This window comes from Bicyclus anynana, chromosome 13, assembly GCF_947172395.1.
Source record: "Bicyclus anynana chromosome 13, ilBicAnyn1.1, whole genome shotgun sequence".
NCBI classification, from domain to species: Eukaryota; Metazoa; Arthropoda; class Insecta; order Lepidoptera; family Nymphalidae; genus Bicyclus; species Bicyclus anynana.
The window spans coordinates 6537959-6610047 of record NC_069095.1 but is presented as its reverse complement, the minus strand read 5'-3'; the positions used below and the strand labels follow the sequence as shown (position 1 = coordinate 6610047).

The window sequence follows — 72089 nt, the reverse complement described above, 5'->3', positions numbered from 1 at the left end:
GTACTATTAAAACTATTAGATGACGGAATAAGTTTCTTTGCATTTTATATATAAATTCAAAAGAGTTTTTCATGAAGTTTATTTACATTTGTACTCGTATACTAAAGCCATACACAAGAAGTACTGTTTCATAACAAACAAATTAGAAATGAGGGTAGAAACGCATGTCATTTCATAACTTTTTTATTTGTTTTTTTTTATAACATATTATTCAAAATAATATATTAACTATATCTAATTGTTTTTAGCTTATTAATCAAATTTATTTTCATTATAATTAATGAAAATTAATTTTAATTATTATTTGTCATTTTGTTGAATAACTTTTTGCCATCTTGTAGGTACGTGATCCCATTGCTATAAAAATTTTGATGCTTCTGATCAAAAAACAGCGACAAGTGGTTTGATGATCGTAATTTTTGCTGAGTGGTTAAAAAGATGCGTGATCTAGCGTTATCATGGTAAAAAACCTGCTGATTAATCCTAAAATTGTACGTATTAAACTGCTAGATTTATACGTACAATTCGAGTTGGTAAATCAAAAATCAGGTAATCATACGTGACTAAATTGGAGGCCATTTGTTCTCGTTTAATCAATTCTTCCAGTTCTGAAGTCTGTTCATATAATTTCTTCACCATTTCGATAGCTTCGGTGGATTGCCGTTGTAATTGTGTACGCTTAGCTATCAGTCGGCCTGATTGAGAACAAAGGAATCTATACTAATATTATAAAGCTAAAGAGTTTATTTGTTTGTTTGATTGAACGCGCTAATCTCAAGAACTACTGGTCTGATTCGAAAAATTCTTTCAGTATTAGATAGCCCATTTATCGAGGAAGGCTATAGTTTATATATTTTCCCCGTATTCCTACGGGAACGGGAACCACGCGAGTTAAACCGCGCGGCGTCAGCTAGTTTTATATATTTTTAGCCGACTGAGAAGTGATTACAAAAATAAGAAAATTAACAATATTTGTCAGGACAACTTAATTAAATCCAAATGTAACCAATTCAAAACAAAATTCACTACTCTAGACAAAGAGTGATTCTCCGTGCCTAACTCAGAATAATTACTCCACGAGAAACGTTGGCGAATCGACCCTTAACCAGAACACTATATCTGTAGTTCGGCTGTATGTTTTTTCTTTTAATGTTATTTTTTACTTTTTAAATGGAAATTTAGGATTTAGGGTTTTTGTGTCTGGGGTTTTTAAATTTTTTATTTTATACTGTTTATAGGTAAATTTCTTATTAGATTTGTTAAGAACAGAAGTTCTTGTCGAAAACTTTAAATTTTTGTTTCGCATTTTAAGAAATTAAATATCACGTATCTCGAACGGTGAAGGAAAACATTGTGAGGAAACATGCCAATCCGCATTGGACCAGCGTGGACTATTGGCCTAACCCCTCTTATTCTGAGAGGAAACTCGAGCTCAGCAGTAAGCTGAATATGGGTTGATAATGATTTTAAGATGATAAGTTGAGTAAAAACCTTAGATGGTGTAGCAATTCATAAGCTCGACCAAAGAAAACTATTTAGTAACCCACAACAAATAATCATCATTAGCAGAATTGCAAATAATACTCTCGCATGACAATCGGATTTCCATGTCCCAATTTTCCCATGAAATGGAGCTATGAACACTCGATTAAGTCATCAATATTCTCTTTCAGTGCACTTTCATTCGATACCCCACTCGAGAGACATTCGGTTAATCTTGCCAACTTTCAACTGATTTTCATCAACCAACTTTAAGAATACTCAACACATAAGTCACCTTAAATACAAATAACCCACATGAAAAATCATCTTTAGCAGAATCGCAAAGACTGAGATATTGTATTCATTGATATTTTCGCTTGGCGATTAGATTTCCATATCCCAATTTTCCCACCACCAAATCACCAATAAGAACATTCTCAATTAATTCGTCAATAATCTCTTTCAGTGCGCTTTCATTTGATTCCCCACTGGAGTATATTTGCAGACATTTGGTTGTTCTTCCCCACTTTCACCCCCACAACTTTTAAACGGCTCAACCGATTTTCATCAAACATGTCTAAAAACATGTAAGTCACCTTTAATACAAAAAAAATCGCATTATTCGTTCGGGAGCTATGGCGCCACAGACTGACAGACAGACATACAGACAAACACGTCAAACTTATAACACCTCTCTTTTTGCGTCGGGGATTAAAAAAGAGTAACGTCTATCTTATAAATAGCTACACCTATCATCATCATCATTATCAACCCATATTCGGCTCACTGCTGAGCTCGAGTCTTCTCTCAGAACGAGAGGGATACCTAAATAGTAATAGAATAGAGAAGAATAGTAAATGGGTAGAAGGTAGAATAGTAATAGAATATGGTCACTGGCAGAGATCTCTTAGAAAGATAAGTGTTTCTTTGTCCACTGTTTTTTCTTTATACTTTTGTGTGTGACTAATATTGGTACTAAATAAATTAAAAAAAAAAAAGAATATTAAACTACTAAATTACCTTGAAATTGCTTTGAGTTATTGAATTCGCGTTCAATATTACGCACTTCTTGCAACGTGCTATGCGTTCTGTGAATCTGCTCTTGGAGTTGCCCTTCTATGTAAGGCAACGCTGGCAATAACTGTGACAATAAATAATAATAAATATACAATTTATATACTTACACAATAGCCGTGATAGCCCAGTGGATATGACCTCTGCCTCCGATTCCGAAGGGTGTGGGTTCAAATCCGATCCGGGGCATGCACCCCCAACTTTTCAGTTGTGTGCATTTTAAGAAATTAAATATCACGTGTCTCAAACGGTGAAGGAAAACATCGTGAGGAAACCTGCATACCAGAGAATTTTCTTAATTCTCTGCGTGTGTGAAGTCTGCCAATCCGCATTGGGTCAGCGTGGTGGAATATTGCCCTAACCCCTCTCACTCAAATGAGCACCAGCCTTAGGCCGGGGTTTTGTGATAGGGCCTCTGACCGTAGCTTCGGATAGGCACTTTAGCCAAGCAAATAAAACGCGCGGCCTTCTGCTGCGCGCTCAGTGTTACACTGGCCTGGCATAAAACATGCGAAAATATAAATAGAAGAGGCGAAGAGGTTGAAATCGTACATCGATTTTCACGCGGACGAAGTCGCGGGCATCTGCTAGTTTTTTTTTTTTAATATCGTATTCTCATTACATACCTTGGTTACAATTGAGTTTCCTATTTCCTCTAAATTATATTTTCTTATGTAAATCGACACTTGACGTTCTTGTGAGCTGTACATTTTCGTTTTTTTTTTATATTAGTTAAATATTTCAACAAATTATTTTGAAATTTATGAAGATTTAATCACGTCTTCTAGCTTTCGCGCCGTTAAATATGTTTTTTTTTTTAATTTCTGCTATGCTAAGGCATCATGACGCTATCTATCCGTTTTTTTAAATATATTCAGACGTATTATTTTATATTTATTATTTTTTCAAAATTATACATAATATAACTCAAAATATTAATTTATTTGTTAAATTTAACATAAGAAATTAAATTCTAGTAAGAAATTTGGTAAATATTTGAAAACTACAGGCTGGCTTAAAAAAAAATAGAGTCGAGTTTCCGAACTGAAAGTAAACAATTTTAAAAATCGAATTTTGAAGAACACATTCTCTGAAAAATTCCATTTTTAAACGATTGCTATTTAAATAATAGTTCATTCTTTTAATGTTTCAAAAATTGAACTCACTTAATTTCAACAATATTTCTTATTGATCAATCGGTAAAGTAATTTCTCTGTCTATGCTTCATAATCATGAAGCAAATTCGAATTTTAAAGTTAGTCAGATTATCAAATAACCAGTTCATCAGTGTAGTGTTATAATGGCCGATTGATGATAATGCTTAGTAATTGACGAAAAAAATAGTGTGTTTATTAAATAAAATCAATCATACATATTTTTAGGTAAGACTCAAGATTCAACCATTCGCTTAAAATCATTATTCCCGAGTGCGTGCTCTAAAACCGAAAACGGTGACAACGTGCAATTTGCGACCTATGTCGGATTCAATCAAATAATAATATTGTCAGAACGTTTTACCTAATTGATATGCGATTTTGCTAATAAACCTAATTCTGTGCTTTCGTACAACAAATTAAATTCGACAATACGAATTATTGATTAATGATTTAAATTTTTAATCGAAAATTATTAAAATTTAAATCTAAATTCGTCTTTGAATTGGTAGTTACTAGTTACCATATTATGTGGAATAGGATTATGAAGTCCAAGGTTAGTCTATGTAGTCGTGACAACCCAGTTGATATGATCTCTGCCTCAGATTCCAGAGGGCGAAGGTTCGAATCCGGTCCAGGGCACCTCTGACTTTTCAGTTATGTGCATTATAATAAATTAAATATTATCACGTGTCTCAAACGTGAAATTTTCCTTTTTCGCATTGGGCCAGCGTGGTGGACCATTGGTAACCCCTCTCATTCTGAGAGAGGCTCGTGCTCAGCAGTAAGCTAATTATGGGTTGATGATGATATCGAGTATGAATAAACAGGCAACCCCATTTTCACCCGTGTAGTTCCCGTTCCTGTGGAAATACGATTATAAAATATAGCCTGGATATGGTGTAGCTTTCCATTCATAAAAAAAAATCGGTTCAGTATTCAGTTTCAGAGCCTATTCTGTTACGAATAAAAGATCTAATCTTACCTCTTTTTAAAATTACTTTATTACTTCAATAGTTTAATTTTAATTAAAATTATTATACTATTAATTATTAAGATCTTACTAACATTATAAACGGGAAAGTTTGTATGGATGTTTGTTACTTTTTAACGCCGCAACTACTGAACCGATTTGGCTGAAATTTTTAATGGATATAGATTTTACTCTGGCTTAACACATAGGCTACTTTTTATCCCATCCAAATCCATGATTCCCGAGGGATTTGTGAAAAACTAAATTTCACGCGGACGAAGTCGCGGGCGTCCGCTAGTTGATAACAATCATTATTTTCAATTTTAATGAAATTAAGTATAATAAAAATAATAAATTGATGATGATATTAAATCATTAAAAGCGACTTTCAGTTTGGGCTTGCGGTCACATACAGACATTTTATTGAATTATGCTAAACCGCGTAATGTTATCATAATATGCTAATGTAATTTGACAAAGCATTTCATATCATGTCACTTTAACCCCCAAAGTGGCAGTTTTAGGCAACCTTTCCACTAAATTACCAACCGTGTGTTGAGCGATGCGACATGTAAGATATAAAACTGGCTGCTGTATATATTTTACTAGTGGATGTCCGCGACTTCGTCTGCCATTAAGGCTGCCTGTCCACCAGAGTGGAGCAAGTGAGCGTAGCGGAGAAACGGACTAATGCGGGGCGGAGAAGCATACTGTCTCTGTCCACCGGAGAGGAGCGAGGCTGCGGAGCGAAGTGAGAAAGTAATGCGGAGCAGATTGCAGAAGTTATTCCCCTTTCTGCTTAGGTACTGCGATTCGTGCGATGCGGATTAGTGGATGCACTTTTATGACTTTCGAAATAATATCCGTTTGATACGATGCAGATCTGTGGACGCCTACCATTAATACTCTCGAGGTATGATTTTTTTTTCACAAATATTTAACGGCATATTTTAGTACGTACTACTTTTATGTTTTAGTGTTACATTTTGCATTTTATTAGCACTGTTAAAAAATTTTAAAAGTGTAAATATACTCATGATAGATAAAATTTAAGTTCGGATTATAAAAGCAAAAATAAATTATCTTTTTACAACGCATCATTATGACTGCTCGTAAATCAACGGTGCGAAGGCAGCCTTATTTATTATTAGATACCTTGATATGAGCTTTAAATGTACCCGTGAATTTCACGCTTTATTATATTCTCGCAAATATGAGCAATATATTTTACACGCGCTTGATACGAGATTCATTTTTTTTTTTTTTTCCGTCTGAGTAGGTGCCGATAGCTCCCTGCGGAACCACTACGGCGTCACCGGGGGGGTTGGGCGAGCGCAGAAGCATCGCCTGATGTGACCCGAAGGCTGAAAGAAAGATAGAGGACGGAACGGCTCTCTAAGGGCGTCTCCTATGAGACTCGGACCTCGGCTTAGAAGGCCATTCTGGAGGAGGTAACCGTGACCTGAGTATACGAGATTCAGTCGCTACTAATAAAGATGACGACCCTTTTATAAAGGACTATATAAACTGGGATAAAGCTATATAATTGCTGGCAGAATATTCCTTTTAAATAAGCCGACGCCACGCGGATTCACCTGCGTAGTTCTGTCCCCGTGAGAATACGGGGATAAAATATGGCCTATAACACTCACAAATAACGTGGCTTTCTAGTGATAAAAGAATTTTCAAAATTACTTCAGCAGAACTAGATTATAATAGCACAAACTTCACCAAAATATTTGTAAGTAAGTATATATATCCAAACTATTATAGACATTGTTTGCGTTGAAAAGTCAAAAAATTAATTTACAACACATCTTTACTGTGACATCTCACCTTAATGAGGACGAGGAGATGAGCGCAATTGTTGCTTAAGATATTGCTCTAAGATTGTATAAGTGTATGACGAGCTTCACCAAGTTGGTTACTGGATGTATGTAAAATAGTTCTTTATGCCACTGACATATAATAGGCGCATAATTAACGATTGTACCACGAGTGCTACAATCGTTAATTACGCGCAGTACTGCCAATCCGCATTGGGCCAGCGTGGTGGACTTTGGCCTAACCCCCCTCATTCTCAGTGGCGTGCACAAGGTTTTTAACTAGGGTATGCACTATAGGTATAAATTGTACAAAATGGTAAATTTCTTCTCCAGTACAGGGACGTAATGAATCCTCAGGGTATGCATTGTGTTTATGCATCTATGAAGTGCACGCCACTGCTCATTCTGAGAGGAGACTCGAGCTAAGCAGTGAGCCGAATAAGGGTTGATAACGACGCCTTTTTCTACGACCATGATAAAGAAATAAACTTGGTAAGTCTATAGTAATATTATAAAGAGGAAAGATTTGATTGTTTGGTTGTTTGTATGCATTAAATAGGCTACGAAACTACTGAACCGATTTGAAATATTTTTTACTATCGGGAGTACACTATTCCGAGTGCTATAGGCTAGATTTTTGTATCGCCGTGGCTTCCTAGATTTGTCTCATGCCTGAATTTATGTAACCAATGATAAGGAACTGTGTATTTAAAAATTAAAAAAAAAATCGTTGTAGCACGGTTTACCCGTGTGGTAATGAACATTACCTAATGACCTGTTTGGTTTGAGGTTACTTGTATATATATATTCTGTGGTTTTATATTGAGTACATTACGAAATGAGAGTAGAAAAAGTATTTTATACTTTACTTTTACTTAATTACTTTACTTTTACTTAAAGATAACTTTCTTAAATACGGACGCAATTATTTCATATAAAACACAAACTCATAATACACACACGCACACACACACACACACACACTCACACACACTACATTACACAATAACTACATTAAAATTTATAATTCTGTTATTTGATAACTACGTGGTTGTTCTGTGTGGTGAATGTGCGGGGCACCCAGCAATACGGGTTTTCCACCTAGTACGAGGGCCCTTGATACTTGTTTGTAAGACTTAGTTGATGAATAAAGATTTTTTCATATCAAATTAAATATACCTACTCGGTGGTGATACAAAAAATATTTCAGCTTTGACATTGAGGGACTTTAAGTAAATCGTCTTTTGTTCTTTTGTTTTCACAGCACGTAACGCATCAAAGTTGACGAGATCATAGAAATTGTCTCTTTACCGACAACAGGATCTGTCACGCCTCCTCCTTTACTAGAAAATCTTGTAAATACATCTACTATTCTTATAGAACAAGCACCTGCACCAGCTAGACATACTTATAACTAGTCGGAAAAGACTCTCTTATTAGTGGGTAAATAAAAGGTAGCATGTTTCAAGTGTTTAGATCTTCAACTGTCTATGTATAAGTTGCTTATCGCGACGTGTTATACACTGAGCGAATGGGGGCGAGACCAATGTGATAGTACCTACTGCAGCCAATTTTTTTGCCGAGTTTGGACCGTGGTGTCTTTGAAGGTACCAAGTTTCAAGGGTCTAGATGTATAAAGAGTATTGGAACGAAGTTACTTATCGCGCGTTACACGCTGAGCGAATGGGAGTGAGACCACTGTAATAGTACTGTAGCCAATCTTTTTGGCGAGTTTGAACCGTAGTGGCTTTGGTAGGTAGCAAGTTTCAAGGGTCTAGATCTTCAACTGTCGAAGTATAAAGCGTATTGGAATTTGGAACGAAGTAACATATTTTGGGTTACACAAATACACAACTGAGAGAATGGGGGTAAGATCGCTTTCAGCCTTAAAGCCATAAAATGAGGAACGTCTAGTAGGCTCTTTATCTATTAGGTAAACCTACTTTATATAAACCTACTTCACATAAAATGGGGTGCGTATATGTAAATGTTATTATAGCATCACAAAGTATTCACATATTGTTCCATCCCAACATATTCACTTGTCCTTATGAAGTCTAGTATACGAGTGTTAGGTATGTCTATGAGGAGAAAGATGTGACGTCACACTGAGAAGTGACTGAAAATTGAAATCTCGCGTTCATTCTAAGCCCGCTCTTCTCGTTGGCGAACACGCTGGCCAATACACTGGCCATCATGTTGGCGCCGGGTTAAGTTAGCCAACGTTAAGCCAAAGTATTGGCTAACTTCGTTGGCCAATACTTTGGCTAATGCGTGTCAACGTGTTGGCTAACGTGCACAGGGGGCAATATACATATTATTCTCATTCTTAGACTAATTATATAGGGACCTGCCTCGCTAGACGTTACCCCTCTGTCAAAGTATAAGATCAACGATCTAAAGCGGGTATGAAAACCGTTTTTATAGAATCAATGTTTTATTATTGTAATAATTTTGTCGTGTAAAGAGCTCCCTAAAATGCCGTTTTAAGTAGTTGAATGGCATAAAAAACGGTCAACAACTTCTAGTTTACTAAAAGGTGAAGTTAAGTTTAATTTTGTAAATATTATAATAAAGTCAGTTACGTAAGAAACATTTAATAATAGATAAATATCCTTTGAACAATTATCGCAGTAGGTAAAAAAGGGCAATGTTTAATTAACATTTGCGATAGTAATTTAGTGTAACGGTTTAAATTGAGTTAGCGCCGCTACAATTAAGACCCTTTAACTCCAACTTAAGCCGGAAAATCGTACTGTTTCGAACAATTTAATTCTACTTTAGTACCAAATTGTATCCAAAAGCCTACCTCTTAAACCGGTGTTAACTGCGCCTTCAGCTTTGCAGCTTTAATAGTTTATGAATAGAACGGCTGTGATGTACAGACAAGCAAACTACTTGGTTAACTATGTAACTTCAATACTAAACTGTTACAAAAGTTTCTGTAGATATTATTGTGGCTTAACAACATGACTTTGATGACACAGATTTGAGTGAAATTAGGAATAGAGATATCTAACATTTCGTAATATCAGCGTCATATATTATTCCAAAAAACAGGGCTCTTTGAAAAAAGAAAGCGCAGCTTCATCTTTGTTACGCAGCACGCAGACCTCACAATAGGAATTAAACACATTTATGTAATTTATACCTAATAACTGTCCTCTCGGGAAACTTCGCGATATCTTTACATTCAAAATTCCTCACTGCCTGAAGACGAAAGTTTTCGAACAGAGCGCGTTGCTAGTGTTGACTTCGGTTCCGTGACTTGGCTCCGTCACTCAATGGGCGATGGAGCGAGCTATGCTTGGAGTTTTTTTGCGTGATCGAATCCAAAATGAGAAGATCCGCAGAAGAACCAAAGTCACTGATATAGCTCAGTGAGTCGCGAAGCTGAAGTGGCAATGGGCAGGGCACATAGTTCGAAGAGCCGATGGACGTTGGTGTACCAAGGTGCTAGAATAGCGACCCCGCACCGGAAAGCGCCACTAGGTGGACTGAGGACATCAAGCGGGTTGCAGAAAGGTAGCTACGAGTAGATGCGGCTCAAGACTGTTTTGTTTGAAAGTCCATGCAAGAGGCCTATGTCCAGCAGTGGACGTCCAGCGACTGTTAATGATGAAGATGATATCTAATAACAAAGCGTTAGCTTTTAGTTTTATCTGTTCTGCTAATAACTGTTTTCATTTTTTATTTTCAAGTTTTTCATTTCAAGTCTTATTGAATAAGATAAGAAGAGGTGCATAACCTGGTATTAAAATGCTCTTGTCCCTATTATAAAACTCACTTCGTTCGTTTTATAAAATGCATATAAATATTGGTACCTACCTAGTACCTAGGTGGATTGTAGTAGGTCGTTATGTGATGTTAAACAATATTACACGTTATTGTAAAGTGTCCTGTTATACATATGTGTACTCTCTTGAAAACAGCTTAATATGTAAATACAATATGTGTGAGAATGGATATGTATGGAAATGTATGAATTTAAATACAAATCACTGTATTTACCAGTTACCACACTGGGTATTGTTTTATTTCTATTGCTCAGTAATATTTAAGTAGATATGTAACGTTTAAAAACTCCATGTTACCAGTAGTGTTACGTTTGATATAGATTACCTACCTTGCGATAGATAGCTTATTTATAGCCGACTTCAAAAAAAGGAGGAGGTTCTCAATTTGACGAGTATGGGTTTTTTAATATACTCGTAATTACCACATAATTTCATTATTTATTGACCAATTTCGAAAATTATTTTTTCTTTGAAAGAGTATATTATACTCACTTTCAGATTAGCCAGAATTTTCACGAAAATCGGTTCAGCAATTTTGTATTAAAATCAAAATTACTAAAATAGGCTCTTTTTTTATTTTGGGAAGTTTATTTTTTTTGGTACCTTCTTCAAACCGATCAATAGGTTAACGATGCGATGCGTCCGATAATTACGATAAGGATATGTGGACGCCTACCAGAAAGCGGAAACACAATTTAAGTGGCGGACGGAATAATTGTAAGGGCAGTAAAACGCATAATTATGTTTTATATACAATTTATTTTCACAAATAAAAATATTATTTGAGCTTTCTATAAAGTATCCTACATATCATAAATAAATTAAACATTACAATATAAACAATACGACATTAACTAACAAAAAAATATAAACATAAATTAGTTGATTTTATTAGCCAGAAGACAATAATTCCTTTTAATATAACAAAGCACTTAGACAAATTATCTTATTTATACGTATTTTTTAATGATCCCGATGTTACCTATGGCTGACCGAACATATTAACACTAATAAGTATAATTAACATTTACATAGATTTTATGAGCTCTCGACCTTTGATCCAACCGCATCATAATAATACATTCAATTATCTATTATAATCACGACGCTGACGATCAATGATCTTATTAGTTCATTAATATCACATACACGGAAATTTAACACAAATGTGAAGGCTGTATGGTCACAGACCATAACCTGCCGACTAGGGAACCTCACATATATACATATTATTGTCTATGGATGAATGTAAGGTTTCCATTCAATTTTCATTGGTACGCGACGACACGCATTCGCTTCTTAGAGACATGCCTCATCAGTGCTTTGAGTTGTGTCGTCACAACGGACATAGTACAATAGAATGATGCACGTCCCCAGTCAGTCTTAACAGTGTATCGAAACAAATGAAACACTGTCCGTCGTAGCAACGAAGCTTCGTTGAAATGTCGCTGAGACAACGCAATGTTTTTTTTTTTTTAAAAAAGAATATTTGTCATATCTTTTAAATATGACCAATATTCCCATTACCCTCCAACTAGTCGGGATATACTGTATTACGAGTGGGTACGACAATACACCAACGGGTCGGGGATGGAACCACCACCCCTCGGTGATGAGACCGTCCGCTCTTACCGTTGGGCTATTGAGGCTCTGTTTACTACGCAGCGTCGTCGCTGCGACGTCACTACGCAACGAAATAATGGGGCTCGCTCTAAGATTAGACAAGCACATCATGTTAAGATGTCAGAAAAAATGATTTATTTTTTTATACATACGTATATACATAATTATACCCAATGTACACGGCATTACTACATACTACATCTAAATCAACTTGTATTCTAAATGAACTAAATGAACCCCTAAGTAAAATACGATTTGATTTATTAGGGTGGGTACTCTAAATATTATGTGAAAATATATATTTTAATAGTGTCAAGATACTGCTTCGTAAAAGGTTTTTATTTGCTTACAGCGAATTTTATTTATTTGATAAAGCTCTTACGTTCGCTCCCTTGCCACGATTGTATTATTGTTTGTCGTATATCACTTTATTACATTATTTGGAATACTTGTTTGTATATATCTAAAAATAGGGATTTACTTTATATCGTTTATTACATTTTGATAAATAAAATATAATATATTTAATTGAAGTAAGATGTTCTTGACCTTAAGAATCTATTGCAATCTGATACTCATTATATTTGTAACTTATCTAAATTAAATTGAAATGAAATATTTATATATGTTTACTGCTGGTTCAATAATAAATAAAGATCTTAAGAAATTGGACGCTACGGATGAAGTATTCTCAACGAAGGCGGTTGCCAAAGAAAGTTGAGAACCTATGCTCTATAGCGTAGTCAATTAGGTACAATATATCATGAAATATATTGTATCTCCAAGAGTACTAGCGGACGCCCTCGACTTTGTTCGCGTGGATGTTTTTCACAAATCCCGCGGGAACCATGGATTTTTAAAGGATGAAAAGTAGCCTATGTAATCTAGAGGAAAATTTATACATACATACACATTTACTCACACACACACACACAGGGCCGGACCGTCCATACGGCGAACGGAGCGGTCGCTCCAGGCGCCAAATCCTAGGGGGCGCCGAAATGGTAAAGAGGCTACGAACTTTTCAAACGTCCCTAGTATATAATGTTAGGAGCAAACAGGAAAGGCGCCATAATTGGATCTCGCTCCATTCTAAAATTTACCTTGGTCCGGCGCTGCACACACACACACACACACACACACACACACACACACACACACACACACACACACACACACACACACACACACACAGACTTTCGCCTTAAAATATTAGTGTGATACGAGTACTGTGTATGTAATATTACAATGATGACAGTCCATTCCTGGCCCCGAGAACGTTCGCATTTGGTTCACAATGGTATTTTACAATTTGGGACTATATTATATTTTGAATTTAGATTTTTTTATAAAGTTCTTTTTCGTACTACAATGATAGGTACAATTTATCATGATTAAAATTATATACGTGATTTATTTGGAAGTAAAAAGACAAAAAAAAACAATTAGGTTAGGTACATAATGTAATCAAATTTGAAAATTAAAATCATCACAAATGATTATTTCTAACTTGAAAAAGAATCTTGTGTTTTCGACAGCTTTGGACATAATCAGTCACAGTTTTAAGTCATGACATAACGTCATGGCAGTTTAATTTTTTTAAAACATTCACACATTATTTAGGTACTTGTACCGAATCGTAAATCTATGATTTTTACAGTCGAGGCGAGTAAAGTCAGCCATTGACACGTTTTTTGTCACGTTTCTGCAGGGCAAACGGCAGCGAAGACGTTTTATAAGTCGAGCCGTCATGCACAGCGACCAATACACGATTAATTTTAGTCGTGGGTGCTGCAGAAACGTGAGAATAATTGATCGTCAATGGCGTGCGTAAAGGATGGCGGTGAACAGTGGTGCGGCGAGCGCGGACAATGCCACCATGTTCTGTGCTAGTACCCACGCCATGCGCCGCAGCAGCGGCATGCATGCAACGCCATCGAGCACGACTATTCTTACAGTCGAGGCGGGTAAAGAAGGGCTCCTGAGATGGCGGTGAGCAATGGCGCGGCGAGCGCAGGCAATGGCGGCAAGGGCGCAGCGCAGTGAGCCCTCGTCTGCGCGTTGCACGCCGCCACGTCCTGCGCCAGCACCCACGCCATGCGCCGCAGCAGCGTGCCGGCCGCCAGCGAGCATGCGCGTCCCGCCAGCGACACGCACGACACGAACTCGTCGCGGGCGCTGTAGAACAGGATCATAATTATTATCATCAAAGTAATTAAGACTTATAAGCTCCACGGTAAAAGTGCCGGACTCATCACTCAGAGGTCGTGTTATACGAGTAGCTTTCATCATCGTCGTCAACCTGTTTCTGTGCTATTTCTAATGCAAAGAAAGCTACATTATACGGATGTTCTATTTCCTCTCGTATGAGGACAGACGATTTGGAGTTCGTATCAGAGGACGAAAGCGAAAATTGTGTGATAAGGATCGTTCTGTTGATTCTAGTGTGATAAACATGAAAATGAATAATGAAACGAAAACACCAAGGTCCTCGTAACGTTGATGCACCGGCGTATACATTTGCATAAAAAACCATTGAATACCCAAAAAATATGCATCTATTTGTTGACATAAACGTACGAGTAATTGAATGACAACGCAGCTAAACTAGGGTCCTCATACGTGAGTGTGATATATTGTAGCAACTCAACAATGACTATTACTGGATGGCAATTGATCTCTACAAAACATCTATATATAAACTGATCTACATACTTACTTGTTATGTAATACGTTCTTTAATTCTACTGGGAGGACATTTACCAGCAAAATTCACTGTTACTGTTGAAGTAGAGAAGATTCTGTGAACGCTATTTGTAGCTCGTCTATGCAGCGTGAATAGTCCGGCAATACTGTTGCCTAGCAAGATGGTTTCTACAAGAATTCTATTATAGTAATACCTACGTTATATAAATTGCCTGGTAGGATATTTACCAACACATTTCACTGTTTTTGTTGAAGTAGACGAGGTTCTGTGAGCGCTCAGAGATGTCCCGCACCGCCATCTGTAGCTCGTCTACACAGCGTGACCAGTCGGGCGATACTATTGCCCAGCAAGATGGCTCCTTCAGGAAGTCTAAATATAAAAGTATATTAATATTAATATTTTTTTAATTCGCCAGTTTTTTTTAAATAGTATCTAGGTACTTCGATTTCGAAGATGACCGACTCTATGCCGACTTTGTGCAAGGCAATCACTGCAGTTATTATTTAAATTTATCTTTATTAGATTAGTTCATTAGTATTTATAATTATTATTAGGTGTGAAATCACTCGCGATTTATACCATCATTAGTTTGTTGGTAAACAGTGCACATCGAGTATGGCTTTCGGTTCTCTTTCTAAGATTGCAAATGCTTCGAAAACTAGAAAAATTTATAGGAATGACAGATCTTGATCACAGAACCTGTCTATAGCAAATGTCATTCCTATACATTTTTCTAGTTTTCGAAGCGTTAGAGATCGAAGAAAGAAAATCGATGTTCCACTTAGCTACAGGGGCAGTATAGATATCTCGTCAATCGCACCTCTTCGCAGGGCCGTATCATTGGTGCACAGGAACCTCATGAGGACTCGGGCGCCCCCTATCTGCTGCTGCACAAGCTTCTGTCCGTCAGTGGGTAAGCATTTCTTGATCCAAGCGTCCATGCACGCCATGCCGGTTTGGTACGCCCTGATGAAAGAAAGGTAACATTGCAACATTGCAATCGTTTATAGTAGACCCGCGAAAAAAAATATTACTTTAGCCATTTGAAATGCTATTTTAGCCTCGCTGTGGAACAAAAAAAGTATGTTTCAGACAGATTACAAAAATAAGAAAATCAATGTTTCTTATTTTTGTAATCCACTTTTGAAGCTTCTGCTAAAACTATTATATATTCTGTGACTATACCGCTAATGCGAGTGTAACCACGCGCAAACCCAACACGAAATGGCAGTGTAAACAAGTTGGATATTCTAAAACGTGCCTAACAAAATATTCGATGTGTAGAGAATTCTGTACATATTTGAACGATGTGAATAGCTAGTCGACGCCTGCCGGCGCATCGTCACGTCCGGCCCATTGAAATACGAGGAAATGAACGTTCCATACATTCACTGCGAAAGTACTGCCTTTTATATGCAGTATCGTCTAAAAATATAACTAGCTGTCACGATAGACGTTGTCCTTAACTTAAACCACTTTTTATGCCACATTTTACATAAAGCTAACATAATCTAACAAATTACTTTCTAAACTACAGCCTTTCTTGATGAGTACTGTTTACCAAATTAATGAAAATAAATTTGATTAATAAGCTTAGAACAATTAGTTAATATATTTTATAAAACATTTTATACACAAACCATACATAAATAAGATATGAAATGTCATGCATTATCTACCTTCATTTCTAATTTCTTTGTTAGTAAACATTACTCATCAAGAAAGGCTGTAGTATAGTTAGTTTATATGCCGTAAAATAACGAGAGTAATACGCTAGTAGTAATCATACCCAATAGGGATGATGACAGTTTTTTAAATTGTATATAAATTAAGAGTATGCTAATAGTAAAGCAATTTTGTAAAAGTAACAGGGTATCTGCGATCATTACTTTCGGAGTTACAGGGATTTAAAGGGTCAAATTCGCGGCGCTGTCGCGGATCCTTGAAAGACGCTCCATACAAAATGGCACGAGTTAGTGACGTCGTTGGCTCGCTGATCGTTAGATTAGTATGGGCGTTCAAACAAAATTACTAATATCTTTGTTATTTGTGCGTTTATGTTAATAGATAATTTATTGAAAAATGTACACACACATTTAATGTAAGGAAGCTAAAACTGTGTGAATTTTTATTTAATTACGATAAAAGATTTTTATTAGACTTTGAAATTTTATACCTACTCTTATTTATTTTGCAAATATCCAGTCAATCTTTGCTTTTTATGTATAAATTAATTAACATTGACCTTATTTACCCGAATGTATCATAAAAATCAATATATTCAAACCTAGTCATCATCCCCATTATGGCTGGGCAGGGAAAACAACACGAGCGAAAAAAGGAAGTGTCAACTAATTTTAAAGGAGCTCCTTGTCCCGGGTCTAAAGCCCTCGACTTTACTTGGCGTTTTTTTTTCTGTCACGTTAAATTCATGGAATATATTCATTTCTACGTAGCGAGTTTTAATTTAACTTGAGAATGTATGGTGCTTACGTGCAATGTGCATCCAGTTCTTCCTTGGTCCTCGGTAACCCCACAGGGGTCCGCGGTGTCGACTCCACACACGTTTTTAACTCACTCGCATCACAGCTGTCCTCGCTTAGCTGTGCACCTCCTCTGTCTAGATACACATATAAGAGGGTTAAAGATTAGGAGGATTATAGAGGTAGCACATAAGTAAGATGTTATTTTTTGCTTTTTAGTTAATCTTTGAGTTGGAAGTCGGTTGAATATTTTTTTATTGATTTTTTTTTAATTATAAAGTAATACGGTTTAGTCTAACGTTATGAAATTATGTATATTATTACAATATTGAAATTATTTATTAAATGTAAAAAGATCAATCTGAGTTTAAATAATTAATAATAAAGCTAAAGATTATAATCTTTAGTTTTAGTCAAATCAGTATCTTAAAAAACGAAAAATTGTATTCATGACATTGATGAATTATTTTCAGCAAATGACAGACAATGTAATAAAGTATAGATAGTTTAGTATCCACAGGATGTCCCGTAATTAATGGATAATACACAATATGCAAATAGTAGATACACCATCTAAGTATCTAAAACTAATTTGAATAGTTTTCCAAATATCCCTAGGGTGACCAGTAGGTATATATTTTTTTTGGATTTTTCAAAACTTTTTATATTGAATCAATTTTTTCAATGCTGGAATTAAGATTTTGAAGATCTGATTTTAAAAACCATTATTTATTAAAATAGTATTATAGAAGGTTGGTAATTTAATCCGCAATGTGTTACAAAAATCAGATCTTTAAAATTAATTACTGCAGCTGAAGCATTGAAAAAACTGATACAAGAAAGAAAAATTTAAAAAATCCGAAAAAAGAATGTAACTTGGTCACCCTAGGGATTTTTGGAAAATAATTCAAATTAGTTTTAGATAATTAGGTGGTATATCTACCGTTTGTGTATTATCCATTAATTACAAGACACCCTGTATATAGTTTGTTAGATGGAACTCGTACGCCCTCGTAACAATCATGGACACAAAAAAAATATTAAAATCTTATCTGTGTACGATATACCTACTTAATTCACACATTCGTTACGAAAAGCAGGAAAATTGATTTTTGCTCCAGCTAAGAATTCTAAGATTGAACCACGAGAAAATGAGACGTTTAAAAAAGAATCATAAGTGTAAAGGGAGTGACAGGGTAAATTTGGCTGCCGTGCGCAGTACAGAATTTTTCATCTCACAGCAGGAAACATACAGCGAGGAAATTACTAGGAGGAAATTACCTAAGCGAGAATTCAACTTTTCAATTTGGCAATATACACTGTAGTGTGTAGATTTAAAATTATAGTATCTCCACCAGAATGTTCACTATGTTTTATAATTTTTAATTCATAACAAAAAAGAATATTTTTATTTACATGCTACATGTATAAGGTTACATGTATGCAGGCTTTGATCGATGACCTTATTAAAATATTTGTTTTATAAAACGGAATCGAATGAAAATTAAAATACACAAAATATAACTTACTTAAAAGCCGTGATAGCCCAGTGGATATGACCTCTGCCTCCGATTCCGGAGGGTGTGGGTTCGAATCCGGTCCAGGGCATGCACCTCCAACTTTTCAGTTGTGTGCATTTTAAGAAATTAAACATCACGTGTCTCAAACGGTGAAGGAAAATATCATGAGGAAACCTACTTACCAGAAAATTATCTTAATTCTCTGCGTGTGTGAAGTCTGCCAACCCGCATTGGGCCATCGTGGTGGACTATTGGCCTAACCCTTCTCTTCTTAAGTGGAGACTCGAGCTGCTTTAACTTCGAGGATTAACCTTATTTGTGAAAATTCACATTTTAAAAAGTTGCCTTATTAAACGACTTTTGCTTGCAGATTTGGCCGAGCAAAAATAACTTTTCCGTGCAAGTGAGATGAAATAGTCAGCAAAATTGCTATTTGCTACAAGTGCACATATTGCCTAGCTAAGGTTTATAAGGTCAAACTTTAAGGACCATGCTTATTTCTAAACTTTCATTTTGTAAAAAGTTACTTTAAAAAATAGTTAAAGTTACTTTAAAAAAATTATGAAATGACTGTAAAAATGATTGATGCCTGCCTAGTCAGTAAAAAATACTTGTGTTTGCTGATTTGAGCGAGCAAAATTAACTTTTCCGAAAATGAAATGAAAATAATATAGATGCACGTACAGTTTCACTTTTCACCCTATCAATGCAAATTATTCATAATTTCATTTATCAAACCATATGCGGCTCACTGCTGAGCTCGAGTCTCCTCTCAGAATAAGAGGGGTTACCCCAATAGTCCACCACGCTGGCCCAATGCGGATTCCACACACGAAAAGAATTAGGAAATTCTCTGGTTTGCAGGTTTCCTCACGATGTTTTTCCTTCACCGTTTGAGACACGTGATATTTAATTTCTTAAAATGCGCATAAATGAAAAGTTGGAGATGCCCGGACCGGTTTCGAACCAACACCCTCCGGAATCGGAGGTAGAGGACATATCCACTAGGCTATCACGGCAAGCAAAATACACGAATATACAGAACTCATACAAGTATACCTAAGTCTACCTGGCATTTTGCCCGGTGAGACTGTAACTAAAAATGTAAAAGTCAATTTAAACGGTATGATATAGGGTTATATTGGCTGGAAGGTGCAATTTTATAGAGCTTCGTCAGTGATGAAGAGGCAATCATTTTTCAAATGGATTCTTTATTACCTGCGAGGTGTTAACTTATAGTTTACGCTATCTGCTTCGACGCTACCTAACTGTAGATAGTTTGTTTGTATGATTTTAAAATTATTTTCTTCGGATTTACAATTGGAGTTTTCAAAGATTACGCTTTATTAAACAAAGGTCACTACATAGCCAGGCCCACCACTCGACCCACCATGCTGCTATGATGCGGGTTGGCGACCTTATGGTGATGATGTTCGATCTTGTAACGATCACTAGTTGTTAATGATAGCAACGCACGGGGTTGTAACACCACTAAGTATGCCTATACATACTTTGTTACTATTATACCTGTGCGAAACCAACTAAAGTATGCTTTATACATCACTAGCGGACCCTTAGACCCAAAGATTTTCTACTATTAGACATGTTACGTGCCTAATAGTAGAAAATCACCGCATAAAGTGATCCGAATTAGCTACTCAACTGAGCGCACACATGCACACTTTTGTGTTTACTTACTTAATGTAAGATTTTACACTTCGTGAACACACAACTCGATATTGTAGATAATATATAGTTATTTATTTGTTTAGATAACTTTCGTTATTTACGGTGCGACTAAGTAAAATTAAGTCAACTAGCCACTTTTGTCAGCCTCAGTATCGACGCGCTAATGACATATTATATTGGCTAGTATAAAATCTTTGCTTAGATCTCGTTGCAAAATCTGCTCTTTGCGAACGTCTATAATATTAGACTACCTTCCAGCCAATATGTCAAGCCATCTTTACGTCAAACAGTTTTCAAGATTTCATGATGTTTCGTGATAACCTTTCGCTTTTATATGTATACTCAGACTCATGAACGTCTTTGATGCGAGTAAGCTCGATTCACCGTAAGCTTTCTGTAACATTTTCAGTGACGGAACAAGATAATTCACTTGTGATGCAAAGTTAAAGACAAACCGATGCTCTTTTAACAGAATGTAGACTGCTAAGATAGATAACTGAAAGAAAGAAAGAAAGAAAGAAAGAAAAGATCTTTATTTTTAAGTAATGCCACATATCACATTAAATCTAAATTATAACATTATGGCTTAACGTCCACTCAAACAGTGGAGCACTAAAGAATGCCCTGTAATATGTGGCACAACCTAGAAAAAGGCCCCAACTCAGCATTTTGCCGCATACTTTCATTAAAAAAATTATCTGTGGTAAATCACTTATTTAGATTGCTTTTATTATTATCATCGATATTTTAAGAGCCCTGCCAAGTCGAGCAAAAAAGTACCATCCTTTTCTCAAAACAATTCAAGCCATTTTCAGTATATGTGTATAGCCCAGTGGATTTCACCTCTGCCTTCGATTCAGAAGATTTAGGTTCGAATCCAGTCAAGGGCGTATACCTCTAACTTTTCAGTTATGTCGATTTTTAAGTAATTAAATATCACGTGTCTTAAACGGTGAAGGAAAAACATCGTGAGGAAGGCATACATGAGAATTTTCTCAATTCTCTACGTGTGTGAAAACTGCCAATCCGCATTTGGCCAGCGTGGTGGACTAACGCCTAAACCCTCTCATTCTGAGAGGAGACTTGTTCTCAACAGTGAGCCGAATATGTCAAAGATGATGATATGTACGGTGCTATGCGACTCATATTATATTCGCAACCTAAGGTTAACAAAACAAAACTATAGATTTATATTTTTTTCCCTCAATTGAAATATAGTTATCATAATACTTTTATTTATATATCCCTGAAAAAATATGCTTTCAATTTCTCTTCAAAAGGTTTTCTACGACCATCTTTATTTCATTGTGGTCCGAAGCTTCATAACGGTGTTTTTATAGCTTGCGGTATAATAGTGCTACGATGCTATGAGTACATAACTATCGATAATTTATTTATATTGTTTTAATTATATTATCAAGCGAGTAGCAGGAATTCGCTGGATGCAGGTGGCTCAGTATCGTGATGTTTGGAAGTCCCTACAAAAGGCCTATGACCTGCAGTGGACGTCCATCGGCTGATATGATGATGATGATTAATTGTTTATAATTTTAGTTTACACATATTATCCTATCTTATTCTACAAGGAGAATAAGTAGACGGTAAATTAACCCGTAGCTGTTTCAAAATTGAGATTGTTTGTTTGTTTTAAAACTTTCATCATTATCAACCCATTTCGGCTCAAGGCTCCAGTCTCCTCTCAGAATGAGAGGAGTTAGGCCAATAGTCCACAGTGCTGGCCCAATATGGATTGGCAAACTTTACACACGCAGAGAATTAAGAAAATTCTCTGTTAGGCAAATTTCCTCACGATGTTTTTCCTTCAACCTTTGAAACAACTCAAAAGTTGAAGGTGCATGCCCCGGACTGGATTCGAACCCATATCCTCCGGAATCGGAGGCAGAGGTCATTTTCGCTGGGTTATCACGTTTTTTTAAACTTTAATGCTCATAAATAACATGGGCGAAACAAACCTATCTAACCTTAAACATACCCTGAGGCATTAAGCTTGATGGAATGAGATATTAAATTTCGTTTTTATTTTAAAACAACATGATAAAACACTAACTACCCTTAGTGAACGTTACAACGACTCTGTCATATAAAATTAACGTTAAAAGCGTCTTTAAAAGGATTTAAACTACATACTCGTACATCGCTCAAACATGCTTTAAAGTCTCTTGTGCTAATTTTACTTGAATTTTTAATGACACGCTATTTAAAATCTGTGATAACTTTAAATTTATTTAATTATGTGTTAATTGAATGACTCAATTAACACAAAAATGCTTAATAATTGCATTATTTTATTTAGAGATAGATCTACAATAATACAAAATCGGCAAAACACACAATCGAAGAAAGAATTAAGAATTAAAACTATCCTACTAATATTATAAACGCGAAAGTTTGTATGGATGTTTGGATGTATCAATATAAATCGTTTAGATGTATGTTTGTTTGGATGTTTGTTACTCTTTAACGCTGCTACTTCTGAAGCGTTTTCGCTGAAATTTGGAGTAGAAATAAATTTTACTCTGGATTAACACATAGACTTATCCCGAAAAAAATCATGGTTTCCCGAGATTTGCTAGAACTAATGACTTTGATAATATGAATGTTTGTTACTCTTTCACGCCTCGACTACTGTACCGAATTAGCTAAAAATTGGTATTAAGATATATTATAGTCTTAACACTCAGGCTACTTTTTATTCCGGAAAATCCATGGTTCCCAAGGGATTTGTGAAAACTAAATTCCACGCGGACGAAGTCGCGGACGTCCGCTAGTAATTAATAATTAATTAAACACGGTGGATAACAACATTTATAAAAAATAGAATTAGAAAAAATACTTTACATACTTGCAAATAAAATAGCTGTTAGAAGAATGAATAACATTATTTCCTTTTTATTTCACAAATTATTAATGTCTATCTTTATTGTCACAACTTATAATTCACTACTTTACTATATTGATTTGCTTTGTTATTTTTTAATTTAAACAAAAACACTATTCATACGCAAAATTGCGTTCGTGAAGCGAAAAGTTCGTATGTTACGATATCGAAGTACGAAAGTTAGTGACGTCCCTTCAGGACCAGCTCTCCCGGTACACTAACTTGATAATGGAGGAGAAAATGGTTGTTTTCACTTAGGATTCCTGCTGGGAATTAAGTTAACTGCGACTAAACAAATTAATCTAAACTTGAACATACAAATAGTGACACAAAATATAATGGAATGGTAATACTTAAATAAGTAATGTCATTTATTTTAACTTCCCACGTAAAAAGTATCGTATTGTAAGATTAACTCATTTTATTACCACAAACTACTTAGGGTTTTGTAACTTTAAAATTAGTTTGTTTATATGTGTTGCTGTGCGCCAGTTTTTGGGAATGTCTGTAATATAAATGTTATAACAATTATTATTACAACCCGCCAACCCGCAGTTGAGCGGGATGGTGGGTCGAAGCTCCATATTCCCTCTCCTAAAAGGAAGGAGGGATATAATACTTACAGGAAGTAATCCGAATGCCAAAAAAGCCAGTAAAAGGAAAAGAAAGATAAAATTAAAAAGTGAAACGAAATTAAGGAGATAAAAGTATTTTAGGAAACTTTTTAAGGCTCTTGGAATTTATCACACTTAGATTCATTCTTTGGGAAATAATTAAAAAGTACGAATGAAAATTGTAAAAAAATACTTTACCGAGTGAGAATCAAATGAAATATTACATATAGGTATAGCTAATTTTATTTTTTTACGCTTGACCATTTTTAGTCAGTGTGTTCCAGGTTTGCCGAATTTGCAAAATTTCAAGTGTTTTACTATAAATTGCAGATTTGGCGCTCTATGCTCTCTTGAATACTACTTCGTGTAAGTATAATTGATAGCTGAAAGGGTTCCAAATAGAACAAGGTCGAAGTTCTCAGAAGATTAATACATATCCAGGATATACAGGATGCTCGGGAGTATTTTCCATAAGTTAACATAACATAACTAATATTTTTTTAACTAAAAAATTAATTATTTTTATGTTTTCATACAAAGTAATTCCCACTATCCATGTATCACACGCCTTTAACTATCCTTGCATTTTAAAACACGTAAAACTTGGCTACGTCATAATTATAAGGATGCGTATAAGGGGCACATATTAAGATCTATTTACAAAATGAATATTATTTACCCTGAGAATATTAATTTTAAAACACATGTTCCTTGAACATTTTTAATTATTATTTTTTTTTTATTCTCTTTTATAGAGCTTAGTCACTAAAGTGATTATGTAGCTCTTGTAATGCTACTTAAGTTAAAACATTCATTAACTAAAACTACCTTAAGACTAATTAATATTACCTACGTTTATCTAAATTATCTTTTACTATTTTGTAAATAAAAATCTTGCGTTTTTGCTGGCAGGGCTTCCTAAAACAACATTTTTAATTAATTTTCGGTAAAGAATATCTCTACTTTTTAATTACACATTCTACATTTTTAATTAATTACATTTATTTATATTACATTTCTACATTTTTAATTAATTTTCGGTAAAGAATATCTCTTCGGTAAAGAATATACTCCAGAGTTATGGAAAATACTCCCCAGCACCCTGTATATTAGCAATGTCGGTCGCCATGCATATTGTATCTAGTTCTCTGCATACAGCCATCATTGTTCATTTGCTGATAAGTGACCATTAATATAGGAAACGGGTCACTTGCGACTGGAGCTCGGCCAATTCGTCGAAAGCCGGCAAATTATCGGTGTATGTAGTAGTGATGTTCGTGAGCGAAGGTAATCACTTACCATCAGGTAAACTGTTCACTCGTTTGCTCTTTTGCTGTATCACTGAACTATCCAGCACCCAAAGGTACCATTTAATTCAAATTCTTTATTAATTTTGAAAATTTTTCCATACAGAAATAATAGTTGAGATCTTAAGAATTCGTGTTACAACGGCCAGATCTCTTCTCGTACATAGCTTACAATATTTTAAGCAGTAATACAATCAAAAACTTAGATTTTGTATATATTAATTCAATAAATTCAATCATTAATTAAATTAATTAATGATTTAATTAAATAATTAATATTATAATTATTTATTAAGTTATGAATGATGGTACCTAAGCGAAATAAATTATTATTTTGGTGGCGCGTTAAATTTACATAGATACTTCTAAATATTTTAACTTTAATTATAACTTGACACATGTTGAATACCGCGTTCTAAAAAATATAATGCCCAATCATTGATGGATTGAATAATTCCAAAGCAATCAATTCCGTCAAGCCAGTGGTGTATGAATAATGAAATGAAGGGTAAAGATTTCTTACAAAAGAAACAAAAATACTCGCCTAAAATAAATATTTAGCATCCCAGGGAGCCCGGAATGCTAAATTTGCAGTTACTACAGCGTGTTTGGAATCGATTTTATATGATAGAGAGAATAAATGGTTATATACTTGTTTCGCTTTTAGCGGTGGGGAAAAAAACTACAGACTTTAAAGACAATTTTTATTACTTTGGCTTACTGAAATCATCAGAACACATGAGCGATTATTTAGGAGATTATTTCATTCAAAATAAGTAAAAAATTAACCGCGCTCGTGGCTCGATAACAAAAATATAACTATAAGGGTTTTATTTTGGAACTTTGGAACCCTCCCATTCCATTACGTTACGCTCAAATTGTCAGATTTTCAAAATGCATTTCTTATAGCTATCAAATCACCTTCCTTATCTTAGTCTGCCGTGCTGATTGAGTATTTCTGAAGTTAGTTTTGCTTTCACACGTAAGGGGCCCCTGCAGGCCCCGTATCTTTGATACGGCGGTAGCTACGCCACTGAGCGTTAAATTGATGTTAAATAAACCAGCCAAATACATTGTGGGCCACGCTGGCAACAGATTCTACATTTGTTGTTTAATTACTGTATTTGCCACCTAGTTTACACAACTAATGACTCAATCCAGGGAAAATTCGCTGCATTTTAAACGAAACATGTAAAGCTAAAGTGTGAGTTTTCTTTTTAACTTATTTTTTATAGCCAGTGGCGGATTTACCCTAAGGCCCAGTAGACCCGAACCTGTGGCGGCCATTTGTGACAAAAAATATGGGAACAAGTAATGAATAATAACCAAACCAATTACAATATCACTTTATTTTTTCATAAAACTTAAAACCGTTTTGAGCATATGTGCAATTATCCCAAAACCAAAGACAATAAAATAATTTCTTTAAATAGTATATTATTAAGAGTTGGTCCAGTTGACCTTGTGACTTCAGATTATAAGGTCCTGGGTTCGACTCCTTGGTCGTGTTGTGAAATATTGAGCTGTCCTTTCGTCTAAGAAATCTGTGATTTTTTTTTTTGCCACGGAGTCAAGTTGTTGTGTTATACCCCCGTGCTTTTAGCCTTTATGAAAAGAAGCGAGCCTTATATAAAAGCTAATCTTATATTAGGGCTCGAAGTTTTGAAAACGAAGTTTTGAAAACTCCATAAATAGAGTTAGACTCGACACTAAAGAGGTCTTTTAGCCTAAAAACAGTCTTAAAAATAATCGAGTCTTTTGGAACATAATTCGAATGTTCACATATTACGTATGTAAAATGTAAAATGTGGACACAACTGTAAAGTTGGACGTGCATGCCGCGGACCGGATTCGAACCCACACCCTCCGGAATCAGAAGCAGGGGTCAAATCCACTGGGCTATCACGGTTTTTTTTTTTAAATAATGCATATTAAAAAACAAAATAAAAAAGAAGTCTAATAACAACATTTTTATATACTCTTATACAAACGATTCGTAATAATAAGTAATTAAGGCAGTGATTCTTGAGACGGCGCGTATTGTGAGGAGGTTCCTCACTCTATAATAATATACAATACTTATATCAAATCAAATCAAATCAAAAATCATTTATTTCAAGTAGGCTCAGTTTACAAGCACTTTTGACACGTCAGTTGACTATTTGTAAAGATTCTACCACCGGTTCGGAAGGCAGGTTCTGCTGAGAAGATACCGGCAAGAAACTCAACAGTTGCTCTTTTGAAAAAGTCATACAGTATTATAATTTACAATTAATAACAATTACTGTTTACATTTTTTATAGTTTTACTTTCTGTGTGAAGGTGGAAGCTGATCCAACGACCTCCAAGCATCTTTATCATTAAGGAACTCATCAATGTTGTAGTACCCTCGACTAATTAGATGTTTTTTAACACATTGCTTAAAGCTATGCATTGGCAGGTCCATCACAGTCTTGGGGATCTTATTATAGAAGAGTACACCCAAACCTACAAAAGATTTTTTTACTCTTTGGAGACGATATGCAGAAATAACTAACTTATGCCCGTGTCTAGTAAGACGTGGGTTTAAATCTCCTTTTCGTTTGTACAAATTAATATTTTGTCTTACATATACTATACTGTTATATATATATTGACAGGCTACTGTTAGTATACCTATTTCTTTAAACTTTTGACGAAGGGACTCGCGTGATTTTAATTGATATATTGCTCGAATTGCTCTTTTTTGAAGAACAAATATAGATTGTATACCGGCAGCCTTGCCCCACAATAAAATACCGTAAGACATTACGCTGTGAAAGTACGCAAAATAAACAAGCCTAGCTGTATCAACATCAGTAAACTGTCTTATTTTTCTCACGGCAAATGCCGCTGAGCTAAGTTTACCAGACAGTTTTTCTATATGAGCACCCCACTGAAGTTTACAATCCAAGGTCACTCCCAGGAAAACTGTGGAACTCTCCATTTCCAGTGTTTCACCATCGATCATTATAGACTTATCTATAAATACACAGACACTGGAAAAAACCCATGTTCATCACACAAATATTTTCCAGTTGTGGGAATCGAACCCACGGCCGTGGACGCAGAAAGCAGGGTCACTACCCACTGCGCCACGCGGCCGTCATTCTGGAGCCCTAACCACCGGTTGCTTGGACACTCAAATGTCCCGCTGCGGGAGGGTTAATTTTTTTTATAAATTTTTAATAATGTTTTGTATTTTATACTTATATTGTTAAAAATTAAAAAAAGAAGTAATAAATAAATGAGAGAGTAATTAAAAGTCAATTTGAACTTGAATACCATACCATAAAGTTCAAGTGTTAGTGAAGAGGTTTCGTGAAGGCAAAATAATTAAGTGACGTTAGCCTTGCAAAAATATAAATAGAATGGTGTAAAATAGGGGTTGAAGTAGGGGTAGTTTACATCGATTTTACGCGGACGAAATCGCGGGTGTCCGCTGATCGTCAATATACTGCAATTTCTACGGAAGCACATCGTAACCGGCGTCGTCGCGACGTTGCGTAAAAATCTTTACGCAACGTTACGTTGACGGCCTCCGTGGCGCAGTGGTATGCGCGGTGGATATACAAAACGGAGGTCCTGGGTTCGATCCCCGGCTGGGCAGATTGAGATTTTCTTAATTTGTCCAGGTCTAGCTGGTGGGAGGGTTCGGCCGTGGCTAGTTACCACCCTACCGGCAAAGACGTACCGCCAAGCGATTTAGCGTTCCGGTACGATGCCGTGTAGAAACCGAAAGGGGTGTGGATTTTCATCCTCCTCCTAACAAGTTAGCCCGCTTCCATCTTAGACTGCATCATCATTTACCATCAGGTGAGATTGTAGTCAAGGGCTAACTTGTAAAGAATAAAAAAAAAAATCTAGCGGAGGAGAAACTGTGCGCGGGGAGAAAAAGTTACGTACAATCCCCATAAGAGCGCGCAGCACGTCGGTACGACATGGATAAAATTCGAAGCGCAAGCGAGACGCCGAATTATGACTTTCACGTGAGTGAAAGGCACGAAGCGATTGACGCGCGACGCAAATTTTATGACGTGTGCGCCAAAACCATTATTACCTAATTGCAAGTAAATTAAACAACATAACGAAAAACAAAATGGCCATGTTCAAGATATATACCTAATTTTGTATACAAAACAAAAATTTGAGAAAATAAGTTTGCTTTTCCTGAGATTGAAAGCAAAATTTGACCAAAACATGTATTTTTCAAAAAAATAAACCATCGAGAAATGTTTTACAAATTGTGTATTTTGTATAGTCATAACGAAGCTAACACTTTGAAATATCATTTACCCAAATATCAGGCTCCTAATTTCTCCAGAATCTGAGATCCAGAACCATTTGTAACCACCAAATTACATATTGCACACTCTTAATATGTTAGCCGTCGGTCCCGCCCGATCGGTCATCATTACAGCCAAACTTTATGACCCTAAACCCACCAACCCGCATTACAAACAATGGTGGTTCTAAGCTCCAAATCTCCTCTCCCCTCATACTTACAATACAAGTAATTACATACCTACATACCTACATCACAGCACAGATCAATACAGTTCTCTATCTCCGACCAAATTATTGTTATTAATCTGTCTCAAACGGAATTTCTCGATACCATAATTGCCGCAAGCAGTCGCATGACAAATCGCCGACAATCAAGCCTCAATCGGTCATGCCTACCTCGTCTGTCATTTGTTTGATATAAGATCAATAAACTATTGAGCATAATGCTATAATATAAAGCAAAGTTCGAGAACTTTTCTCAGAAGCTTCCACCTGATTAACTACTTTAATGCCCACCCACGTAGCATCTACTTCGAAATACTTCAAATGAAAAGATGTATTTTGTAATAAATTTTAATTTTGTATTACAAAATACATTGGATAAATATGCTTTATATATGATATAATGAGCATATAAATGTGCTTTGAAAAACTAAAATATATAATGTGTTCATATTGTGTGTTAGGCATCTAGCCTAAAATGAAAATCTGCTTTTTTAAAAGTTGTACAGAAAGAACATATTATATTAGACTAATTTTGAGTTTCTGCCATTTCAGGAGGCAGTTAACTATAAATTCGTAGATAATCAATTAGTAAATCATACCTAAATCAATTATTATACCATAATAAATCATGCTAGACAACTTTAGTTGAAAGTCTTATGTTAATAGAAACAACAGACATATTTTTGGATAATACTGATTTCATTTATGTGTTGTACATTTACAAAGAACTGTAAATTATCCGAACGTGCTTCATGTTTTACTTCGTTACTTGTATGTACGTCTTTAAGTGCCATTTTATACAGTCCAATGACTAAATAGATTTGGAACCTTATTTCTCTCTCAATGGCATTAGACGTTCTCATTCAAGTTCGAAGATGGCTTAAATAAAACATTTCAAATAGAATTACGATGTTATATTCCTCACGAAACTGAACTTCACATTATAAAGCGAGCTCATCATTTACCATTTTGCAGACAAAATACCTACTGATAGAACCTGTGGTTGCCAGACACGATTCACCATAAAACATCTATGGATTTTGGACTGTAATTGCTTTGGAAGATAGCAGGGTATAGACCCTGCTACCTTCCAATAGTCCTTCAATGGTAGCTTCAGATGAACCAGATCGTCAATTCTTAATTAACAACCAATATTCAGTTCACTGTTGAGCACGAGTCTCCTCTCGAGAGAGGGATTAGGCTAATAGCCAATGCGGATTGGCAAACTTTACACATGTAGAGAATTAGGAAAATTAACAGAGACACGTGATTTTTAATTTCTTTTAATGCACATAACTGAAAAGTTGGAGGTGCATACTAACACATCATATTATCATACCCATATATTTTTATACCTGGGTTCCCTGGGTCGACGTTGTATGGGCCGGCGGTCCTTTTAGAAATGGAAATAGATTTTACTCTGGATTAACATACTAAAAAGTAGCTTATATGTTAATATCCCGGAAAAATCAAAGGTTTCCGAGGGATTTGCAAAAAACTAAATTTCACGCGGACGAAGTCGCAGGCGTCCGCTAGTTACTTCATAAGATGAAGTGGTATGTCTGGCTATAACAGGCTCGTAGTCCTTTCGAAATAACCTATCGTGGAATTCTTTTTAACCGTAATGTGGCGTTAAATGAACAAGCACAAAATTTCAGCGAATACTCACCCACCCATAAAATAAACCTTCGTAATATTTACGAGCGGTCTGGCGTGCCACTGATTAAAGATTAAATCAAACTTCTCTCCGTAAACTTCACTTTTATTGCTACTAACCTAAAGATGTCTTTAGCTTTGAATATTGTTTTTGGGAAACTTTATTCATTTTAATAATTCAATGGAACCTCTTTTCCATATATTAGAAACATTTTTTTTCTCCTAATAAAGCATAAAGCTTGACAATAGGCTAGTTGATACTTTTTTTAATAGTCTTACATACCTACCTAATTCATTTTCGTTCTACTAGATTGAAAAAAAAACATATTTATTTTGAGACGTGATTACATTAAAATTTTAGTTCATAAATATGTTTTTGACAAGTTAGCCCTTGATTGCGATCTTAGGTGATGAATAACGTGGAAGATATACAAGTTAGCCAATACACTAGCAATACCATAAAATACAAATTATGATAAGCATCAAGAATTTCAAAAACTCAGCCTCATAGAATTAACAATAGGGATTGAAAGTTTTCATGAAAGTATGGTAAAAATTTAACTCTTTACCCTTGTAAAGTAAATAGGGGGTGAGAGTTAACACAAATTTTTTGGGCGGTAGCGGTATAAAACACATACCATACTATAGAATTAAAGCAGCAGCGTATGTTTTTTGCGTATTCGGCAATTCTAATTTAATAATACCTATGGTTATTATAGGCTTTGAAAAGCAAATTATACGCCTAACTTCTAAAGAGAAATGGAGGTTTTAGTAGATATCTACTTAGACCTCTATTCATAGAATATTAAATTGCCAAACATCAATCATAATATATCTCAGGGCAGGGTCCTCTTAAGCTAGACAGGGACTCATAAAAAAAGAAAATAAGGGCATTAAATTAAGCTTCTATTTTTGTATATGTCAACGTTTCGGAGCCACCGTGAAACCGAAGTGCCCCTAGAGCCCTTATGGCAAAGACACTAAGCTATCCCAGAACGAAATGATGGGACGAAATGTAAATAATTAAGTAGGTAATTCCAAAAAAGGTTTCAGATTACCATAAATCAAATCAAATATCTATTTGCTAGAATGTGATACATAGACTAGTACATATAAAAACTAAGAATTAACAGGATATTAAATTTAATTTTATAATAAAATAATTATAAAAAATACACAAGCTGTTTAGCTGACAAGAATCTCAAAGATTTCCACGATAATAGGTAAAACAATTATCGTGGAAATATCTACGCTACTACGCTTAGTACGCTGGTGAATCTGCTGGGCGTCTATTAAAAATAATTTACTATAGTCTGGGCAGATGACACCTCCCATGCTATGCGGGCGACGGGGGGATAGACTGCAGGGGTGTGAAATCGTGAAGTGCATCAGTCGTGGGTTTTTCATTCATCGCTACTCGCCCCCTGGCCCGCGCGGAGCATCGGGAGTGTTACAAACGTAGTTGCCAAGCTATAAACCCCAAGTTTATTTTTGGAAAACTTCAATTAAGTTAATTTTAGTTTTAACCGTAACCGTAACCGTAGGGAAACGTGTACCGCCGCTTTACAAAGTTGAAATTCAATCAGCAAGTTCAACAAATCTAGCAGCTACCCCGAAATTTCGTTACATGTTCGTAGCCGGTAGTAAATACAGGTTGCATTTGAAACCTTGCTCGATGAAAATGGATCGTAGAAAAAGTTCATCAACAACATCAAATTCAAATTCAAAATTAATTTATTTCAATTAGGGTTACTTTAAAAGCACTTGTGAAACGTCAGGTTTGACTATTTGTAAAGACTCTACTACCGGTTCGGAACGCAGGTTCTGCTGAGAAGAGCCGGCAAAAACTCAACAGTTGCTCTTTTAAAAAATAAATCATACAATATTTGGATAATTTACAATTATTAATATTATTAACATATTGCTTTAGGATGTTTCTAAATTTGGGCGCACGCTTAACCCGTGAATAAAACAGAACAGAAGTATTTTACTATAAAGTACATCAATACCCACAACGCTAGTAGCGTTGTGGGTATTGATGTACTCACAACAATATTAGCTGAGTCAAAACATTTCTATTCTATTCTAGATTGCTTTTTTTTATTTTTTAGCCGACTTCAAAAAAAGGAGGAGGTTCTTAACTTGACGCATATGTTTTTTTTTTATTTATTTATTTTTATGTTTGTTACTGCATAACTTCGTAATTTCTCAACCAATTTTAAAAATTCTTTTTTTGTTTAAAAGAGTATACTTCCATATTGGTCCCATTTAATTTTCATGAAAATCGGTTCAGTAGTTTTGTGTTAAAATGGAAATAAAGGAATTTATTTGTAATTCAATACAGACATTTTTTTACGTTTTTTTTTCCGGGAAGCACCAGAATAAGTGGGATTAGGGATTGCATTTTATTAATTTTAGCTTTTACACGTAAGAGGCCCCTGTAGTCCGTGGACCCCCTATTATTCATACGGCTGGTAAGGCGGTAGCGCCCCCTAAATAAAAGCTTGTGAAAATAATAATATCGTTGTGTTAGTAAAATTAGTTTTTTGTTTTTACTAAAATATTGATGCAAAATTTAATAATATCTTAAAGTTAGATAGGCACAAAATTAGTTTTAAACTTGTTATTAACGATTGTTTACGAAAATGACAATGTCAAATAGCACGTTGGTTAATAATTTTAATCAGTTATCGGTGAAGATTTCCCACGAAATAAACAAAAATGCTTGCTTTAGGATGTTTCTAAAGGGGGCACGCTTGACCCGAGAATAAAACAGATTGAACAGAACAGAATACCCGCGTTGTTGGTACTAATGTACTCACAACAATATTAATAGCTGACTCAAAAAAATTCTATTACATTCTAGATTGCGCTTTTTTAATTTTTAACCGACTTCAAAAAAGGAGGAGGTTTTTAATTCAACGCGTATGTTTTTTTTATGTTTGTTACTACTATTTCGTCATTTCTTAACTAATTTTAAAAAATCTTTTTTGTTTGAAAGAGTATACTGTATACTTCCAGATTGGTCCCATTTAATTTTCATGAAAATCGGTTCAGTAGTTTTGTGTTAAAATGGAAATAAAGAAATTTATTTGTAATTCATAACTCTATAGACATTTTTTTATGTTTTTTTTCCGGAAAGCACCAGAATAAGTTGGGGTTGCATTTTATTAATTTTAGTTTTTACACGTAAGAGGCCCCTGTAGTCTGTGGACCCCCTAGTAGTCATACGGCAAATAACGCCCGTTTTTATACATTTATATATTATATAAATAATATATAAATGTATAAAAGCTTGTGAAAATAATAATATCGTTGTGTTAGTAAAATTTGTTTTTTATTTTTACTAAAATATTGATGGAAAATTTAATAATATCTTAAAGTTAGATAGGCACAAAATTAGTTTCAAACTTGTTATAAACGAAGAGGAAATCTCGAAGCTTAATTATTATTTAAATAAATGTTACAGCGTTGTATTTTCTAAAGTTTGCTAAGAGCCTACTACGAGCAAGTTTCGTACACTTCGACTGCCATAATTACTAAATAAAGATGAATTTATTAACAAAATATCAGTGTTCTTAAAAAATATCGTGGTTCCTGTTCCCGTAAGAAAACGGGGATAATTTATAGTCTATATCTATATAGCCTTCCTCGATAAATGGGCTATCGAACACTGAAAGAATTTTTCAAATCGGGCCAGTAGTTCCTAAGATTAGCGCGTTCAATCAAACAAACAAACAAACTCTTCAGCTTTATATATTAGTATGGAGTATAGATTACTAACATGACTAACATTTATATTCTGATTTTTATATATCCCGCAAGTACCATGAATCTGAAATAAAAAATAGCCTAAGTTAACAGAACTTATTGCTTGAGATCCAAAAAAAATAGCCTAAGTACTGTTTTGAGATCCAATTTATTTCTATACCAAATTTCATCAAAATCTGTTCAGTGGTTTAGCTTTAAAAAGGTAACAGACAGACAGACTTACATTTATAATATTTGTATGGATTCATGCATCTGTATTATCCTCCCAACCGAAATCTGAGCCATAGTGATCAATCTCATTTAATTAACCACTATCTATGCAGAATGTATTAAAGTGTCTGTGTACTCAAACATAGGTGCACAACAAAGATACATACAATAACCACTATTTTCTGATATAAGACATCATTAACAACCCATATCCGGCTCGCTGTTGATCACGAGTCTTCTCACATGAGTGGACTAACAGTCAGGATACCAGTCCACGTCGCTGGCCCAATGCTGATTGGTAGACTTTACACACGTAGATAATTAAGAAAATTCTCAGGTATGCTGTTTCCTCACGGTGTTTTTCGTTCACCGTTTGAAATTGAATTTATTAAAATCCACATAACTGAAAATCTTGAGGTGCATGCCCCAAACCCGATACGAAACTATGTCCCTTAAATCGAAGGTAGAGTTCACCACTGGGCTATCAGTATCAGAAGAAAAAGAAAACATAATATAAAATAGAAGAATTCTGTTTTCCACCAGGTGGAAAGACACCAAGCGAGTCGCAGTAATTCGCTGGATGCAGGCAGTTCAGGAAACTTTGGCGAGGTCAAGGGAGATAGGAAAAGAAGTTGTATTAACAAAATTATTTATATTTATAACAATTAAAAATATGTAAAATGATAAATTATATTTTATACAACAGAAGTATATATGTATTTATTATTTGACTATGATTTAATATTGTCAAAGATTAATTTATTCAATGCATAATCTTGTAACTTATAGGTAAAATTGCTGTAAAATAACTAGTGCTAGGTCGTTGGTATCGACGATTTCATTTCAATTCTATTCTAACGGGCGGTAATCGACCTTAGTCTCTCTTGTTTGTGGAGGATCGAGAATTCATTTTATATTTTTTTTTTAAATTAAGATATACAATAAGGAACTTAAGCTAACTTATTTTAATAACTACACAAATCATGCCCACGTGGAATGGTGGCAAGAATACTGGCTGCATTTCCGCGCTGGACAGCTAAGAAGACATTTCCTTTCGCAAAAATGAGCCAGCCCTTCTGTCACCAGTTGAGGCAACTACCCGCAGTGAATTCATATACAATTACTTATTAATTACTTAAATTCTTGGTTTTGTTGTTGGTAATGTTCTGTGATGTCCGTGACGATTGTGATTTCGTCGTACATTACTTATTATTGTAGCAGCTTGTAAGACTTTGTTCTGAAATCAAAATGAGAAAGTAATAGCTTCAAAATTTGACGTGGGTAATATCCTTCGAAAAGTAATTCAATGAATATTTTAAAATTTAAATTGAATCAGATTAGTTCGTTTGGGCGAGATTGAAAGGCTTTTTTTGTTATTCTTTACCAGTTAGCCCAAGTGATGATGCAATCTAAGGTAGAAGCAGGCTAACTAGTTAGGATTTGGATGAAAGTCCACACATCTTTCGGTTTCTACACGACAGCGTACCGTAAGTAAAAATGTATCGCCAAGCGATTTAGCGTTATTACTTTGCGTACTTCCATATAAACTACTTGTTTATAAAATCTTACTGACTGAGTGACAAGGTATAGTCCAAGTCTAAAACGAAACATCCAGCGGACAGGGCTTGAACCACCACCACTCCACCCGAGTATGATGATGAGTCCGGCCCCTTTAGCACTGAGCTATTGAGACTTCAAATCAATTTAAAATCGTTGAAACTTGTTTTAAGTAACTATCTCGTTGCAAAGACAGAGTTATTAAACTGTATAAATCATTTGTACGTCTAAGGCCGGCAGTGGTGGATTAACCAGTAGACTAGGGCGGCAGATTTTAGAGGGCGCTCGTTGTCCCTATTCGTTTTCCTAATGCGTAATTTCGATTTGGAATTCCGTGAGACTACCGCAGACTTTACGTTTTTCTACATTCGGAATGTATATTGTCGCAAAGGCTCTCATTCGTTACTTACGCTCAGAATTTGTTCCGTTCGGGAACAAACATACATTTGCTTCATATGTATTTTATATTGACATCATGCATTTGGTTTTCCCAACACGGAAAACGGAAAACGAATGTATGTGGCCGGCCTAATTAAGTAATACTATATACTTGACACACAGTTCATACTTGGCAGGGGGTGTTGGCTGCCCTCCAAATCAAATGGTCATCAATCTCGTTTTTCAAAGCAACTCAACGTACCATTTTTTTTCGCAGCGTTTAAATAAAAAAGAAAGTTGGCAAGGTACCTATTTGTGTTCGAAGCATTAATTTAAGATAACGAATTGCCCTATTATCATCAAATTATATTACTTTTTAAAAAATAGTTTATGTCTATATTATATTATAGTTATTTAATTAATATTTATTTATTTTTTGAAAATTACCTTTTAAATAACTTCAACCTATACATGCTCTAAAACGAAGAGAATTTGCTACTAATATCGAAAGTATATGCCAAGTTACATCCGTGCTGTATATTAAAAATATGATAAAACTGAATGTGTGCTGGTCGCGTGCATGACATCATGCCGATCGCGACCAACACACTATCAAGCCGTTAGCGCTGCAGGCACGTGATTTTTTAAAAATTACCTTTTATATAACTTCAACCTATACAATACACATGCTCTAAAAAGAAGAGAATTTGCTACTAATATCGAAAGTATATGCCAAGTTACATACTTGCCATGCCAACACACTATAAGTTTTATCGGCTGTCAAGCCGTTAGCACTGCATGCATGTGAGCTAACTTGATCGTCAGTGGCTGACATAATATTAGTATAGATAGGCAAAATGCGTGTCAAATGAACTTCTTTCTTCGTACGCGAAACAAAATGCATTTGAAACGTAAAATTAAATTAGTTCCACATAAAAAAACTTGACCATTTTTGTACCCACCAGTCCTTCTCTAACTTGTTTAGTCCAAGGCTTTGTAGTAGTCGTAGTAGTCATCCCAGGCACAGGGATAGTATCACCCCACACAATTTGAGTGCACAACGTAAAGAGAACAAAAACGAATAGAACCTTCATTTTTCACTCCACTCTTCAAAGTACTGGTGGAAAATGAAATCATTACTAGATTTATCGAGTGTTTTATACAACAGATAGGGAAAATACGTATATTTAAGTAAATCCCTACATCAGAAAAGTACAGTAGTTGCAAGAAACCAGTTCGTTTTACGATTCACAAAGCACGTTACGAATTAAATTGATTTATTTTATGCGTGTCGAGAATTCATGAGCAACTCTCCAACTGCTTGGTTCGATGCTCGTTTGAAGATAAGTAACTTTATAATAAAACCACGTAGCGTAGGTACTTTTTTAACAAAGTAAAGAAATTGGGTTTATACAATGAAAACATAAATCTTATTAAACTGTTGTAGATTTTTTTTTAAAGAATATTTATATAAAAAAGAATAGTAAGTATAAAGAGGTAAAGATTACGCAAATGATAAAAACTAGGGAGTGGTTTGCTGAATACCTATGTTGTTATAGTTGGGTATCACCCTCAGACCAATTATTGTATAGGACCTGCCTCGCTAGACGATACTTTTCTGTCAAAGTATATGATCAACGATCTAATGCGATTATAAAAACTGTCTCTATAGAATCGATGTTAAATAGTTGTAATCGTGTTCGTCCATTAAAGAGCTCCGTAAAAATAAGTTTTTGTGTAATTGAATTGTGTAAAAAACGAGCAAAAACTTCAAGTTTAGTATAAGATATATACAAAATCTAAGCTCGTTTTCCTCAGAAAATTACAGACAATTTTGTTTGTGACTATGAGTGCGATACAGGTCCTTCTATAATTGGTCTGAGGTATCACCATCGTAAAACGTGCACCTGTGAGGCACGGGGATTTAACACCACCATCTGTCCCATACTTTGTGTAGAGATTTTTTACTGAATCATCATCATCATCATCATATCAGCCGATGGACGTCCACTGCAGGACATAGGCCTTTTGTATGGACTTCTAAACATCACGATACTGAGCCACTTGCATCCAGCGAATCCCTGCGAATCGCTTGATGTCGACAGTCCACCTGGTGGGGGGTCGACCGACACTACGCTTACTAGTGCGGGGTCGCCATTCCAGCACTTTGGGACCCCAACGTCTATGGGACTTTCGAACTAAGTGCCCCGCCCATTGCCACTTCAGCTTCCCAACTCGTTGAGCTATACCGGTGACTTTGGTTCTTCTGCAGATCTCCTCATTTCTGATTCGATCACGAAGAGATACTCATAACATAGCTCGTTCAATTGCCCGCTGTGTGACTCTGAGCCTTTTTATGAAGCCCATAGTTAGCGACCAAGTCTTTTACTGAATAAACCTACAATATCTTCAGAATATACTATAGACATAGTCTAACTGCCGAGCTGTATTAATAATTACCAACGGTAAACTTTTTGTCTCAATTTGGAACTTTTGTACAGTTTAATTAAAAGAATGACACAAAACCGTAATTACCGTCAAACACAGTTGCGAAACTGTTAATTAGCAAATTCGTGTTTAATTATAATTATACTTAGCTTTCTTAATGTTAGGAATGTTGTGAATTAAAAATCATTTATGTGTCTTCTTAATTCATTATATTATTACAAATTCCTCATAGAAGTCAAGTTATGAATACAATGTATTGTTTATCAATTATCATAGACTAGCGGAAGTGGCGTGCTAAGGTTTTCAACTAGGGTATGCACTTTAAGCAAAAATTGGAAAATTCTCTGTCCATCTATGTATACTGTAGTCCAGCATAGGTTTGTATTGATACCCAGGGTAGGCAGTGCTTTTTTGCATCTATGAAGTGCATGCCTCTGATTAGCGGGCGCCGCGTCTTCGTCCGCGTGGAATTCAGATTTCCGCAAATCATGCAAAAACCATTTCGTGATTTTGGCCCATGTTATAATCCAGTAAATCCATCTATCTTCGTTTTAAATTTTAGCCAAATCGGTACAGTAGTTGCGGCGTTAACGAGTAACAAACATACAAACAAACATCCACACAAACTTTCGCGTTTATAATATTAAGAGGATTTCTGCATGCGACTTTGTCATCTTATTTCTATAATCATTTGAAACTATTACAGTTACTTACCTATTTCTTGGGAATAAATTTCCTTGATCATAATTCAGCTACTTTGTAGTAAGAAAATAATTAAATAACCATTAGAATAAAACAATTCGCGCACCTATTCTATATCGATGTAAATAACAATTTATTATGATTAAAAATCATTATAGAGCTGTGATATATATATACTTAAACAATATACATCACTATCTAGCCCCAAAGTAAGCATACAGAGTAGCTTGTGTTATGGGTACTAATATAGTTGATATTATAATATTCATATACATTTATATACTACATATAAATACTTATATAATGTATAAATACACACAGACACTGGAAAACACCCATGCTTATCACACAAATATTTTCCAGTTGTGGGAATCGAACCCACGGCCGTGGATGCAGAAAGCAGGGTCACTACCCACTGCGCCACGCGGCCGTCGAAAAATATGACCTGTGCCTTTTCGGATGATGATGATGATGGTGATGATGATAGTGATGATGATGATGATGATTATAAAATAATAATTTTCCTAATCACCATAAACACGTATTGATTGAGCCTTTACCAGGGTTAGGATGAAAGCAATAACAAAGAATGAGAGACAGATAGCTAGACATTTTTTTTTCATTCTTAACAGACTTACACTTGACTACAATAATGTCCAGTGGAAAGCAATGATGAGGTCTAGGTTGGAGCGCGCATGCCTAGAAAATGCCTATTCACTCTTGCCTTAAGGGGGCCTTAAAGGTGCAAATTATAAGTGTTAGGAAGCACAGAAGCCGGAATCATTTTATAGAGGCTGAAGTTAGTCAGACAATGCCTCTGTCATAAAAACTCGTAAGTACCTACCTACGGTAAGGTAGCAAACTTTTTTTTATTCTTTGTAAGTTAGCCCTGTACTACAATCTCATCTGATGGTAAGTGATAATACAATTTGGCGATACGTATTTGCCGGTAGGGTGGTAAAACTAGCCACGGTCGAAGCGTCCTACCAGGCAGACCTGGACCAATTAAGAAAACCCAGTACCTAGGAAATCCGTCTTGTAAATCCACCGCGCATACCACTGCGCCACGGAGGCCGTCAATTTAAAAGGTCAACATCCTCCATTGGCCAAGTGTAAAATCTATAGAAGGAGCAGAGGCTGATAAAGGAACAAAGAATTAAATAAGTTAGTCCAATATTTATTGAATTTTAGTTGAAAACAGAATAAATATATGATTTTCTAAGTTAGAAGCTGTGAATTTGTAATAAAAGAATAAAATATATTGTTTGCTGAAAGAGAATAATATTTGGACAGGCTTCACACGTCTCCAGCACGGCTCACAATAACTTGTAGCCTTTGATGTAACGTTTACAAACGAGTACAATATATTTTTGTTCCAAGTGCTTATTATTAAAAGAATATTCGGCGTGTTTGCATACTTATTTATCGTATTTATGATTATATAATGATTTATTTATTTTGCTATCATCCGCGAAAAGTCGACGAACCCATGCGACAACGTCATCCAGGTCCGACAAAATACTCTCTACGTACGTTTCACCCCGAAACCGGAGCATCCTCAGGAGCAAAATAAATAAATCATTATATAACTTGATGAACTTCCGCAAAGTAACGCCTGCTTCTATCAAATATGTATGTATGATTTTCATACGATAAATAAGTATACAAACACACCGTACACACACATGAAATTCTATTACATTACTATTAATACCCTGTAACGCCACCACGTAAAGTTATAAAGCTGAAGATTTTGTTTGTTTTATTGATTGAACGCGCTAATCTCAGGAACTACCGATTCGATTTAAAAAAATTCTTTCAGTGTTAGACAGCGCATTTATCGAGGAAGGCTATATGCTATATATTATCCCCGTATTCTTACGGGAACGGGAACCACGCGGGTGAAACCGCGCGTCGTCAGCTACTGTCATAATAAATCTTCAACTTTTTATCTCATGTTTACAAAATATTACCTTTAGTGTACGCAATAGTAAAAACTTATCTAATTGGTAAAGTAACAAACTCTATCTAACTATATCTACTTATGTATAATTTTAGTTTTATGGTAGGTAACCAACTGTTTTGAAATATTAGATATATTTCAAAACAGTGACCTGAAATATATATCTACTACATATCTAGAAGAAAAATATACATTTCAGTATACAAAAAGGTCAAAACTTCCTCATTTATAAAAGCTATATCCTATGTCTATATGTACTAGGTTAATGTAGCATACAGGTATTTTTATTAGTTTAGGAGTATTTCGGTTGGTAAATTAACTAATGCTAAATATTTCCTTAAGTGAAGTGATTAAACCGTTCAGCTGTCATGTACAATAACCGGTACCAAAAATATTGTAGTAAATCAAATAACAACCAAGTGTTCTCGCAATTTTTTTCTCTTCTCATCGTATTGTTCTAGTGTTTCCTTTTTTTCTTATGGAACATGCTCGCAATATCGTGTGCTGTGCTGGCATAGTTGATCATTCTTAATCCTTTACCCTGAAAACAAGTTTAAGCTATTGTGAGCAATTTATATAAATGTACCAAAACTACTAACTACAGAATCTATTAGGTATTATAGGACTCAAAAGTCAAACAAACTCAAAAGTCAAACAACAAACAAAATGTCGAACAAAGGTTATGATTCATAACACTTATCAGGACAACTTAATTAACAAATCAAAATGTAACCAAAATAAGACCCTAGAATGGCAGAGAATGACCTTGAGTGGAGTCACGCACTTGTGAACGATGTGTGTAGGGTTAAATGATCCTTTGACTGATATCAAACACTCCCCTTTTCCACTCAAGTCACTCTTCCCGCCAATCCCAAGTAACCCATAAAGAATTACACAACACGAGATGTGGACGGCTCGGCAGATCGAGCGACGTCATATCCGTCACAGACTACTATTTCCTACACTATTTATTAAGAACATGTAAATTTAAAAGCGGCCAACGCGGCGATAACAATATGAATTTATGACTGTTTACAAAGTTTATTTTAATCCATACACCTACTCTATATTTCTACCCCTAACCGCCTACCTGCGGTCTCTGAAACCGGTAACAAATTATTACGTAGATTTAAATTTGGAATTTAAAGTTACAGTTACTGGTAACTTTCCAGCAATAACTTCCATTTAAATGTCCTGGAGAATCGCGTATTTAGAGGATGGCTACGCCTTTTAATAGTAAATCTTATCCAAAAAATCCACGAAGAGTAAGAAACATCCATACATCATCATCATCATTAACCAAATCCCACAGGAATAATGGATTTAGAGGGTTGTAAAGTAGCTCACGTATTAACGCATCCTGCGTTCTATCTAATAATCTATTCAGCAATTTTCGAGTGAAAGATTAACAAACATTCGTACACACTTCCCTAAATTGTAAATAACAAGCTGATAGTATTACCTAGTAGAATATCTAAATTATTTTACCTGACATTGTTGAGATCCCAGGTAAAATTGATTTAGATTCTTACATTATATGTTTTTTGAAAAATACTGTGTCTGTCAGTTTCTGTTTCGACAATAAAAAATATACATGATGAAAAACTATACAGATATCTTAAATGCTAAAAGGAAGATTACATTATATTAATATCATCGTCCGCGTGGAATTCAGTTTTTCACAAATCCCGCAGGAACCATGGACTTTTCCGGAATGAAAAGCCTATGTGTTAGTCCAGATTAAATCTATTTTCTTTCCGCAAAGGAGGAACAAACATACACACTTTAACACACACACATACTAACACAAACTTTCGCATTTATAATATTAGTGTGATTTATATGTTTAATTTTAATGATATTATATACTCACAACTGCACGTGCTCCTTTCCTGATAGCATTAATTGGTATTTTAGGTCGCGCATCGCTCGCTCCGATAAACAACGAAAACACACCCAAAATTAAGATCAACAAAGACGTGAACTTCATTTTCACGATATTTATCTCCTCACAGAACTCTTTTCTTTGAGATATATTTACAAGTACGTACAAATTAGCATAATGGCTTTTTATATTACTGCAAGAAGCTGATAACACAAATTCTTTGAACGTGAATGCGAACGGGGACTGTACCGTGCCCCGAGAGTTAGTTAATTCTTAAACAATCGTGTTTCGTGGTTCATGTCAATAATGACGCAGTCTGTTATTAATAATATAGTAATAACAAATCAAACTTGACCGACACATTGCGTGGATGCTTCCTTATCTAATTATATAGTTGCACTGTGTATGTTTATGTTATGGTCCAAGTGATGAATAGATTTTTATTTATAATGTCCAGTTAGTTGTATACTTTTTCTGTACAATATACAATGTTATTTTGTAACGTAGGAATAACATAACCCATATGGATCTATTTCTTCACTTAAATCGGTCTCATAACGTTCTTCATTATGGAGTATATAACAATATTATGAAGAACTAGCGGACGCCCGCGACTTTGTCTGCCCTTAAAATATTCAATCCAGCCCTTACAGTAGTATCGCTGTAAAAATGGAGTAACTTCTCCCGTTTTCCTAACATTTACCTTCACTGCTCTGCTCCTATTGATCGTAGCGTGATGAAAAGCATACTATAACCTGCCTAGCAGTATGAAGAATAATTGTACTAAGTTTCGTTAAAAACCGTCGAGTAATTTTTGTTTCTATAACTAACATGCAGACAGAAATTTTACTGATTGCATTTTTGGCATCAGTATCGATCACTAATCACCCCCTGATATGTTTTTGGAAATATATTTCATGTATAGAATTGACCTCTCTACAGATTTATTATAAGTATAGATAGATCATATAATGACGATTTATGGGCTCTATTAATAACTTGGACTATTATTTATTTATACTTCCTATTATATGGCATATGTGATACTTTGCAGTTTTGTTGTTTATAGCCTTATCTGATTGACGTATCAATTCTAAAAGTAATTTATAGTGAATTTAAAAGGTAGATGATAAAATCAGAAATGGTAAATGGCTATTAATAATATCTCGACTCGGAGAATTGACAAGAAAAGATTTGACCGTGATGGCAACTGTGAAAACCATTATTTACCACAAATTCAACATTTTACAAGCACTTTTAGAACGTCGGTCGGTCTGTCTTTTTGTATTGACACGATTCAAAAATATGTAAGTATATATTGGTTTAGCCTTCCTTTTTAACAATTTAATACTTACACTTAGGCCTAAATTTTTTTAGAATTTTCTTTTAAGTTAGATGTGTACAAATAGTGTTTATATACATTGAGAAGCTATAGCGTAGAATAGATAGATCGAATAGATAGATATAATAGATAGATAGAATATATAGATAGAATAGATATATAGAATAGATAGATAGAATAGATAGATAGAATAGATAGACAGAATAGATAGATCGAATATATAGATAGCATAGATAGATGGAATAGATAGATATAATAGATAGAATAGATATAGATATTCTTGAACGAGAACTATAAACGAAGGAGGCCGCATCCGCACAGCTAAAAAAATAATAATCTAATTTACCCCTAAAAAAAAATATTATATTAATATTCACACCGGTCGTAAAATTAAGAAAATATGAATTTTATTCTGTCCGTCTGCTTAGTTTAGAACGTAATATCTTAACGCTACATACACATGAAAAGGGAAATACCTCTCTGTTTCTGGAAAACTCTACTGTGCATAATGTAATTTAAAAATCAGTAGATGTCCGTTATCACGTACTTTATAGAACCTTGGTTAATTCCATGGTACGGCTTATAAAAAAACATTTGATTTGACAAAGACTCATTTTATTAATACGCTTAAATTAGCTTCAGTTGTAACTATGTGTGTGAGAAAATCAAATCTCGGAATCCTAATTTGACCCACTTCCCGGTCTTCGATTAGTATGAAATTTTGCACACGCTCTGAGTTCTGATCACAATACATGACTAGCTAAGAAATGTTATTAGAAATATGGCAGCCTCGCCAATCACTTGTAAAACTATGTATATAAGAAAATCTCGGAATCCTAATTTGACCCACTTCCCGGTCTCGATTAGGATGCAATTTTGCACACGCTCTGAGTTTTGATAACAATACATGACGAGAAACGTCATTATAAATCCAATATGACGGCCTGCCCAAGATGACGGACTAGCTGTTTAAAATCCACCCCCATGATATGGATATCAAATGGGCATTAGGAAAATGATGAAAAACAATATTTTTTGTTTATGCTTTATTAGATAACTGCCGAATGCATACATCTGAATTAAAATACATATACAATTATATTATTCTGCATCATATTCATAAAAATCGTACTTTTTACCTGAATTCAATTGTTTTTGATTACGCTGCGTTCTATGCGGGTATGAAGGATACGCTACGTACACGTCGGTAAACATAGGGTAGAGTACTCTACGATCATTGTTGCCAGTAACTCGATCGTATAGATCAACAAGAGTCCCTGCCGCGTTGACTGCATCGACTCCATGTTTCTAAAATAGTCCGTCACATAAGTACCACAGAAGTATCACAGAACATAACAAAATAGTCCGTAACATAAGCACCACAGAACATAACAAAATAGTCCGTAAAATAACTAAGTATCACAGAACATAACAAAATAGTCCGTCACATAAGTACCACGGAACAAAACAAAATAGTCCGTCACATAAGTACCACGGAACATAACAAAATAGAACGTAACATAAGTACCACATAAGTACTACAGAACATAACGACGTCTCTGACGTTGGTATAGTCGTGGTTCAGAACACAAAGATACTGAATTCGATTCTGAGCTGGCTTGTAGCCATGTGGCACGTCGATTCTCTTTCTACAAACGTTAACGTTTCGAAAACCAAAAAAATATGTGGGAATGACAGATCCGACTGGTAACTTGATCACGTGACCTGTCTATAGCAAATGTCATTCCCATACATTTTTTCATTTTATTTTTTATTTTCGAAAACATGGGCTGCAGGCCCTTGTCAGTTAGGAATTCCATGTAAATTAATATTTTATAGAAAGTTTGTAGCATTGTACGGGTAATCTCTGAATCTACTAAACCGATTTTGAAAATTCTTTTTTTTTGCCCATGCCCAACGCCAATAATAATTTTTTTTTCATCATCATCATCATTATCAATCTATGGCTCACTGATGAACTCGAATTCTCTCTAAGAATAATAGGGGTAGCCAATAGTCCACCACGCTGGACCAATGCGGATTGGCACACTTCACACACGCAGAGAATTAAGAAAATCTCAGGTATGCAAGTTTCCTCACCATCTTTTCCTTCACCTTTTGAGACACGTGATGTTTAATTTCTTAAAATGCACACAACTGAAAAGTTGGAAGTGCAGGCCCCGAACCGTATTCGAACCCACACCCTCCTGAATCGGAGGCAGAGGTCATGTTCACTGGGCTATCACGGCTCTTTATTATTTTAACGTGGTCGTAGAAAAAGTATTGTAAGCCATTCCACGTAATTAGCAACTGTAGCACTCGTGCTACAATGGCCCTCTTGACATAAATAACTATTACCACTAAAAAGCCACGTTATTTCGTGTGAATTTTTGAGGTCATATTTTATTCCTGTATTCCCACGGGAACAGGAACTACGCGGGTGAATCTAGTTAGAAGGTTAATTCCGAATAAAAAACCGCAAGAACAAAATGTAATCTTATTTCTTTTGACACCTTCCGTGGTGCAGTGGTGGGCGCGGTGGATTTACAAGACGGAGGTCCTAGGTTAGATCCCTGGCTGAGCCGATTGAGGTTGTCTTAATGGGTCCAGGTCTGGCTGAAGGCTTCGGCCGTGGCTAGTTAGCACCTTACAGGCTAAGACGTACCGCCAAGCGATTTATCGTTACGGTACAATGCCGTATATAAACCGAAAGAACAAGTTATCCCGCTTTAATTTTAGATTGCAGCATCATTTACCATCAGGTGAGATAGTAATCAAGATCTAAGTTAATTATAATAATAAAAAAGTGTATACTTACAAAAACTTTACCTCCTTTCTTGATGTGCTTCAGCTTAATTCTTCGGTCGTTTTCACTTTGACCGACAACAAGTGCAAACAGGGCCATTATAACAACAAATAAAGCAGACAGTTGCATCGTTATTATTTGTTATCTTCTATGTTAATCTGATTGGGTCAATCACCAGGTTTGAAGCCTAAATGAATAATGCAGTTAAACTGCCCTGCAATTGAAACGGTATAAATTTACATTAGGGTTTTTACACAAATTACAAATTGGTTTGAATATCCCCAGGTTTTATTATTAAAGCTAATTTATTTTTTTATTTATTTAAGCCTTTTACAATCTAAACTTCCTAATATTTAGTCATCATCATCATCATCATGTCAGCCGATGGACGTCCACTGCAGGACATAGGCCTTTTGCAGTGACTTCCAAACATCACGATATTGAGCCATCTGCATCCAGCGAATGCCTGCGACTCCCTTTGATGTCGTCAGTCCACCTGGTCGACCAACACTGCGCTTTGTAGTGCGGGGTCGCCATTTCAGCACCTTGGGACCCAACGTCCATCGGCTCTTCGAAGTATGTGCCCCGCCCATTGCCACTTCAGCTTCGCGACTCGTTGAGCTATGTCGGTGACTTTGGTTCTTCTGCGGATCTCCTCATTTCTGATTCGATCACGCAGAGATATTCCGAGCATAGCTCGTTCCATCGCCCGCTTTGTGACTCTGAGCCTTCTTATGAGGCCCATAGATAGCGACCAAGTCTCGGAAGTGGCACTGGCAACACGTACTGTTCGAAGACTTTTGTCTTCAGGCACTGAGGAATTTCGGACGAAAAGATATCGCGGAGTTTCCCGAATGCTGCCCAACCGAGTTGAATTCAGCGGTTCACCTCTTTCTCGAAATTGGACCTACCTAACTGGACCACATGTCCTAGGTATATGTATTCGTCTACAATTTCGAGTGCAACGTTCTCAACTATAACTGGGTGGAGCGAAACATGAGCATTACACATTATTTTTGTTTTGGCCATGTTCATTTTCAGGCCCACCTGTTGAGAAACTCTGCTGAGGTTTAACTTGTTGAAAAGTTCAGTTGAGAGATATACTCGCCATTTCACTCTTTTTCTTTTTGCATCCCTTGGGCACCACGATATTGTTACTCACTGGAGTAGTATAATATATCGTGCTGCCCAAATTTGTTATTTGGGCAGCACGATATATTATACTACTGTGTTATTTGGTCTAATTTACGATTAAAAAAAACATAGCTCCGAGAGGTCTATAGTTCGATACCAGGTTGTTGAAATATTTTCAAAAACAAAAGACTTCTTCCTGTTTGAAAGGAAAATACTGGACATTTAAATAAAATAATATGATAATGTAAATAGTAAATTACTGATACATTAATATTATTATTTATCATATAAAAAATATATATTATTTATTATATTTACCAACAGATTTAATGGCTTCCCGTTTATTTTTTTATTTTACGAGTAAGTTTGATACAAAACTCACTTCTTAACTGATTCAGATACACATTTTTCCATTTTAATATTACAAGACACGGTTGCATGAAAAATTACATTCTGATTCTAGAATAATACAAATTAAGATAAGTAAACCAAGCATTAAATACAATTATATTATGCCCACATACAGTATATTATATATTATGTAGACGTCTATAATTACAGAAAGCTCGTTAGCTTTGAGGATGACGAGGGTAGATCAATCACAGTCTCAATCATTCAATTGATGTGAGCTTTGATTAAGCATTTCGTTTTACATGCTCTGGATATACTACTACTAGCGGACGCCCGCGACTTCGTCCGCATGGAAATCAAAGCAAACTTTCAAGCCCTATTTCACCACTTTAGGGGTTGAATTTGTATTACATTATATTTCGTATTTTTTTTATGATTTATGAACAAATTTTTAAAACTGTAACTTTAATAATGAAAGACTTTCCATACAAATTTTCAACCCCTATTTTACCCCCTTTTCATTTTATTTTCGCAATAAAAAGTATCCTTCTTCTCAGTATAATGGTCTTAAAACGTGCCAAGTTTCATTTGAATTTATTCAGTAGTTTCAGCATGATGCCCGAATTACAAAAAAACACGGACAGACAGACAGATAAAAATCGAAAAAAAATATTTTTAGCTTCAGTATCGATTATGTAATGCTCCCCGACAAATATTATCAAAATAACTTCAATGTACAGAATGTACAAAATGTACAGAATTCGTATTATAAGTACAGATTCTAGATGGTGCGTTTGTTGTTACAAATGGAATAATTAAAATCTCAATTGCGAATAATTGTATAGAATTCGACCAGATTTATTATAAGTATAGATTATCAAACTAGCGGACGCCTGACGGACTTCATCCGCGTGGAACTCAGATTTTCACAAATCCCATCGTGAGGAAACCTGCACACCTGAGAATTTTCTTAATTCTCTGTGTGTGTGGAGTATGCCAATCAACATTAGACCAGCGAGGTGGACTAAGGTCAAACGCCCCTCATTCTGAGAGTAGACTCGTGCTCAACAGAGAGCCGAATAATGATAATAATGATGATGATGATTGCTTTTCACTAAATGCATATTTAGTGAAAAGCAATCATCATCATCTTTCACTAATGGAAACATTATCAGAGAGTAACATAGGCTATATTTTACCCCATATTCCCACAGGAATGGGGTAAAATTAGCCCTAGTCAGGCGAAACCGCGCGAGGTTTGCTAGTATAAAAATATTCCTTACAACATCATTAAGAGTTAACCAATGTAAACAGGTACAATGTCTTCTTTGTTCCTCATTTTTCATTTACATAGTTGTTTTTAGAATATCCAAATTTTTAACAACTTTCCACAGAAACAAAGCTTTGTTAGAATTTTTAATTCGTCTCGAATTTCCACCACCACCAGTTAACGGCCTGTGAGCCGTGATAGCCGATTCCGGAGGTTGTGGGTTCGAATACGGTCCGGGACATGCACCTCCAACTTTTTAGTTGTGTCCATTTTAAGATATTAAATATGACGTGTCTCAAACGGTGAAGGAAAACATCTTGAGGAAACCTGCATACCAGAGAATTTTCTGAATTATCTGTGTGTGTGAAATCTGCCAATCCGCATTGGGCCAGCGTGGTGGACTATTGGCCTAACCCCTCTCATTCTGAGAGGAGATTCGAGCTCAGCAGTGAGCCGAATATAGGTTGATAACGACGAAGTTAAGCCTACAAGATTTTGGGAACACAGTGAAAATTTTTATATTTATGAGGAAGACTGATATAACTAAACAGTTTTATTATGCTAGAGGAGTCAGTCATGCTTCGCTTTGAGTTTGTCAACCTGACACCTTCACCCAATGATGTTAAAAGGAAAAAGAGGTATATACGTTACATAAACCACATTCGATGTTTACAACTGGGACACAAAAAAAATTTCAGCGGCGTTGTCAACAGCGCGACGAGTGCGGCGACTAAGCTCAGGTTTGCTAATTAGCATAGTTTTAACGTGCCACTTGCGGTCCGCGTAACCTATCTACCTCTATATTTTTCTAACATCATGCCCAACTTCATGCCATCAGTCCTTCATCATTGCCTTCATGCCCATTGGCTAGTACAGCAACGCAAGCAACCAATAAAGTTCAACCTATCGGCGACAAACAATCTTTAGCCGCGTTTTGAGGAAGATTAGAATAGAGATGATGACAGTTTCTTAAATTGTATATAAATTAAGAGTAAGCTAATAGTAAAGCAATTTTGTAAAAGTAACAGGATATCTGCGATCATTACTTTCGGAGCTACAGGGATTCAAAGGGTTAGATTCGTGGCACTGCCACGGATCCCTGAAAAACGTCCCATACAAAATTGTACGAACTAATGACGTCGTAGGTACATAATGATCGTTGGATTTGTATGGGCGTTCAAACAAAATTACTAATATCTTTGTTATATGTGCGTTTATGTTTATAGTTCATTTATTAAAATGTTACATGTAATGTAAGGAAGCTAAAACTGTATGAATTTTCATCTATTTACGATAAAAGATTTTTATTTCTTTTGGAAATATCCAGACAATCTTTGCTTTTTATGTATAAATTAATTAACATTGACCCTATTTACCCGAATGTAACATACAAATCAATATATTCAAACCTAGTCATCATCCCCATTCCAGAACTTACATAACTTGTGCTTAGCTAGCCTTAAACGATATTTAAATATCACATTACAAATCTCCAACCACAAATGAATTTATCATGACGTGGGAGAATCCAAAAACGATGCGTAACAATGCGTACGTACTCGCTAATAGCTGCGGATCTAGGATAGGAGGAAAACGCAATATCATTTAAAAGACAGTACAATAGGTCGAAGATATCATTGTCTTGATCGCAAGCACAGAGCAAGTAACTCGCCATAATCTGTAATAATAACTTAATAAAAATGAAGCTTTCATTTTTCTTTGTTTTCGTAATGGCTGTGCTTGCTTTGTTCGTCGGCCAAACTGAAGCGGATCCTAAAGTCAACATTCACACTATCAAGAAGGGAGGGAAAATTATTGTAAGAATTATTTTACTACCTACTTTTATAACCAATCCGTGAATTTCTCTACGTAAAGTTTCTTTCTTTTAGCTTTTTTTTATTCTTTACAAGTTAGCCCTTGATTACAATCTCACCTGATGGTAAGTGATGATGAAATCTAAGATAGAAGCGGGCTAACTTGTTAGGAAGAGGATGAAATTCCACACTCCTTTTGGTTTCTACACGTCATCGTATCGCTTAATCGCTTGGCGGTACGTCTTTGTTTAGGGTGGTAACTAGCCACGGCTGAAGCCTCCCACCAGCCAGACCTGGACCAATTAAGAAAACCTCAATCGGCCCAGCCGGGGATTGAACCCAGAACCTCCGTCTTGTAAATCCACCGCGCACACCACAGCGCCACGGGGGCCGGTCGTTTCTCTCCAGAACTGCAAAAAGTTCTATATTAGAATGAGTATCCAAAGCTGCTCTAATAGGATTTTACAAAAACTGGTAGAGAGATCATCACGAGCAGAGGAGAGGGGAGTTATTCGATTGTCAAGGAATTCCTTAACCCTACATCCACTTGTCACAAGTCCAGGACTCTGTTTGGAGTTTTTCTCTCTACCACGAAATGGACCTGGCACCCGCACGGTGAATTCATGGAATGCTAAGATATTCGTCTCTCTCTGAATAGATTTACACTTAAACGTTCAAGAAATTTTATAAACAACTTGTTTTAAAGAAACCTTTGTGTTAATTTATGGTGCTAGCTTTATTATAATAATAATAACAATAATAATATGCTCCCGATCGACTTTTCGGTCACGGCGGCTAATCTCATGGTGAGATTAACCATGTACGCAGGAGATATTATAGTGCACAAGTGTATGCGCAAGCACAGGTGCACTCTCTCTTCCCTCACTTTCGAAATCCGATGGGACGGCAGACCGACACGACCGGTGAGAGGTCAGGCGCAGGACCGACGGCTTTACGTGCTCTCCGAGGCACGGGGCTGTACTAACACCGCTAACTTTCCAACTCCAGGCTGCTATTAAGATTTTCCTTGTAAGAAAAATCCCAATAACCTATTTTTTTTTGTTGGCCTGACCCGGGATTCGAACCCTGGACCTCATTGTCCATAGCTAAACTAGCTAACCACGGAACCAATGAGGCAATTAAAACTATTACACTAGCGAACACCCGCGTGATTTCCATTACCGTATGGAATACTTAATAATGTAAGTTTCCATTTCTGAAAAAATATAATTTAATGGTTTAGGCATGAAAGCGTAGAAACAAACTCTCATTTGTATTTATAATATTAGTTATCATATTCATATAAGAAGGCATTTCCCATCAATATTAAATGATAGTTTATACAAAAGATTACTTTATGAATAAAAGAACACGCTGTATATCAGTATGGCACAGTTTTAAATAAACAGTAATCTATTTTTCCATTATTCTACTGTTATCAAAACTTATTTATGTAAAACATAATAGAAAAACAATAAATCTAAATAGATCGAATCTATTGGTTATTATTATTTCTCTCTACCTGTTGAGGGGAGTTATTCAAGTATTAAACATAATGTGATAGAAATCTCATAGACTTGATACAGTCTATGAGATTCTAATCTTATTGAAATATATTATTTCTTTTCCAGAAAAAGGGTCTCGGAATAGCAGGCGCTGCGGGGACGGCCCACCAAATATACACCCAATCTCAAAACTGATGTCTAGTTTCTTTTTTATTTTGAATCCACATTTTTTTTAATACATATAGTATTTGTATTGATTTTTGTTGTTCTATAGATTTTATAGCTCTCTTTTGTAGGTGTTTTTTTTTATTCTCAATATTTTTATTTTTATTTTAGGCAATAACTCACTGCATTGTGGTTTATAAATGTTTTTGTTTCATACATATTAAATAAATTTTCAAAATCAAAATCAAAAATCATTTATTTCAAGTAAGTGAGCGGGTTAAGTAATACTTTTCAAAAAATATTTATTTTACATAAATTACTTTGTTTATTATTTTTAACTGCCTTCCAAAAAAAAGGAGGAGGTTCTCAATTCGAGGCGTAGATTTGTTTTATTTTTTTTTATGTTTGTTACCTCATAACTACGTCTTTTTTTAACCAATTAATTTTTTTTAAAGAGTGTACTTCCAGATCCCATTTAATTTTCATGAAAATCGGTTCTGTAACTTTCTGTTAAAATTAAAATAACGAAATTGCTCGTACTGTGGCGCTTTCGTTCACTATGCCAGGACTAGGAGACACTAAACAGAACAATTAAATCTTTTTAACAAAAAAAAATGTAACCAACTTCAAAATCATATTTTTGCGATTTTGAAGTCGGTTAATCTTTTTTTGTAAAAAGATGGGTTAACTTAAGATTAAATCACAAAATTTTACGATTTAAAGACATTTCTTTCCCGTGGTTTTTTTAGAAACGGCTTTAATTAATATACGTCACTGGCTTGGCACCGGTTTCAAAGTGATCAGACGATAACACATACGATGTTATTTTGCGCTTTTTAGTTGATTTTTGTGATTTGAAGTCGGTTAATTTTTTTTGTTAAAAAGATTTTTGTATAGATAAGATACCCCATTGGAGCAGCATGATAAGTCTAAATTCCATACCAAGTACATACCCCCTCTCTTATAAGGAGAAGTGCGTACGTCCTCGCATCGCATCACAGGATGAAATGGATCAAACAACATGGCTCACTGTAGAGCACGAGTCTCCTCTCAAAATGAGAGGGGTTAGGCTAATACTCCACTAGATTTAGTAAGTATCTGCAACATCTCACATGCCCTTTCGGAAGAGATGCGTAAATGTATTTCCCAGCGAAAAAAAAAGGCCAATAATCCACCACGTTATGCGGATTGCTAGATTTCGCACACGTAGAGAATTAAAAAATACTCAGATATACAGGTTTCCTCACTGTGTTTTTCCTTCACCGTTATATTTAATTTCTTAAATGCACATAACTGAAAAGTTGGAGGTGCATGAACGGACCGGATTCGAACCCACGCCCTCCGAATCGAAAGCAAAGGTCCACTGAGCTAATATATATATCTATATATTAGGGGTTAAAGTATGAAATTGCCGATTTCTACTGAAAATCTAAATTGTTTATTTTTTAATTTTTAACAAATTTATTTAATCAAAATAGTTGCCATTATTATCTATACATTGCTGCCATCTAATGGGAAGGTCATTAATGCCTTTGCGATAGAACTCCGACGATCTAGACTGCACAAATTGTGTGAAAGCATTTTGTACTGCCTCCTGAGAAGAAAAATTCTTGTCACGTAGATAATTGTCCAAATCACGAAAAAAATGGTAGTCCGTTGGAGCAAGGTCTGGTGAATACGGAGGATGACGAATAGTTTCTAACTGCAGTTCCTGAAGGGTTAAAATGGTTTCTCGTGCTGTGTGAGGTCTCGCGTTGTCGTGGAGCAATAATGGTGAAGATCTATTCATGAGTCGGAGCTGTTTAACTGCTAGTTTTGTCAACATGGTTCGGAGTTCGGCACAATAGACATCTGCCGTTATTGCTTGACCAGATCGGAGAAAACTATAGTGAATAACATCATGCTGAGACCACCAAACAGTTACCATTACCTTTTTATTGGTAAGTTTTGCTTTAGGACACTGTTGTGGCATTTGACCTGGGGTCAGCCATTGCATTTTTCTTTTCCGGTTATCATAAAGAATCCACTTTTCATCACATGTTACAATTGCATCCAATATTCCTTCATTTCTGTACCGGGTCAACAAGGCAACACAAGTTTCAACACGCGTTTCTTTCTGCAGATCAGTCAAATCATGAGGCACCCATTTTTCGTATTTTTTTATTTTATTGATTTGACGCAAGTGAGTCAATATTGTGGGTAAGGTAACGTTAAACCATGCCGCTAATTCCTGGGTAGTTTGACTAGGATCGGCTTCCACTCTCTTAATTCATCGTTATTCACCTGTGTGGGCGGTCTTCCTCGTGGCTCATTCTTTAAGTCGAAATTTCCATCACGAAAGCGTTTAAACCAAAATCGCACGGTGCGTTCATTAGTAGACCCCTCTCCAAACGCAGCATTGATATTGCGGGCAGCTTCTGCCGCGTTAGTTCCGCGTCGCTAGCAAGGTCACTGTGACCGAGAGCCAAGCTCGGTCACAAACCTTATCCGATTCAGACTCCGAAAGTGAGGACTCTCCTATGGAGGAACCTCGCAAGGAGAAGATCCCCCCAATGTTTATTAGGGACAAGGACGCATGGGCAAACAAAATTGTCCCCATGCTAATAAAAAACAATATCCCTATTCCAAACGCCCAGCTTACCACCTTAGGTATTCGTGCGGAATGCGAGTCATCCGGTGACCATAGGCGTCTGACAGCTTTATTGAGGTCAAACTCAATAGGCTATCACACTTACGCTCTGAGCGATGAGCGAGTCCTCCGCGTAGTAGTCCGCGGTCTCCCCAAGGAGCTTGATACTGAGCTCATCAAAGCCGACCTGCTTAAACAGGATCTCCCCGTCCAGGAGGTACACCGAATGTACCGATCACGCTCAAAAGAGCCGCTAGACCTCTGTCTAGTGATCCTCGAGCTCTCTCCTGAGGGCAAGAGGATATACAACTTGAAGGCGATATGCCACCTCTCTGGCCTCTCCTTTGAGAAGCCCAACAACCGTGGCCGCATAGGTCAATGTCATAGATGCCAGACCTATGGACACTCCCAAAGGAATTGTTTTGCCCGTCCCAGGTGCGTTAAGTGCCTGGGAGATCACGGCACGATAGATTGTCCCCGCAAGGAACGGATCGCTGAAGTGCCCCCAAGCTGCGTGCTGTGCGGCGAAGCCGGCCATCCCGCGAACTATCGCGGATGCCGGAAGGCCCCACAGCCAGGCAAGCGAAGGGGCAGGGCAGCGGGCCGCAAACCGGCGGCACCCAAAAAGCCCGCTCACAGGTTTGTTCCAGCGCCGGTGCCTACCACCAACGCTTGGAACAAGCCATTGTACGGAGCGCCTAACGCTCCTAGTGCGGCACCGGCTTCTCCGGTCGCCAAACAGCCCCCGAGGGCCGCTCCTGCGGCCCAACCCCCTCTCTCGGCCCCTCAAGCCTCGTCCAAACCTTCATACGCGACTCACTCCTTCTCGGATGTATTCAGTATGGAAGAATACGATCTCTTCATTGAGAAATATAAAGTAGACCCCCTAAGGGCAATAGGCGAGCACAGTATCATGCTCCGCGCGATCGAAAACTATAAAAATTTTCTAAATGGCTCACAACGGTAGATTAAAACCACATTCCCTGACTGTCGGCTTCTTCAATGCAGACGGGCTCACCGATAAATTACTCGAGGTCCGCGAATGGATAAGCGACCACAAACCGGACATCTTTCTGGTGCAAGAGACCTTCTTGAAACCTAGCCTTCGCGATCCCACTTCTATCTTATCTCGCCCCCCGGGCGGAGTCGAAATTACCCCTACGTCATGCGAGGAAGTCTCTGCGGTTATCAAGGGCTTGCGCAAAAAGAAGGCTCCGGGGCCTGATACGATTAGCAACAAAGCTTTAAAGCTTCTCCCGGTCCAGATAATCAACCTCCTGGTGAACATCTTCAATGTTCTCCTAGCTCACTGCGCCTTCCCAGACGCATGGAAAGAAGCCACGGTCATTGGTATCCACAAGCCTGGTAAACCCCGCGACCTCCCGACTAGCTACCGCCCAATTAGTCTTCTCAACACCATTGGCAAGGTGTATGAGATAATCATTTTGAATCGTCTCAAAGCCATTTGCGATGAAAAGCAACTTCTCATCAAACAACAGTTTGGATTTCGATGTAAACACTCATGTGTTCATCAAGTGCACCGCCTCACGGAGCACATTCTAACCGGTTTTAATACATTTCATAACCCCATCGCCACCGGGGCGCTCTTCTTTGACGTAGCTAAAGCGTTTGACCGCGTCTGGCACGAAGGCTTGATATTCAAACTAAACCGTTTCGGCGTACCAAACAAAATGGTACGCTTGCTACACAGCTTTCTGTCCAACCGCACCTTCAGGTACCGTATAGACGGCACTCTCTCTTCACCCAGACAGATTCGCGCAGGAGTCCCTCAGGGCTCCGTGCTCTCCCCGCTTTTATACTCGCTCTTCACAAGCGACATTCCCACCGACCACCCGGGCGTACACGTCGTATAGAAGTCAACCCAGAGAAAAGCGCAGCCGTGCTTTTCACCGGCAAAGCGGTCTCCCGTCTCAAGTCCGGACTCAAAGAAGTCTCCCTTTACGGAGCACCCATCCCCTGGCAACGCACTGCCAAGTACCTAGGCGTTACCTTCGATAACCGCATGAGCTTCTCCATGCACGTTAACAAAGCGAGAAAAAAGGCCGCATACGTAATGCACCGCCTTTACGCTATGATAAATAAGAAAAGTAAATTGTCCCTCCGCTCAAAGCTAACGCTTTATAAAACTACGATCCGTCCGATCTTAACCTACGCTAGTGTAGTGTTTGCCCACCGTCCCAAAGCGACCCTTAGGCCGCTTCAAACCCTACAGAATCGTTTTCTGCGTCAAATAACGGGCGCGCCGTGGTTTTTACGCAATAATGACCTCCATAGAGACCTAGAATTACCGACAATAGCTAAGTACATGAAACAGCTCTCTCAAAACTATTTTGACAGAGCTGCCATCCATCCCAACCAACTAGTGGTTGAGGCCTGCAATTACACTCCCAACCTAAACGCTAACTGCAAGCAGAGGCGTCCCAAGAACGTCCTTTACGATCCAGACGATGACATAACAACCGACAATGCTTCCCAGGTAACACAATCACAAGCTACACAGCGTCTTCGCCGGCGAAGACGAGGTCCCCGATATCTAACGTCACCCGGACGTGGGTTTTCTAACTCACGATCTTGGGGGCGTCCGGACTGATTCACTCAGGTCACGGTTACCTCCTCCAGAATGGCCTTCTAAGCCGAGGTCCGAGTCTCATAGGAGACGCCCTTAGAGAGCCGTTCCGTCCTCTATCTTTCTTTCAGCCTTCGGGTCACATCAGGCGATGCTTCTGCGCTCGCCCAACCCCCCCGGTGACGCCGTAGTGGTTCCGCAGGGAGCTATCGGCACCTACTCAGACAGAAAAAAAAAAAAAAAAAAAAGTTCCGCGTCGGAACTCGTATTCAAAAATCACTCGAATTTTCGCAGTATCCATCTTTCTTGTCTAAATTGAATAACAAAAACAATTGAAAGCCGATATTCAAATGTTTCACATTTTTTAAAAAAAGAACATTATAGAAACCATTTGAAAAAAGTTTCATTCGAAAACCTCAAACCATGAAGATTCTATGTCAATTCAAAAAACCTATTGCAATAAAACGGCAATTTAATACTTTAACCCCTATTATATCACGGCTTTTCGTTAAGTTAGGTTAAGTTAAGTTAGCTTGAGTTAGAAACTAGTTAGCCGTTTTACAAACAGCTCCTTAATGTAAAACTTCCAACTAAGTAATCTATGTAAGCATCCAATGGCGCGCACTAATTTTTTTGATGCTTTGTACAGTTTTAAGTATTCATCGTCCAGGAACCTTTGTTCCTACCTTAGAAATAAACAAAAAGGCAGATGAAATAAAGATAAAATACAGTCAAAAACTCATTTATTATACGCTCAGAATTAAATATATTACAAAATGGTTTCAGGTAACAAAAAAGTAATAACAAAGAAGACGAGGGTAGATGCGCAATTATGTTGTAAACATATCAGTGGTGCCTGTTGCGAACGTGCGAATATATTTCGTGGGCCGTGCCCGCCGCTCCTGCCACGCCGAGACCTTTTCTCTGAAAAAGAAACAGATAGTAAATATAAAATAAGGAGCAATTTTTGTGCCTTAGTTCACGGCGGAGGTTCTGGATTAATTTTTAAATATCTTTAACACTGATTTTTAACTATTTTCACATACAAAACAATTGTGAGCATAAAAATTTGTAGTCCAGTATGCGTGAAGCATTTTTACAATTGATTACTATCAAGTTCATTTTCCGTGAGTAGCTTGTATGTAGCTTGTAATGTTGTAATGTTTCGACATTTAGAAATTTTTATTACCTGGTTAGATACCAGAATCAAGAATTTTCGTAAATATAAAAGTTGAGCATCTAATTATGAAGCTACTCACGGAAAATTAACTTGATAGTAATCAATTGTAAAATTGCTCCACGGATCCTGGGCTATTGGAATGGAAATGTCAATTTCAAAACTTTGCATTTATTTATAATAATTTTGGAAGAAACTCTTTCCTATGGTCAGTTTCTTATTGTTTTTCTTCATTAGGTATGAATATGATACTTAAATCACGTTTTACGTTCTCATATAGAGACAAGAAAACTAAAAAAAAAATTAACTACAAATTATGAAAAAATGTTAAATTCTAATAAAAGTTCAAAGCCCGGCAGCACCTCGCTTAAATAAATGTAACAGTAACTCTTTCTATCTTTGTGTTACGTTTTCACGCCTACGCCGCAGAACCAATTTCGTAGACAAATCAATGGAATCCCTAGGGAAGGATATAGGTTGTCGCAAAAACAAAACCTTAAAGAACTGAAAACTTAAACTGGTTATACGAACATATTGAATTGAAAACTTATCGTTTCTGATACGATACGTTAAGAGGCATTCCAATCACATAAAATCAAACCTACTCGTAAATATGCTAGGCGCAACATTAACTTACCTACCTACAATAATTTTGCCTTCTTTTCTAATAACTATGTCAAAAAATTCAATGAAAGATTAATTAGTTAAAGTTAAATTAGTTTCCCATTGTATCTTGAAATCTATACTTATAATAAAACTGGTCGAATTCTATATATTTATTCGCAATTAAAGATTTTACTTATACCATTTGTAACAACAAAACGTTAGCGTGGCATAAAGGACGCCAGTGCCATCTAGAATCTATACTTATAATACGAATTCTGTACATTTTGTACATTCTGTACATTGAAGATATTTTGAAAATTTTTGTTAGGGGGTATTATATAATCGATACTGAAGCTAAAAATATTTTTTTCGAATTTTTGTCTGTCTGTGTGTCTATCTGATTGTCCGTGTTTTTTTGTTATTCCAGCATCATGCTGAAACTACTGAATGAATTCAAATGAAACTTGGCACGGTTTAAGACTATAATAAGGAGAAGGTTACAGGATACTTTTTTTTGCGAAAATAAAGTGAAAAGGGGATGAAATAGGGGTTGAAAGTTAGTATGGAAAGTCCTTTATTTTTAGAGTTACAGTTTAAAAAAAATTGTTCATAAATCATAAAAGAAATACAAAATATAATGTAATTCAAATTTTTTTAAAATACAACCCCTAATGTGGTGAAATAGGGATTAAAAGTTTACGTTAATTTCCACGCGGACAAAGTCGCGGGCGTCCGCTAGTAAGAAAATAAAGCGCCTCGGGCCGCTCGACCGAAGTGATAATTTAAATCTGTCGTATGTGTGAGAGAAAGGGAAGTCAGACAGAGTGGCGCCGTAACGCGAAACGTTACGAAGCGGTTTACCCTCCCATAAAAAGTTATCACTTCAAAATACAGTCCGGACTCTGGACCCTTGAAACCTGTCCCTTCTTGTATGTATTTCATTTTCATTTAAAATAATATTATTATCATACTTACAATAACTTTCCCTCCTTTCTTAATAGCGCCCAAGTTAACCTTCGGATCCGCTGTGCTTTGACCGACGAATAGAGCAAGCACGGCCATCACGAACACAAAGAATGCTGAGAGTTTCATCTTTATTTACTTTGTTAAGTGTTTAGAGATCGATAGCACTGCAGGACAGCGAGCAAGACAATGATAGGACTACCATTGCTCCGTCTATTTAAATGCCTTGGTATTTTCCTCGCCGTGCGTATTAAGGCTTTGTAGGTATTCCGATTGGGGTTCTCCCATGGAATACGTATGTTACATAACTGTGGCGATATATCTGATATAACAAGATGGTATGTTAAAATGGGTTTTAGTTTTGATTTTAAAAGAATAAAGTTTCTATGACTCCTTAGGGATGATGGCAGTTTTTTAATTGTATATAAATAAAGAGTATGCTAATAGTAAAGCAATTTTGTAAAAGTAACAGGGTATCTGCGAACATTACTTTCGGAGCTACAGGGATTTAAAGGATCAGATTTGCGGCACGACGGATCCCTGAAAAACGCCCCATACAAAACGGTACGATTTAATGACGTCGTAGGTATATAATGATCGTTAGATTTGTATGGGTGTCCAAACAAAATCACTAATATCTTTGTTATTTGTGCGTTTATGTTTATAGTTCATATATAAAAAAATGTAACATTTAATGTAAGGAAGCTAAAACTGTATGAATTTTCATCTACATATACCTATTCAAACCTAGTCATCATTCCCATTTGCTACCGTACATGAGCTGACAAATTTTCAGCTTTTATAAAATTACGAAGGCCTGGGGACAAGGGTCTATTAGTATTGAAGTTGTTTAAATCGCACAAGCGCTATAAGCCACTATGGCTTTCGCTATGATATTTGTACAAACGAAAAGGAGATTTAAACTCACGTCTTACTAGACACGAGCATACGTTACTTATTTCTGCACATCCAAAGAGTTAAAAAAATCTTTTGTAGTTTTGGGTGTACTCTTCTATAACAAGATCCCCAAAACTCTGATGGACCTGCCAGTAGCTTTAAGCAATGTGTAAAAAAACATTTACTTAGTCGAGGTTACTACACCATTGATGAGTTCCTTAATGATAAAGATGCTTTGAGGCCATTGGATCAGCTTCAAACTTCACACAGGAAGTAATACTGTAAGAAATTGTAATGTTTTCATCAATTGTGAATTATATTATTATATGATTTTTTTAAAAGAGCAACTGTTGAGTTTCTTGCCGATTTCTTCTCAGCAGAACCTACCTTCCGAACCGGTAGTAGAATCTTTACAAATAGTCAACTGACGTATCAAAAGTGCTTATAAACTGAGCCTACTTGAAATAAAAGAATTTTTTTTAAGCATTACGTAACCAAGCGGTTAACCCTCCCATAAGAGGTTATCACTACAAAATCTTGTGAGCGACACTTGGGTTACTAAATTAGCTGTTTTACTTAACCGACCGGTTTGTAAAACGGCTAGCTAGTTTATAAACTTGGGCTAACTTAACCGAACTTAACGAAGAGCCGTGAGGCCCAGTCGATATAACCTCTGCCGATTCGGAAGGCGTAGTTTCGAATCCAGTCCGGAACATGCACTTCCAACTTTTCAGTTATGTGCATTTTAAGTAAATTTTTAATTAATAATTAATTCACGTGTCTCAAACGGTGAAGGAAAAACATTGTGAGGAAACTTGCATACCTGAGAATTTTCTTAATTCTCTATGTGTGTGAAATCTCCAAATCCGCATCGGGTCAGCGTGGTGGACTATTAGCCTAAGCCCTCTCAATCTGAGAGGAGACTCGTGCTCAATAGTGAGCTGAATATGGGTTGTTAATGATGATGACGATGATGAACTTAACCTAACAGTATTTTCAATACTTTTAAAAACATTAAACATAGATTTATGACCCCAAGTGAGATTTAATGTGCCGGGTTTTACGTGACAGACATATGTTTTCTATGGTGACACCTCAAACAATTGTATAGGTACTTACTACATTAAAGATGTACCACCAATGAATATATTACTTGGGAGAATCCAACAGTGCGTAGTAATGCGTAAAAGCCTGACTTGCAGTCACGAGGAAAATGCAAAACCGTTTAAATAGAGATTACAATAAGCTGGAGTATCATTGTTAACTTTGCAAGCTTAGAGCTATCGCTTCTTATTAGTATTTCGCTAAGAAATATACTATCAAAATGAAACTGTCCGTTGTATTTGTTTTCATAATGGCCGTGCTTTCTCTGTTTGTTGACCAAAGCGAAGCAGCCCCAAAAGTTAATTTGGGCGCTATCAAGAAAGGAGGCAAAATTATTGTAAGTTTTTATTTTATTTTCAACGTTATTATATACTTAAAAAAGAATATCTAAAAAAAAATTGAACTTCTAAAAATAATTGTTACTAAATGTTTGTTTGTCTTCGTCTGCCTTGACTGAATTAAAGAAGCTTGTAAAAACTGTAAAGGAAGAAAAAATTACAAAATTAGGTCAAACACTTAAATTACCTGATTTTTTTTTTCTTTTGTCCACAAGAAGGTATCCCCTATATAAGATACTATTTCATTCGCAGTTTTCAGTTCATTTTACTGTATTTGCCACCTAATACATCAAATCAAAGCCCCTTGTAGCGATCACAATTTCAAACAAACTGGTCAGTAATTTTGATCGTTTAGCAATAAATTAGTGAATAGTGAATACGAAATCACGTGACTTAAGAATCGCTATCAATAGCTAGTTGGTAATTCTTGTGTACCTACATCGACTAAAGTTACTTCAGTTAGAGAATAGTTCAGCTTGGTACCTATGAGTCCTGGATCGGGCTATGACATACTGAGCTTTACTTTATGGTATACAAGTTTATTGATGGTTTCTTTTTTTTTTTCAGAAAAAAGGTCTGGGTGTAATCGGCGCAGCGGGAACGGCTCATGACATATATTCCCAAGTTCGAGACAGGAATAACTGAAAAAAACATTTAAGGCCTTTCTATGACACTGCCGCAATTTTGTAATATAGAGTCAATTTTGTAATATATTAATCTTGTTAATGTGATAAAACCACCTAAGTATTGTTTCTAAATTTACCATTTAACTATTTGTAAAAAAAATACGTAGGTAATTAGGTATAGTTAGGTAAATGGTCCCAAAGTCAACTATCTCTGGAACTTATCTGGAACTTATCTGGAACTTATAATAACAAAGTTAAGCTGAACCATTAAGTAGATTTAACAATTATTTATGTAAAGTAATTTATAAGCATTTCTTCACTTCCAATTGTTAATGTAAAATCTAGTTTACTTATTAATAGTTTAGTTTAATTAGTTTCCACTGCCTACTTAATCTGTATGTTTTTATGCAAATCCATTTATAAAACCGATTTTGAGAATTCACGATATTTTGTGATTTTTTTAGACGTTCTTTTATTTTTTTTTTTTTTGCGAAAATAAAACTTGATAAAATAGTACTTATTTAGTAAAAGCTTCCATCAAATATTTTTAATTACTTTTTTTTATTTTTTTTTCTTTACTTAAAATATAGTACTTAAAACCATAAACCGTTAAACCCCTGTGGGTTATGAGTTCGTTTTTCCACAGATTACATAAAAGTGTTTTGAACTGAACTTTCTTTATGTACCTAGGTATACATATAAAAAAATTCTCAAAAAGTTCAAAGTGTTTATTAAACGCGACCTTCCAGGAAAGTCTTATTGATTATAAAATTATAAAAAAGCTTGGTGTCGAACTGCACTATACGACAGTGTATGTACTTAGTTCTAGATAAGTTTGTAAAATGGTATTAAACAAAAAAAAACCTAGGCTGAGTTTGTTCTGGGCCATTCTAGGGCCAAGGTGCATTTGGAACCCTCGTAACTTTAATTTTAGGTTTTCGCCTAAAAGGCCAAAATAAATTCTGTTATATTATTATCATTCCCACCACACTGCACCCATTGTCTCCAACCTCTAGATGTTGGTGTCAATAGCCCTTTTAAAACATACTGCTCTAAAGCACAAAATAACTGGCTAAGAACTAATCCCGGGAAGACCATTTATGAAATACCAGGTATAGTAAAATACGCTCTGCCGTCGGAAGCAACACATTTAAAAAGACAGGCATTTGGCCCTATGATTCAAACATATTTACAGACGAAGATTTTGCACCGTCTTTGGTCACTGATCGCCCGAAGCCAGATAATCGACACTCACAAGGTACAGATAACTTGCTTGTCGTTACAAACAATCGAGAAAGGACTCCTGAATATCTTGATCAAACTTTGGAGTCAAATTATGTGGGCAGCAATGTTGATGTTGAGACTAGTCCATCAATACCTACTGCAGCATGTTCCTGGACAAAGCGATCAGCGAAATCAGTAATCAAGAACGAGACACACATCAGTGCTATCAAGAGCCTATCCATTGCTGCGGCTTCCAGCTTCCTCAATCAACTGATACAATACAGGAGATAAAAAACGGCAACTTTTTCACCAGAGCTAATGAGACCACTGCTTAAAGCACCTTTAAATGGACATAACAAAGGACGTAAAAGAAAGACAGCTGTTCTTACGGACACTCCAGAGAAGAATGCTTTGGCCTTAGAACAGGCTAAAAAAAAGAAGAAAGAAAATGGAACTGCAAAGAAGGTTAACGGTAAAGGTAAGGGAAAAGGTAAACGAAGAAAAATACCGACTAAGAACCCGCTAAGAGAAGAGTGTTGCAAGATGACGACAGTTCTGATAACGAACAAGAATGGTACTGTATCATATTATGTTGTGATGCCTATTCTAACTCTGTCTCTGGAGAAAAATGGATTAAATGCAAAGAATGTAAGAATTGGGCCTATTTACAATGCATTAAAAATGAAGACAGCCTAGCATTTGTATGTCCTAATTACTATTCTGATAATTCTGATCTAGAGAAAAACTAGCTTTGATCTATTTTGTTTCTTTTTGTTAAAAGCTTAATTAAGCTTAAAGACTGTTGATTTATAGTATAAAGAATAACAAATAAACATAATATTATTAAAAATGTATGTCTTTTAAATTCTATATTAATTTTCATTCATGTAAAACACCTAGCATATCAACGGCACAACCGACCTCGGCTACGGCACAACTTGCCCCAACGTGGGGTTGGTAGTGCGTTGCCGCCAAACAACATACAAAAATCACTTTTTTTTCAAAAAATATTAAAAATGTGGAAAATCTGACAGTCAATTCGTATTCGAGACTAAATTTGGCTTAGGATGAACCACTACTTTTAGACATAGTACTTGTATTATTCGAATTATATGAGGATTTGTCAAAATCGGCACGTTCAGCCCGCTCTCCCCTAGGCAGTTGTCTGTGGTGTAAAAATTAAAACTTTCAACTTTTAATACGTAAAACGTAATTTATAAGTAAAACATGAGCTATAGAGTTATTTATGTGCTCTTAATATTTTATGAGGCTATTGAAACTTGCTAATTTGTTTCGCTTTAAAAAGCTCTTCAATAATACAGACCTCTTGACTTAATTAAATAAAATAGGTGGAAGAAAAAATTGTATATTCATATATTATTTTTATTAATACTCATTCGTTGCATATCAATAAATCATTTGCCATACAAATAAAAAAATATAACTTTTTTGTTTCAGTCTATCCCTTTCGTCTATCTCGAATATCACTGTAGATAGTGTGAACAGTCCCTGCTGCATCTATCACTTCGAGACCCTTCTGCTGAAAATATAAATGAATATTTGCCATTAATTTAGTTTTAGTTAAATATTCCACACAGAAATACGATAAAACAAATTATTAGTCCCAAGAAGCCCTACTAATACTAGCGATTTCAGATGTTTTTTTTATTCTTTACAAGTTAGCCCTTGACTGCAATCTTATCTGATGGTAAGTGATGATACAATCTAAGATGGAAGCAGGCTAACTTGTTAGGAGTAGGATGAAATTCACGCCCCTTATGGTTTCCACACGACATCGTACTGGAATACTAGCGATTTCAGAATTTTTTTATTCTTTACAAGTTAGCCCTTGACTATAATCTCACCAGATGGTAAGTAATGATGTAACCTAAGATGAAAGCGGGCTAATTTGTTAGGAGGTGTTGTTGCCACTCGCTTGGCGGTACGTCTTTTCCGGTAGGATAGTAACTAGCCACGGTCGAAGCCTTCCACCAGCCAGACCTGGACCAATTAAGTAACCCTCACTACTGAGGGTTTCTTAATTAGATCGGGGATCGAACCAAGGACCTCCGTCTTGTAAATCCACCGCGCATACCACTACGCTACGGAGGAGGTCAAAAATAATATAATGTTTTGTTTATGTACAGACTTCAACATTACTATTTAATCTGAATAAACAGTATCTACCAACAAAGTTTAGGATCAATAACTCAGTAGGTTTCAGTACAAAACCAATTTGCCTCGTCTGAAATCTGAAAGCTTCCATTCCTAAAGTTTCTGGCCGTATTTTAATGAAATTGTTAACATTATAGACAGTGCTTCTAAGTAATAACTGCTGGATATATTTTAATTGAAATTTTATTAAAGGTGACCCCTTTGTCGCCCCTAACTGCCTCATTTGTTAAGTGCTAAGCCTAATATGAGGTCGTGGTGGTTCGAGTTTGGGTCAGGCCATGAATTGGGCTTTCATATTCATATTCATATTCTTTAAAAAATTGTCACTAGCAAGGCTGTAGCAGTAACTTTTTATAATTATTCTTTCTCACTCACCTGATGGTAAGTGCATTAATAAAGCAATAGTTGGTAATCTTACTCAGATCTTAATATAAATATTCACCACTAGAGCAAAATATATACAAATAGGTACAAATAGGTAAATTAGAAAGATTAAATTAACTCATTCAAGAAAAACTTATATTTTAAACCCATTAAAGACAACTTACAATAATTTTGCCTCCTTTTTTAATAGTTTTTACGTTAACTCTCGGAGCAGCATCACTGTACCCAAAAAGTAATGAAAATACGGTCATTACAATAACAAAAATGGCGGAGAAATTCATTTTTTCTCAAATAAAGTAAACTAAATCGTGATGACTGTTGGCTTAAATCCTAAACAATGTACTCTTCAACAATGTCATCGTCCATTTAAACGCGTTTTAACAGAAGTTTTTCCTGCTGGCTACTTTGCTTGGGCTATCCCATGTTAAATTAAATTCATATCAAGTACGTATCGTATTGAAATAGATGTAGTATAATTATGTACTAGATGTGTGTATGTAGAAAACAATATATAAGGTTACGTCATTTTCATATTTATAGTCTTGGATAATAATAATAATTATAATACGATTATCGTATTATCAAGATCTCGATACTCACGTCTGATATATTGTAGATAAAAAAATCAGAGGAATTGAGAACAATTTTTTTTTTTAATAGGTAAATAGTTTTGGGTCAGTAGATATATAATGTAACAATTTTCATATAAGGCGCACGGTATGGAAAAATTATGAGGAGTAAAATTCGTTTACAGGTCACCCTAAAGTGACAAATTTTGCGCAACGTCCATTTGCTTTGATACTATGTATGTGTATTTTATTGTTCCTAAGGCAGGCTACAGACCTGCAGTTTTAACCCTACAGTCGAACTGTTCAGTTAAACGCCCCTGTTTAGGTAAAACTGAGAACTGTACAATAATAGTAATCATTTTGATTGAAATTTTGCTCAGATATAACTGCACAGTTAGGTACGAGTAATACTGCGCAGTTTAAACTGTAGCCCGCATTGAAGACGAACAAAAAGCAAATACCAAAAGATAAAGAGCAAACAAAAATTTAAAAAAAAATCGGTTGTCTGTAAAGTCGGTTTACTGACGACAGTTGACCGTGACACCGTCATAAGAAAATACTGATGGAATGGTTGCATTTTTCAAAAAGAATTTTTTTTTTCTAAAATACTGTATAATAATCTTCATAGACCAGAATATACTTTATTTCTTGTAAAAAAAGTTGGCAACCCTAGAGCGAGGGAACCACCCATGACGTCATCTTTTTTCGAGTGTGCAGCCGGCTCCATCGAATTATAAGACGTTGTCACGTCAAAAATAATTCAAATGGTTTATGCATGTTATATAAAATTTATACTGTTTATGCTTCGTGCCCAAAATATAATAAGAGAAGAAGAAGAAGACCATTGTGTAGATAGCTAGATGACCTCGTGTAGGTGTGTGTAGATATGAGCGCCCTATGGTACCAAAAGACGAATCCAAAATTATAGACGAGTTTGGGAGTTTGGGCCATGGCCAGAAGTGGGATGGTTATGGGTTATATAAAAAAAAATAACTAGGCTAAATAAAATATAACATTTTTTAAACCAACTTTTAGGTAGGTTTAATTTTTGACGGCCTCCGTGGCGCAGTGGTAAGCGCGGTGGATTTACAAGACGGAGGTCCTGAGTTCGATCCCCGGCTGGGCCGATTGAGGTTTTCTTAATTGGTCCAGGTCTGGCTGGTGGGAGACTTCGGCCGTGGCTAGTTACCAGCCTACCGACAAAGACGTACCGCCAAGCGATTTAGCATTCCGGTACGATGTCGTGTAGAAACTGAAAGGGGTGTGGATTTTCATCCTCCTGTTAACAAGTTAGCCCGCTTCCAACTTAGATTGCATCAGTCACTTGCTATCAGGTGAGATTGCAGTCAAGGGCTAACTTGTAAAGAATAAAAAAAAGGTCTTGATAATAGGTACTGAGTGATGGCAGGGACACAAATATTTTCACCGCATGACAACGAAATAAAACGATAATTTTATTTATTGGCTTCCATTGTGACGACTCAATGGAAAATTAATTGTGTCATCCGAAATTCTGTGACTTCGCTTCCACCGTTTCATGAATAATAAGTAATTGGCTGTCTGTACGATGTTGTATCGAGTTATAAGTTTATTATAATTTGATCAGAACCGTCTCCCATTAGTGATGTTTACTTATGAGTAAGATTTGAGGTTATCGAAGGGCACGTGTTTTAAGGTTTCGTAAAACATGTGCCCATGTTGGGGTTCCTTGTGTCAACAATAACTTTATAGTTTCGCTTGTATGTTTACTTGTATGTCTGTTCGCGGTTTAGCTTAGTGACTCTTTTTTGAGAGGTTTAGTGACTCTTACTGTAGGTATATACTGGAACGGTCTCTTAGTTAACGAAATAAGGATAGCTTAGCTGTAGCGCTAAGATATACAACTTTGGCGCTATAGCCTAGCAAGTTCGTTCGTAACACTCCCGATGGCCGGGAGTGTTAAGAACGAAGGGTAGCGCACGACGTCATACCCGCGCAGTCCTCCACTCTGCACCGCGCGCACGACTTTACACCCGCTCAGGTCTTTCCCCTATATAGCATGTAAGATGCAGCTCTGCAGAGCGTGCCTTCAGTGATGTTAATTTCAATAGGTTGTTAATACAGACCAAGCTAGTGAATAGGCCAACAGTTGCTCTTCACAAAATGTGCTAATTAAATTAAAACAAATGCTACAGT

At 36.1% G+C, this 72089-nt stretch overlaps 3 protein-coding genes and 2 long non-coding RNA genes across 6 annotated transcripts; all 5 read right to left on the bottom strand.

Annotated features, from left to right (window-relative positions):
• Positions 1-11045: 11045 nt before the first annotated feature.
• LOC112043052 (uncharacterized) lies at positions 11046-23428 on the bottom strand. Its single transcript, XM_024078314.2, has 5 exons — positions 23192-23428; positions 17130-17256; positions 15457-15602; positions 14864-15005; positions 11046-14107 (listed from the first exon to the last, which is right to left on the bottom strand). The coding sequence occupies exons 1-5, from the start codon at positions 23226-23228 to the stop codon at positions 13882-13884; spliced, it is 678 nt and encodes a 225-aa protein (XP_023934082.2). The 5' UTR covers positions 23229-23428; the 3' UTR covers positions 11046-13881.
• Positions 23429-35947: 12519 nt separating this feature from the next.
• On the bottom strand, positions 35948-38592 carry LOC112046453 (uncharacterized). The gene is made up of 2 exons (XR_008251361.1): positions 38213-38592; positions 35948-36552 (listed from the first exon to the last, which is right to left on the bottom strand). It is a non-coding gene; the product is annotated as an uncharacterized LOC112046453 (long non-coding RNA).
• Positions 38593-41561: 2969 nt separating this feature from the next.
• On the bottom strand, positions 41562-44533 carry LOC112046461 (virescein). The gene is made up of 2 exons (XM_024083083.2): positions 44237-44533; positions 41562-42904 (listed from the first exon to the last, which is right to left on the bottom strand). Exons 1-2 carry the CDS (start codon positions 44351-44353, stop codon positions 42821-42823), a joined length of 201 nt encoding a protein of 66 aa, XP_023938851.1. The 5' UTR covers positions 44354-44533; the 3' UTR covers positions 41562-42820.
• A 2088-nt stretch (positions 44534-46621) lies between these two features.
• LOC112046469 (uncharacterized) lies at positions 46622-50017 on the bottom strand. The gene is made up of 3 exons (XR_008251360.1): positions 49849-50017; positions 48409-48610; positions 46622-46898 (listed from the first exon to the last, which is right to left on the bottom strand). It is a non-coding gene; the product is annotated as an uncharacterized LOC112046469 (long non-coding RNA).
• Positions 50018-60577: 10560 nt separating this feature from the next.
• On the bottom strand, positions 60578-69670 carry LOC112045647 (uncharacterized). Of its 2 annotated transcripts, none has more exons than XM_024081920.2 (2): positions 69510-69655; positions 60578-60775 (listed from the first exon to the last, which is right to left on the bottom strand). In XM_024081920.2, exons 1-2 carry the CDS (start codon positions 69624-69626, stop codon positions 60698-60700), a joined length of 195 nt encoding a protein of 64 aa, XP_023937688.2. In that variant the 5' UTR covers positions 69627-69655; the 3' UTR covers positions 60578-60697. The 2 variants fall into 2 exon arrangements, 1 of the variants encoding a protein (XP_023937688.2); XR_008251372.1 differs by lacking the exon at positions 60578-60775 and adding an exon at positions 67929-68326 and having other exon boundaries at positions 69510-69670.
• Between the last annotated feature and the right edge of the window lie 2419 nt (positions 69671-72089).

Coding starts and splice junctions, on each gene's coding strand:
- LOC112046461 (XM_024083083.2), bottom strand. CDS start 44,353: ATGAAGTTCACGTCTTTGTTGATCTTAATTTTGGGTGTGTTTTCGTTG. Junction 42,905..44,236: donor GGAAAGGAGCACGTGCAGTT/GTGAGTATATAA, acceptor ACTTGTTTTCAG/GGTAAAGGATTAAGAATGAT.
- LOC112043052 (XM_024078314.2), bottom strand. CDS start 23,228: ATGTTATTCATTCTTCTAACAGCTATTTTATTTGCAA. Junction 17,257..23,191: donor AACAGCTATTTTATTTGCAA/GTATGTAAAGTA, acceptor ATGTGTATCTAG/ACAGAGGAGGTGCACAGCTA. Junction 14,108..14,863: donor AAAAACAGTGAAATGTGTTG/GTAAATATCCTA, acceptor CCTGTTCTACAG/CGCCCGCGACGAGTTCGTGT.
- LOC112045647 (XM_024081920.2), bottom strand. CDS start 69,626: ATGAATTTCTCCGCCATTTTTGTTATTGTAATGACCGTATTTTCATTA. Junction 60,776..69,509: donor AAAAAGGAGGCAAAATTATT/GTAAGTTGTCTT, acceptor TTTCTTTTTCAG/AGAAAAGGTCTCGGCGTGGC.